The following is a 71,662-nucleotide window of genomic DNA, read 5'->3' on the forward strand; positions in this document are numbered from 1 at the left end:
ACTTATTAAACAGAAACACACCTTTTATATTCTGATCATTACTGTAGATGACACACAATATGGCCAACAGATCTCCTGCAGCCAGCTGCCGCATCATTTAGATTATTTAGGGCTCATTGGTAAAATGAGGCGGTTGTTTAGATAAATCCTCACTTCAACTTCCAGCATAAAAATAGGTAGAAACATGGCGCCCACCAAAAGTGCAGCGCTGCAGAAGAGAGAAGCTGCTGCCAGGTAGGACATAATGTGCATGAATATATATTAGAATAGTTTGAATTTATGTGTTTTTTTAGGAAAAGCAAATATAAAATATATATATATATATATTCTTTATTTACCCTAGAAAAGGTAAAGCCACCTCCACCAGGGTTTTCTGTTCAGTGTCTTTTTTCTTCTTCTGGTAAAATAGAACTAAAGTAGTATAAATAAACTATGAAAAAAATGACAATTTCATTTTTCTTTTTTTTATCCTTTTTGTATATATATATTTCTTTATTTCTTCTTTTTATTCTTAAATATAAAATAAATAAATACATTATCTGCCATATGTAACATGACAGCTAGTTTAGGTGCAAAACAGCAACATGTGCAATCCTTTCAAAGTAAAAGCGTCCTAACTTGCTTCCTGGTAAAACATTAAACAAAGATGTGTGAAGATGATTGTCTTTAAAAAAAACACTTCCTGTCCCGCTGCGTGGGTGTCTGAGTACTGGGGAGTTTAAAATACTGTGTGTTGACAGCGCGCACACACACACACACACACACACACACACGTACATGTGACTCCCCTAAAAGGCTTCTGGTCTCTGGTTCCACGTTTCTGCCTGCAGGTGTTTTTACAAAACTTTCCTTGAAAGCAGCCGGGACTCTTCCAGGATTATTAGAAATTATTTTAATGAGGACTTCTGCTCCGAAACATCCAGCTGTGTTTATATGAACAATATTACCTCGGCGTCATCCTTCACCATAAATTCCAGAGATGTTCTCATGCTCCAAATATATGGATTTTAAATGAATGCAGAACCTTTAGTTCAACCTGTATTTAGGACAAATACTTTAATATTCGATAAATAAGTTGCCGTTGTGCTTTTTTACATCATCAGATCTGTTATGTCAGTAAAATAAAAAATAATGATTATTATTATTTTATTTTTTTAAATACAAAAATATATAAAGAATACAAATTGGAGATAAAAAAAATTAATTTGAATAATAAAAACAATAATTAAGAAAATAATAAATACAATTCATAAAATCATCTTTCTTTATTATTTAAATAAAATAATAATAAACAATAGTCATTAAATCATTAAAAAGTTATAAAGAAAATAAAAATTCAGAAAACTATTTATTAATAATAATAATAAATCACAAATTGTATTAATAAATGCAGCACAAAGTCTTAATACAAAAAAGAAACAAAAATTCCATTAAATTAACAGATAGACATTAAAACAAGAGTAATTAGAAATAAAGATAACATTAATTAAAGGGCTTTGAACATAATTCTTAAATAGCTGTAATTCTGTCTCTGCGTCTTGTTTTCCCTCAGAGACATGCAGGCATGCATCACCCGTCATCACCTTTTCACTCGTTCACTTCATACGCCAACGATAATAATCACACGGGAGTTCGTTTTCCTTTCGCTCCTCGCAACATTTCTGCAAAGAACAATTCAGCATCGCTCCTCTTTCCACATCTCGTCACCCACATTGTCCTCTGGGGACGACCGGTTTACCTCGAGCCACCTGAAGGGCTCGCCTCCATTTGCTGCTGGCGTAGCTCATAAAGAAGTCACGGCTTGTACTCGGTGCCTTCGTGGAATTAAACTGCAGTCGTGACATTATTGTAGCTGCAGACTAAGCGTGGCTGATGTGTGTGCAGGTTGGATGGTGGTGATGGAGGACGGCCAGCAGCTCCATGAGGTCACCCTGAGAGGCAAGTTTATTTGTGCAGCACATTTCAACAACAAGGCGGTTCAAAGAGCTTTCCACCACAAGGACTCATCCTCTACAAAACATGGAGCGACCAACCCAACAGCTCACGTTACATCCTGGACATCACAAAATATCCAATAAATATGATATTAAATACTGCATGAGAACTGATAATACGTGTACAAGAATGTGTTTTTACTTCCTGATCAACCTGAAAGCTACAAACATGTATTTTTATATACAAACATATGTGTTGTTCTCCTCTTATGAACAATGATATTCTCTAGACGTTTTTGTTTTTCAATCCAATTTCATGTAATTTGTTGAGTCTGTTGCTGCCGACTTCTCTTTGCATGAGACGAGTTACGCAATCACAGTTGCCCTGTTGCATGCTGGGCTCTGGCGCTAAACAGTCAGACTCGTGAGGCGAACAGAACAGGGACACGCTGGGAATGGTCAGGTTTTTAAAACAGGAAGTCATGCATACAGCAGAAGAATGGAGTCTCTCTGAAGGACGGGAAGAAAGAAGGCGAACAGAGAAATACAGTGGAGGTGAAGTAAAGAGGAAGAAATGGATGATGAAGGAGGTTTGGAGGAGGGACTTGGAGGGAAAAGGTAGTCCGGTGATCTCAGGTCGGGTCCAGCCAGCAGCCGTCAGCCCGGTTAATCATCATCCGTCTGGACGCCGGCACCCAGAAGCCCCGGAAGCGATGTGTGCCGGTCCGCTGATCCGTCCACCCACAAGAAGTCTGGGCAGCGCACCACCGAGCCTCCAGGGATGAGCCGCCCCGTGTCAGCAATCTGTTTCCACCTCATCTCGAGGTCTGCGTCCTGTGGCGTTCGCTCCGCCGTCGCCTCGCCTCACCGTCAAGAGGCTGGACGCGCTGCCGTGACTTCAAACCGATCTATATCTCTATTCACAGCGGCGTCAGCGCCAAACGGGTCGGCTCAGGAATGCCCATTGTGTTCCTGTTGATGGGGTGTGTTGTAATCTCATGCGATCAACAGTCAAGACCCAGTTCCTGACGCTTGTTATCAACGGAGCTGAACGCCAGAGACAGCTCCCCTCAGCGTGGCTCTCCTCGCGGTGCAGAATGCACCGGGCTGATTGCATCATCACTGCACCAAGACCCTCCAAACAGTGAAGCGTGGAAGAGTGAGCCTGTGAGCATGCCAGGATGGCTTTGGGGTTTTACTGTCATCTTGTTGTCTTCATCTGGGCCGAGGAGAGGTGCAGAGGCCCAAAGTGTGAGGGGCCTTCACCTATGAAATGTAACTCAGATAGACTTTAAATGACCATATAGAAACATGAAAAAACTACAAAGAGACACAAAGAGATGCAGCTGCAAAGAGACTCAAATCAACCACACAAATACTTTTAACAAAGAGATGCAGAACAGCTGCAAAGACAAGTGGCAAAACAACTACAACGAGACAAAAAGAGACACAACATGACGACAATGAGACACAAAATGGCCACAAAGAGATGTACAACCCAAGAGAGATACGTATCGACTACAAAGAGACACAAAATGACCACAAAGAGACACAAAATGACCACAAAGAGACACTAACTGACTACAAAGAGACACTAACTGACTACAAAGAGATACTAAATGACTACAAAGAGACACTAAATGACTACAAAGAGACACAAAATGACCACAAAGAGACACAAAATGACACAAAATGACCACAAAGAGACACTAAATGACTACAAAGAAACACTAAATGACACAAAATTACCACAAAGAGACACTAAATGACTACAAAGACACTAAATGACTACAAAGAAACACTAAATGACACAAAATTACCACAAAGAGACACTAAATGACTACAAAGACACTAAATGACCACAAAGAGACACAAAATTACTACAAAGAGGCACTAACTGACTACAAAGAGACACTAAATGACCACAAAGAGACACTAAATGACTACAAAGAGATACTAAATGACTACAAAGAGATACTAAATGACTACAAAGAGACACTAAATGACTACAAAGAGACACAAAATGACACAAAATGACCACAAAGAGACACTAAATGACTACAAAGAAACACTAAATAACACAAAATGACCACAAAGAGACACAAAATGACCACAAAGACACAAAATGACCACAAAGAGACACTGACTACAAAGAGACACTAAATGACTACAAAGACACTAAATGACCACAAAGACACAAAATGACCACAAAGAGACACTAACTGACTACAAAGAGACACTAAATGACCACAAAGAGACACTAAATGACCACAAAGAGATACTAAATGACCACAAAGAGACACTAAATGACTACAAAGAAACACTAAATGACACAAAATGACCACAAAGAGACACTAAATGACCACAAAGAGACACAAAATGACACAAAATGACCACAAAGAGACACTAAATGACTAAAAAGAGACACTAAGTGACTACAAAGACACAAAATTACCACAAAGAGACACAAAATGACCACAAAGAGACACAAAATGACCACAAAAAGACACTAACTGACTACAAAGAGACACTAAATGACCACAAAGACACAAAATGACCACAAGGAGACACTAAATGACCACAAAGAGACACAAAATGACCGCAAAGAGACACAAAATGACCACAAAGAGACACTAACTGACTACAAAGAGACACTAACTGACTACAAAGAGATACTAAATGACTACAAAGAGACACTAAATGACTACAAAGAGACACTAAATGACTACAAAAAGACACAAAATGACACAAAATGACCACAAAGACACTAAATGACCACAAAGACACAAAATGACCACAAAGACACTAAATGACCATAAAGAGACACTAAATGACTACAAAGACACTAAATGACCACAAAGAGACACTAAATGACTACAAAGACACTAAATGACTACAAAGAGACACTAAATGACTACAAAGACACAAATTGACCACAAAGACACTAAATGACTACAAAGACACATAATGACCACAAAGAGACACTAAATGACCACAAAGACACTAAATGACCACAAAATGACACAAAATGACTACAAAGACACTAAATGACCACAAAGACACAAAATGACCACAAAGAGACACTAAATGACTACAAAGAGACACTAAATGACCACAAAGACACAAAATGACCACAAAGAGACACTAACTGACTACGAAGAGACACTAAATGACCACAAAGACACAAAATATCCACAAAGAGACACAAAATGACCACAAAGAGACACTAACTGACTACAAAGAGACACTAAATGACCACAAAGACACTAAATGACCACAAAATGACACAAAATGACTACAAAGACACTAAATGACCACAAAGACACTAAATGACTACAAAGACACAAAATGACCACAAAGACACTAAATGACCACAAAATGACACAAATTACTACAAAGACACTAAATGACTACAAAGACACAAAATGACCACAAAGAGACACTAAATGACTACAAAGAGACACTAAATGACCACAAAGACACTAAATGACTACAAAGACACAAAATGACCACAAAGACACTAAATGACCACAAAATGACACAAATTACTACAAAGACACTAAATGACCACAAAGACACTAAATGACTACAAAGAGACACTAAATGACCACAAAGACACTAAATGACCACAAAATGACACAAAATGACTACAAAGACACTAAATGACCACAAAGACACAAAATGACCACAAAGACACTAAATGACCACAAAGAGACACTAAATGACCACAAAGACACTAAATGACTACAAAGACACAAAATGACCACAAAGAGACACTAAATGACCACAAAGACACTAAATGACCACAAAATGACACAAAATGACTACAAAGACACTAAATGACCACAAAGACACAAAATGACCACAAAGAGACACTAAATGACCACAAAGACACTAAATGACCACAAAATGACTACAAAGACACTAAATGACCACAAAGACACTAAATAACCACAAAGAGATACTAAATGACCACAAAGAGACACTAAATGACTACAAAGAAACACTAAATGACACAAAATGACCACAAAGAGACACTAAATGACCACAAAGAGACACAAAATGACACAAAATGACCACAAAGAGACACTAAATGACTACAAAGAGACACTAAGTGACTACAAAGACACAAAATGACCACAAAGAGACACAAAATGACCACAAAGAGACACAAAATGACCACAAAGAGACACTAAATGACCACAAAGAGACACTAAATGACTACAAAGACACAAAATGACCACAAAGAGACACTAAATGACCACAAAGACACTAAATGACCACAAAATGACACAAAATGACTACAAAGACACTAAATGACCACAAAGACACTAAATGACCACAAAGACACTAAATGACCACAAAATGACACAAAATGACCACAAAGACACTAAATGACCACAAAGACACAAAATGACCACAAAGAGACACTAAATGACCACAAAGACACTAAATGACCACAAAATGACACAAAATGACTACAAAGAGACACTAAATGACTACAAAGAGACACAAAATGACACAAAATGACCACAAAGAGACACTAAATGACTACAAAGAAACACTAAATAACACAAAATGACCACAAAGAGACACAAAATGACCACAAAGACACAAAATGACCACAAAGAGACACTGACTACAAAGAGACACTAAATGACTACAAAGACACTAAATGACCACAAAGACACAAAATGACCACAAAGAGACACTAACTGACTACAAAGAGACACTAAATGACCACAAAGAGACACTAAATGACCACAAAGAGATACTAAATGACCACAAAGAGACACTAAATGACTACAAAGAAACACTAAATGACACAAAATGACCACAAAGAGACACTAAATGACCACAAAGAGACACAAAATGACACAAAATGACCACAAAGAGACACTAAATGACTACAAAGAGACACTAAGTGACTACAAAGACACAAAATTACCACAAAGAGACACAAAATGACCACAAAGAGACACAAAATGACCACAAAAAGACACTAACTGACTACAAAGAGACACTAAATGACCACAAAGACACAAAATGACCACAAGGAGACACTAAATGACCACAAAGAGACACAAAATGACCGCAAAGAGACACAAAATGACCACAAAGAGACACTAACTGACTACAAAGAGACACTAACTGACTACAAAGAGATACTAAATGACTACAAAGAGACACTAAATGACTACAAAGAGACACTAAATGACTACAAAAAGACACAAAATGACACAAAATGACCACAAAGACACTAAATGACCACAAAGACACAAAATGACCACAAAGACACTAAATGACCATAAAGAGACACTAAATGACTACAAAGACACTAAATGACCACAAAGAGACACTAAATGACTACAAAGACACTAAATGACTACAAAGAGACACTAAATGACTACAAAGACACAAATTGACCACAAAGACACTAAATGACTACAAAGACACATAATGACCACAAAGAGACACTAAATGACCACAAAGACACTAAATGACCACAAAATGACACAAAATGACTACAAAGACACTAAATGACCACAAAGACACAAAATGACCACAAAGAGACACTAAATGACTACAAAGAGACACTAAATGACCACAAAGACACTAAATGACCACAAAGACACAAAATGACCACAAAGAGACACTAACTGACTACGAAGAGACACTAAATGACCACAAAGACACAAAATATCCACAAAGAGACACAAAATGACCACAAAGAGACACTAACTGACTACAAAGAGACACTAAATGACCACAAAGACACTAAATGACCACAAAATGACACAAAATGACTACAAAGACACTAAATGACCACAAAGACACTAAATGACTACAAAGACACAAAATGACCACAAAGACACTAAATGACCACAAAATGACACAAATTACTACAAAGACACTAAATGACCACAAAGACACAAAATGACCACAAAGAGACACTAAATGACTACAAAGAGACACTAAATGACCACAAAGACACTAAATGACTACAAAGACACAAAATGACCACAAAGACACTAAATGACCACAAAATGACACAAATTACTACAAAGACACTAAATGACCACAAAGACACTAAATGACTACAAAGAGACACTAAATGACCACAAAGACACTAAATGACCACAAAATGACACAAAATGACCACAAAGACACTAAATGACCACAAAGACACAAAATGACCACAAAGACACTAAATGACCACAAAGAGACACTAAATGACCACAAAGACACTAAATGACTACAAAGACACAAAATGACCACAAAGAGACACTAAATGACCACAAAGACACTAAATGACCACAAAATGACACAAAATGACTACAAAGACACTAAATGACCACAAAGACACAAAATGACCACAAAGAGACACTAAATGACCACAAAGACACTAAATGACCACAAAATGACTACAAAGACACTAAATGACCACAAAGACACTAAATAACCACAAAGAGATACTAAATGACCACAAAGAGACACTAAATGACTACAAAGAAACACTAAATGACACAAAATGACCACAAAGAGACACTAAATGACCACAAAGAGACACAAAATGACACAAAATGACCACAAAGAGACACTAAATGACTACAAAGAGACACTAAGTGACTACAAAGACACAAAATGACCACAAAGAGACACAAAATGACCACAAAGAGACACAAAATGACCACAAAGAGACACTAAATGACCACAAAGAGACACTAAATGACTACAAAGACACAAAATGACCACAAAGAGACACTAAATGACCACAAAGACACTAAATGACCACAAAATGACACAAAATGACTACAAAGACACTAAATGACCACAAAGACACTAAATGACCACAAAGACACTAAATGACCACAAAATGACACAAAATGACCACAAAGACACTAAATGACCACAAAGACACAAAATGACCACAAAGAGACACTAAATGACCACAAAGACACTAAATGACCACAAAATGACACAAAATGACTACAAAGACACTAAATGACCACAAAGACACAAAATGACCACAAAGACACAAAATGACCACAAAGAGACACAAAATGACCACAAAGAGACACTGACTACAAAGAGACACTAAATGACCACAAAGACACAAAATGACCACAAAGAGACACAAAATGACCACAAAGAGACACTAACTGACTACGAAGAGACACTAAATGACCACAAAGAGACACTAAATGACCACAAAGAGACACTAAATGACCACAAAGACAACAAAATATCCCCAAAGAGACACAAAATGACCACAAAGAGACACTAACTGACCACAAAGAGACACTAAATGACCACAAAGACACTAAATGACCACAAAGAGACACTAAATGACCACAAAGAGACACAAAATGACCACAAAGAGACACTAAATGACTACAAAGACACTAAATGACTACAAAGACACTAAATGACCACAAAGAGACACTAAATGACTACAAAGACACTAAATGACTACAAAGAGACACTAAATGACTACAAAGACACTAAATGACCACAAAGAGACACTAAATGACTACAAAGACACTAAATGACCACAAAGAGACACTAAATGACTACAAAGACACTAAATGACTACAAAGAGACACTAAATGACTACAAAGACACTAAATGACCACAAAGAGACACTAAATGACTACAAAGACACTAAATGACCACAAAGAGACACAAAATGACCACAAAGACACTAAATGACTACAAAGAGACACTAAATGACTACAAAGACACTAAATGACCACAAAGACACAAAATGACCACAAAGAGACACTAAATGACTACAAAGACACTAAATGACCACAAAGAGACACAAAATGACCACAAAGACACTAAATGACCACAAAGAGACACTAAATGACTACAAAGACACTAAATGACCACAAAGACACTAAATGACCACAAAGACACTAAATGACCATAAAGAGACACTAAATGACTACAAAGACACTAAATGACTACAAAGACACAAAATGACCATAAAGAGACACTAAATGACCACAAAGACACAAAATGACCATAAAGAGACACTAAATGACCACAAAGACACAAAATGACCACAAAGACACAAAACGACCATAAAGAGACACTACATGACTACAAAGACACAAAATGACCACAAAGAGACACAAAATAACACAAAGAGACACAAAATGACCACAAAGAGACACAAAATAACACAAAATGACTACAAAGAGACACAAAATGACACAAAATGACCACAAAGACACAAAATGACCACAAAGACACAAAACAACCACAAAGACACAAAGCAACCACAAAGAGACACTAAATGACCACAAAGAGACACTAAATGACCACAAAGACACAAAACAACCACAAAGAGACACAAAATGACCACAAAGAGACACAAAATAACACAAAATGACTACAAAGACACAAAATGACCACAAAGACACAAAACAACCACAAAGAGACCCAAGAGAGAAGCGTATCGAATACAAAACAGCAACAACAACGAGAGGCTAAAAGAGACTGAACAGCTAGAGGAGTCTTGCTCTGCGGGGCCCGGGGCCCGGGGCCCGGGGGTCCGGGGTCCGGGGGTCCGGGGGTCCGGGGGTCCGGGGGTCCACCGTGTGATGGAGCAGCGTGAGCGTGGAGGAATGTGGCCCCGATGGCCAACGTGTGAAACGGGTTCTGTTCATTCTGACTGAGATTTAGAGACATGATGTGAAGACGTGACGTCACCTGGAGGTCCGTTCACACGGTAAAGCAAAGACAAACCAGGGAGGAAACACACACACACACACACACACACACACACACACACACACACACACACACACACACTCTCTGCTCAAATATTTACAGTCAGATTCAGACAGACCTTTCCCGCTCACGACCACGCAGGGTTTTTCCAGCCGCTCTGTGTTTGCTGGTTCAACACTCAGCCAGGCCGCGATGTCGCAACATCAGTGGACTCAGTAAAGACATAGAGACACATATAGAGACATATAGAGACATAGAGACACATATAGAGACATAGAGAGACATAGAGACACATAGAGACACATAGAGAGACATAGAGACACATATAGAGACATAGAGACACATATAGAGACATAGAGAGACATAGACATAAAGACATAGAGACATAGAGAGACACATAGAGACATAGAGACATAGAGAGAGACATAGAGACATAGAGAGACACATAGAGACATAGAGACATAGACATAGACATAGAGACATAGACATAGAGACATAGACAGACATAGAGAGACATAGAGGCAGAACAGCTATAAAGAGATGCAGCTGTTCTGCATCTCTTTATAGCTGTTCAGCCCCTTTTTGTCTCTCTATCTATCTATATATCTATAAATCCATCTATCTATCTATTTTTCATAGGCTGAGAATGCTGTCCCAGAGCAGAGACCTTCATGTCACAGTGTAACGCACAAACAGAGACCAGTTGTGGTGTTTCTGTGCCTGAAGACTCAGCTGAGCTGGTGACACCTGCACTACATTTACAAGCTGCTGAACATTCCTCTGTAGCAGCGGATCAGTGTAACGTGTGAACTATTGAAGCATCACAGACAAAACTTTTGCAAATCTATGTTGTTTTGCACATATTTGAAAGCAATTCCATCACCAATGCTGCACACTTATAACACTTACAACACGTTCTGCTCCGGCCCGAGGAGAAAACACTGCTCGTGATTGCGTAACTGCAAATCTAACATTTTCAGGAAGTTCCTGGTCAGCCACTTCCTCAGATTACAGGTCGTGAGCGGCTGCAGCGCCGCATCAGCCTTTCGTCACCTCCCAGACGCTCGCCCAGGCCTGTCACGGTTCACTGTGCCCCGACTGACAAGAGGGAGGCTTCTGAGAAATAGCTGTAATTATGGGATGTTGGCTTTGGCAGCCGGCGATGGCGTTGCTGTCGTTGTCTGTCTGCGGTGACGCACCTGAGAGAGAGAGAGAGAGAGAGAGAGAGAGACTGTCTGTGAGGGGGAGGAAACAAAGGCATGTTTGAGATGACAACCAGAGCCACAGAATTCCAGTTATGTATGTTATGTAGCATGATGGTGTGTGTGTGTGTGTGTGTGTGTGTGCCACCTGCTCTCTCCTCTTCACTTGGTGTCACGGTAAACACAGTGCAGACCCAGAGTCAGTTTGTGCATAAACTGGTGTATACAGAAGCTCCCTGCGCTGCCGTATTGACGAGTGATTGGATGTCGAGACGGCGATGATGAAGATGGGCTTCAGGCCGTCGAAGCTCAACAACGAGCGGCGCCGTGTGCAGCGGTCACACAGCAATGAGCTCTGCAGCGCTGGAGAGGAACCCGAGTCCACGCGGCTCTGATTTCTGAGCGCTGGTGTGTTTTCTTTGTCTTTCTTTTAGCTGCTCTCAATGAGAAGAGGTCACTCTTTACTAAGGTGGCAAAAAAAAAAAGATGGCCGCGGCCAAAACGCCACAGCCGAGGCCTTAAAACGGCGCCGAGGTCTGAGTAGTTCCGTTAGCTGTTAGCCGTTAGCCGTTAGCTGTTAGCTCGGCAACACTAACCTATTGAGTCCTAGTTTCATGTCAGGTCACAAGGTACAAATCAAGAAAAAAACATGGTATAAATCAAATTAATCATAGAAATCAGGGCTACAATAATATATAATCCACATGTGCAACCTCTAAACACAACTCAAACAATAAATATAATTAAAGTTTAGGGTCACGGTGAGGACTTAAAGGGCTACGCTGAATAAAAAATGTTGTCATTTTATTGGTGTTATTATTAGTAGTAAGTAATTCATCTTCCCGCCCCCCTCACACTGTGTGCTGCCTGCATGAAGCAGAGGACCAGAGGACACACTTCCCTCCGGAGCCGCTGGACTCGCTGCTCCAACCGACGCCAGCTTTCCTTTCACTTGTCCTCTCTGTGTGTCGCAGTGTGAGCGTTCACCGTGAAAACATTCATAATAATAAAAACACCAGCTGGATGAGTCACAGGCTCCTAGTTGAAAGAAAAGCAGATCTCAGGAGACAGATTGAGGTTTTAACAGGTGAACCTGTTCGGCTTCAGCAGCTTAAATAAATAGAGGATTCCTGCCAGCAGGCCAGGTGTGTGTCTGCTGCTGTTCCAGGAATAATCAATCAATCAACCAATCAATAAATCAAGTTTCATTCATTAGCAAATTAAATGCAACTAAAGTGCTTTACAATTTATTGAAAAGACAAAAATGAAGAGAAGATGAAGAGATACATGTACATTAAATGAAGTTAGAAAAACATTAATAAATAAAATACAACTCTGAATATATTGATCGTGGTAAAACAGTAAAATAAGTAAAATTAGAGCTAAAAAAAATAAAGAAATCACTGTTTACAATCAGAGGTAGTAATAGGCAATAGTAATATAAAAATGTGGTTTTGTGGCGGAAGCACTGGTCCACATTCTTTTATTCCAGTAATCAAAGGCCAACTTAAGGTATTAACATTAAATGTTTATTAAATATATGATATAATATTATGTGCAAACTAAATACATCCCTCAAGAACAAGTACACACGCATCTATTTGTCTTTGGGAGATTTAAGGAAATCATAAGAATACTTGTTCCTATTGTTGTATAACTTGCTGAGAATATACTAAACTCTCAGACTGCCATTAAATTGAAACAACGAACACGGAGAACACGATCAGAGCCGCCGGCGTTTCAACCATAAAATCAGAGGCGAGCTCATAAATCATGTTTCACGTTTCAGCTCAACAGCACAAGAAGAAGCTCGAGATCCTTTCTGCCAAACCTTCATCCTCCAGTTGAGTCAGCGAGCATCTGCTCCTGCGTCTGATTCACGCTCCAGCCATGCAGGCGGGAGGAAGCTGTCAGAGATCTGTCAGCAGAGCGTCTGACCATCACAGGAGAGAGGAGGGTTGATACTGGGGAGCAGAACACCTCCTGCTGGGTTTACTGGGAGCTTTTTATTAAGTGTTCCCCTTGATTTGCTGTGATTAAAATGTATAGTTCTGCAGCGCTGGCTGGAATATTGCATCTAATTTTGAGCATGCAGAGAAAATAATGTGCAAAAATGTAAAAGGACCAGCAGAGAGCTCTGCAAGCGGTTTGTCTCGACTCGTGAAAACAAAAGACTCGACTCCTCAAGTGTGGAGGCTGAAACTGAGACGTGTTGCTTCTTATTAAAGAGTCACTTCACCCAAAACTCTCAGGAAGATATTTACCACCATAGTGGTAGTTATATATATATATATATATATATATATATATATATATATATATATATATATATATAGACTAGAAGTAGGTGAAAGAATATGTTTTAAAAGTAATTTTATTTAAAGACAAGTGGACTATAATATTCATAATGCATGCAATAATGATAATAAACTCTGCATGTTTACACACAGTGAACCAACTGAAGTCTCAAGGAGAAACAATACAAATGCCATCCATGAATTAAAGAAAGTGTTTTATGTATTTATTTATTTATATTCTATTAATGGTAGAAGGCATCAATCAGACATTTACAGATGTTTTTCAGACAATTGACTTTTTTGATGATGCTCATATTAGTTATACACATATAGAACAAGGGGTGAAAAACAGAATAAACAACAGAAAGAAACAGAATAAAGAAAGTATTTATAGTGAGGATCAGGAAGCCACGCCCCCAAAACAACATGGCGTCTGTTTGTTTGTCTGCAACAGCCACAGTTATTGAATGTTTCCCAACACTATCCTGCTTGTGTTATTATATGTATACTTGCTCAGAAGAGGTGGGGGTTGTTTGGGGGTCTTGTGATGAGGTGAAACCTCTTCACCTCCTCTCGCCCACCCAGGAGGGCCGAGGCTCTCACGGCCTCCAGCCCACCGCAGGGCAGCTGACAGGTAAGAAAAACACACAAACACACGCTATCACACTTACACATGTTCTTTCTCACACACACACACACACACACACTTCCACCCTGCGTGCCGACCCCCGCCTCGCCCTGAGAAATGTGCCATATCGATGCTGAGAAGCAGGTCAAGCATTCTGTGAGTGCAGCAAAGTGAGATAATTGCAACACAGACCGCTCTCGGCTTACTAGTAAAACACCTCCCAAAGAAACCGCCCAGGCTCCGCCCCCTTTTTTAACTCACACATCATACAAAACAACCTGCTGTGCTGCAAAAGGCGCGAGCTGGAGACCGGTCACCAAATGCCGAGCGACAGAGCGACAAGTGAAAGCCTTGCTAACGAGCTCCCTGATTGGTCAGATCTCTCTAGCTGGCCCCGCCCCCTTGAAGTGAGTGCATGTGATGTTGCGATGGAGTGTGAGGTCACAGAGCGGGTCCTCCAGTTACTCCCCAAAAGGACTAGTGACCTTGTCCTCCAGCCTCCACCTCCAGCCTCCACCCTGCACCATCCAGCCTCCACTCTCCACCTCCACCCTGCACCATCCAGCCTCCACTCTCCACCTCCACCCTGCACCATCCAGCCTCCACTCTCCACCTCCACCCTGCACCATCCAGCCTCCACTCTCCACCTCCACCCTGCACCATCCAGCCTCCACCTCCACCTCCAGCTTCCAACCTGCACCATCCAGCCTCCTCCTCCACCATCCAGCCTCCACCCTGCACCATCCACCCTCCTCCTCCACCATCCAGCCTCCACCCTGCACCATCCAGCCTCCACCTCCAGCCTCCACCCTGCACCATCCAGCCTCCTCCTCCACCATCCAGCCTCCACCCTGCACCATCCAGCCTCCACCTCCAGCCTCCACCCTGCACCATCCAGTCTCCACCTCCAGCCTCCACACTGCACCATCCACCCTCCACCTCCACCTCTACCCTCCACCTCCACCTCCAGCCTCCACTCTCCACCTCCACCCTGCACCATCCAGCCTCCACCTCCACCTCCAGCTTCCACCCTGCACCATCCAGCCTCCACTCTCCAGCCTCCACCCTGCACCATCCAGCCTCCACCTCCACCTCCAGCTTCCACCCTGCACCATCCAGCCTCCACTCTCCACCTCCACCCTGCACCATCTAGCCTCCACTCTCCACCTCCACCCTGCACCATCCAGCCTCCACCTCCACCTCCAGCTTCCACCCTGCACCATCCAGCCTCCACTCTCCACCTCCACCCTGCACCATCCAGCCTCCACTCTCCACCTCCACCCTGCACCATCCAGCCTCCACTCTCCACCTCCACCCTGCACCATCCAGACTCCACTCTCCACCTCCACCCTGCACCATCCAGCCTCCACTCTCCACCCTGCACCATTCAGCCTCCACTCTCCACCTCCACCCTGCACCATCCAGCCTCCACCCTCCACTCTCCACCTCCAGCCTCCACCCTGCACCATCCAGCCTCCACCATCCAGCCTCCACCCTGCACCATCCACCCTCCTCCTCCACCATCCAGCCTCCACCCTGCACCATCCAGCCTCCACCTCCAGCCTCCACCCTGCACCATCCAGCCTCCTCCTCCACCATCCAGCCTCCACCCTGCACCATCCAGCCTCCACCTCCAGCCTCCACCCTGCACCATCCAGTCTCCACCTCCAGCCTCCACACTGCACCATCCACCCTCCACCTCCACCTCTACCCTCCACCTCCACCTCCAGCCTCCACTCTCCACCTCCACCCTGCACCATCCAGCCTCCACCTCCACCTCCAGCTTCCACCCTGCACCATCCAGCCTCCACTCTCCACCTCCACCCTGCACCATCCAGCCTCCACTCTCCACCTCCACCCTGCACCATCCAGCCTCCACCTCCACCTCCAGCTTCCACCCTGCACCATCCAGCCTCCACTCTCCACCTCCACCCTGCACCATCCAGCCTCCACTCTCCACCTCCACCCTGCACCATCCAGCCTCCACCTCCACCTCCAGCTTCCACCCTGCACCATCCAGCCTCCACTCTCCACCTCCACCCTGCACCATCCAGACTCCACTCTCCACCTCCACCCTGCACCATCCAGCCTCCACTCTCCACCCTGCACCATTCAGCCTCCACTCTCCACCTCCACCCTGCACCATCCAGCCTCCACCCTCCACTCTCCACCTCCAGCCTCCACCCTGCACCATCCAGCCTCCACCTCCAGCCTCCACCCTGCACCATCCAGCCTCCACCATCCAGCCTCCACCCTGCACCATCCAGCCTCCACCTCCAGCCTCCACCCTGCACCATCCAGCCTCCACTCTCCACCTCCACCCTGCACCATCCAGCCTCCAGCCTCCACTCTCCACCTCCAGCCTCAATCCTACACCCTCCAGCCTCCACTCTCCACCCTCCAGCCTCCAGCCTCAATCCTCCAGCCTCCACTCTCCACCCTTCAGCTATGCCTTTGAGAGTTGAGGTGCGAGGAAGTGTGACTGTGAATGAGAGCGAGTGATCGAGCGCATGTGAATGCATGTGTAGGTATGGGGGGCCTGAGAGAGAAGGAAGGAGGGAGTGAGGGAGTTAGGGAGGGGGGAGTGAGGGAGTTTGGGAGGAGGGAGTGAGGGAGTGAGTGAGGGAATGACCGAGGGCACAAAGGGTTCACAGGCAGAGTCCATGACTTTGTTCCCATGAGGTTGGAGCTCCAGCGCCTGGAGTTCTGGTTGAAGGTGAGATGTTCGGTTCTTGAAGGAGAAAAAACCACTTTGATGCACAAAGTTCTGAGATAAGTTCTACCTGCAGCGTGTTTATAGACAGCTCACAACAGTTACTCCTCAGTAGTCGAGCGTTTCCCTACGAAAACCAGCAACACGAGTCCATTTCCACAATTTCTTTTTTTTAAATAAACTTCTGTCTTCATAGGCAACACAAATACTTAGGTTTATTAAAAGATGGTCTTTGGGGATAAAATAACCACAGAAATCTGTTTTTAGGACACCCTCTAATTTATAGTTCCATGTGAGAACCACTGAACTATAAATGAAAAGCATGTACCGTAGGTATCCGTGGTGGGACTCCTGCTTCTCAAAGTGGGAACACAAACAACCTGATCCAGAGTGTCCGGTGCCTCAGAGAGACCAGGACCCGAAAAGGCCTCAGAAATCCCTCCAGGCCATCGGCTGAGAACCAGTAACCTTTTGGGGTTAATGGCTCCATTCTGAGCGCATTGTGACCCGGTACGGAGCGGCCCCTCCCCCGACGTCTACGCGCTCAGGAAAAGAGCAGTCCTCTCTGTCGGTGTCAGCTGACCTGGATCTAATTATAACCAGTTGACTTTAGAGACGCCAAAGAACATAATTGATTTCAGCCCATTAAAAAATAATTGTTTTGCACATTATTGTGTTTTTCCTGTCAGTTCTGGAGCATGATAGTTCTCTGCAGGTTCTTTCTTGGACCAGACAAAGAGACGGTGGACGCTACAAAGCGACTGTCATGCTCTCTTACTGCTGCCGGCCTGAGGGGTTGAACCGGGAGCTCTGCTCTGCCTTCTCCTGACCTTTCAGCTGTTGTTCTGCAGACGGTCCGGACCTGAAAGGAGGGAAGCGGGTTGTTGCCCTGCTGTGATGCAGTAGGTCAGAGGACTCAAGGGAAGATAAAAGGTTCCTCAAAGGGAGGGAAACAATAATAACCCATGAAGGAAGGACCTTTAGTGGTTCATCAGAACCTTCTCGGGATCATCCTGCAATCCAATGAAGGAAATATGTCTTCATTCCACCATGTTGTGACCTGAAACAAAGGGCTTTTCTATATTTTTATTGTACAGTATTTCTATTAAAGCAGCATGTATTTGTTTGCAGCATATATTGGAATTTGAAGTGTATACAACCAGCTGAACTATTCAAATGATTACAGTTGAAAGGTGTGACCCCCACCGCTCCTTCCAGCCTGAAGGGGTCCGTCTTTGTCCAACCAAGAATTACAGAAGGGGCAAATACAATATAATACAGTGTAAAAAATGTATAAACTAATAATGACAAAATAAAATAATAAATAAATAAAATGAAATAAATAAAATAAACAATTAAAAAAATAAACAAAATGAATTACAAGATATACAATTAAATACAAAATTACAACATTAAAATAAAAATATCAATAAAAACAACAATAAAATTCAAAAGTACACAAAAATAACAATAAAATACAAAATTAAAACGAGATTTCAAGCTCTCAATGTACTCCTACATTGAGAGCTTTTAAGGTTTTATCTGATTTTCTCAAGTTATAGAAAACGCATCCATCTCCTGAAGTTAGACGTCGTCCAGCAATCCACCAAATACTGCAGAAGCTTTACTGCAGAGTTTATTTTTTGTAATAACAAGGAAAACGCAGTTTCCGATTGACATCATCCGCTGTCACAAGAGATAATAACAAGAGATGATAATAAGAGAAGATAATGAAGGACGATAATAGAGACAATAATAAGAGAAGATAACAAGAGATGATAATAAGAAATTATAATAAGAGATAAGAACAATAGATAATAATAAGAGACAATAATAAGAGACAATAATAAGAGAAGATAACAAGAGAAGATAACAAGAGATGATAATAAGAGATTATAATAAGAGATTATAATAAGAGATAAGAACAAGAGATAATAATAAGAGACAATAATAAGAGATAAGAACAAGAGATAATAATAAGAGACAATAATAGGAGATAATAATAAGAGATAATAATAAGAGATAGTCAGGGCTTCAGGAGAAAGCTGATGATCGGCATGGAGCGGACGGATGGACATCCAGTGAGCCATCAGGAGCTAACGAGGCCGGCTGCTTCATTAAGAGCATCATTAATGGATAAGTGCCTTGATACGGGGTTCTGGGGCGCAGGAGGGTGTTGTTCCTAGGAGCACGAGGGCATCACCCGAGGACGGGATGTGACCCACATTCAGGAGGGGGGAAGACCCCGCTCCCCTAACCGGCACCCCACATTCCCCCTGGCGGCCTGCTGATGGGTTCATTACCCGCAGTAAACACATCTCACACACACACACACACACACACACACACACACACACACACACTGCCCCCCTTCCAGTCGATCATTGCTCTGGTAAAGACAGATTCCTTCACTATCAGATTCATAACTCCTCTCTCTCCATCTGCTGGAATTCAGACCGGAGGTTAGAAAATATTCTTTTGTTCCACAGAAAGTTTACAGAAGGAGAAAACTATGCAGCAGCTTTTTATCGATCGAAAACAAGTTTTACAGATCGCTTTTTATTGATTAGATTCCTTCACACATGCTGTTAACTGCTGCCATGAAAAGAAACGGGTTAACAGATTATATTTGGCCTTTAGCCAGAGTTATAAAATAAAAGATAAGCCAGAAGTGAAGCACAAATGATTCATGAATCCACACATATGTATATAAATAAATAAATATATATATAAATAAATATATAAAAAATATATAGAAATATATATACATATATATTTTTTTTTTATATATATATTTATGTATATCTAAAACAAATATATATGTATATGCATATGTATTTTTATATATATATGTATATATACACATTTGATCTGCAACACGAAGCCTCTCAAATACCCAATTAACCAATTAATGAATACAAAGATATATTTATATAAACATAATTGTATTGTCTTGTTGAGTCAGGTTAGTATTAGTCTCCATGAAACAAACGCAGTAACAGAACATGAACACATGAATTCTTCTGTGCATCCTTTGTTGTCATCGCCCCATTGGTCATGGTGTGTGTGTGTGTGTGTGTGTGTGTGTGTGTGTGTGTGTGTGTGTCCTCCTGATTAAAACGAGCCTCTGTCGGATACATGCGAGGTGTTAGGCGTCCTCAGGCCGATGCGTTCACTGATCTCAGGACGTTCCCCTTCCCTCCCATTAGCAGACAGGTGTGTTTCATACCTGCAGGCTCTTGACACCCAGGTGCTCCACTTTCACTCCGGCTCAGCGCCGCCAGCCGGATTTATTGGGACGCGTGAGCAGAGGTGGGAGTCTGTACTTCCATCACCTCCGTGACCTTTGACCCCCGCCTGCAGGCCTGTGGATGGACGTCCTCTGAAGGTCAAAGCTGTTCTCTGCCCTCCAGACGGTTTACCTTTTCCACGTGACGCTCCCCGCTCTCCATCGGCTGTCACTTCCTGTTACTGCTGTCACTTCCTGTTACTGCAGCTGTCACTTCCTGTTACTACAGCTCCACCGGGCCGTTGTCCTCCGGCTGCTGCTCCTCAGACGAGGAACAAAAGAATACATCTCACAGGGCGGCACGAGAGGAACGCATGTGTGTGTGTGTGTGTATATGTGTGTGTCTGTGTGTGAGAGAGAGAGTGTGTGTGTGTGTGTATATGTATATGTGTGTGTCTGTGTGTGAGAGAGAGAGTGTTTATGTGTGTGTGTATATATATATATGTGTGTGTCTGTGTGTGTGTGTGCGTGAGCGTGTGTGCGTGTGAGAGAGAGAGTGTGTACGTGTACGTGTGCGTGTGTGCGTGTGTGTGTGTCACGATGCACAAAGGACATGAAAGACAATGAGAGAAGAAGTAAACACAACAGGTTTAAATGTAGCTGTTTGACACATTCAGACTCACTGCTGCTAAATTAAATTAAAATTAATTAAAATATCCAACGAGTGGACAAAGAGATGTTCAGGTGAGGCCAAAGATGCATATTTGTCATATCTATCAACAAAGAAAAAGATAGCATCTGCATATATATATATATATATATATATATATATATATATATATATATATATATATATATATATATATATATATATATATAACCCTCACAGGTTACCTGTGCCTCCCTCTTAGTCTTTGGCGCCCCCTGGTGCTCACAACGAGGACTTTCAAATTAAACTATTCTCTGTGTTTACTCTGGATTACATCAAACTCATGATTTTTTTTCTTTTTTAAGAGTTTGAACTGTATATTAAAAATATGTGTAAAACATCCATAAACACAGTAATAGCATTGCCTGTGATATATTACACAATCAGAATTCCTGCTTTAATGTTCTTGAATTATTTTCATTCCTTATATTATTTTTTTTTTTTTTCCGTCAATCTTTCTCGCCGTTGTCCCCCTGACATGTTCGTTTAAATGTAAGTATTTTGCCTTTTTCATATTAACAATTTGTGAAACTAAATTTTTTAAGAATGACACCATGTGTGTACCTCACATGCTTCAGTCAGTGGTAACGTGACCAGGTGTGCACAGGTGTGATGCGTCCTGCTCGTGATTAGTGTCACATGACTGCTTATTTTAAACCTTGTTGGAACATGGATTATTTTATGGAAGTCTGTCAGATCGAAAGCACAAATAAAATGAGACAATAATGGCTAAACAAATTAAATAAAAACGCTTTCATGTTGTGGTCAGTCCTACGAGGACTTCACAATCCCGTGAACGCATCACCACCATTTAAATAAAGCTCCGAGGTGAATATTACCTGATGCAGTAAGATAAGACCGGTCAGATAACAGAGGACGTGACGAGCCATTACATTCAGAGAAATAACGCCACTAGTTTGCTCCTTCAACGTTATTCTTCGTGATTCGAGGCTTTACCTCCTGATCCCGCGTCCTCGATAAGTCCCGGGTCACATGAACGCACCTGCGCCGCCACCACGTGACCGGGGACAAGCGCGCGAGCGCGACACGTTTTCTTGGTTTTGAGAAGCGGAAAAAGAAAGATAAGCTTTAAAGACGATAAAAGATGGATTCAGGCGACAACCTCAGCACCGTGATGTGCAAGCTCTGCGGGGAGGCCTTCAGCCTGCCGGGTAGGACGTCTGCTTTCCTCCTGCGGGGTTTGAAAGAGTTTAAAGAGCAGTTTTAAGAGCTAACGCTAGCTAAAAGAGTTTTAAGAACGAGCTAGCTAAAACACGTAAATTCATCTGCTAACGTTGCAGGCAGATATGAAAGAAAGCGTGTTCAAGAGTTTAAAATATTAATATTTCATGCGCTTAACTTTTAAAATATTAAGTTTGTAAGGCGTCTTTTGGCTCTCAAGGTCACGAGAGTTGTAGTTTTCTGCGCTATATTAAAGTAGGCTCAAACCGGAAGTAAGGCCTCAAAGTCTCGCGCCAACTCCATGGCGATCAATAATCTGTAAATTGGTGTTAAAACACAGATACAAATAATTGAATCCACTCCATTTTTATAATATTATTGTTGTTACAGATGTTGTTGAACTTGTAACTTAAACATTATCATTTTGTTATTGAAAGCTTAATTAATTGTTTGATTTAATGGTAATAAATATGTAAATAAATCAATAAATGTCAGCCCCAAAAGAAAACTGCATGGTAAAATAAATACAATTATAAATGGAGGGAAAATGTGTGTTGTTTAGTAGTTTTATTTTAAACATGTAATAAAATGTATTAAAAAAAATATAAGAATGAAATTAAAAGTAAAATATATAGGTATATAGCAAATTCTCAATAAATATAATGTCCATTCAGCACAAATAAATAAATCAACATCATCAGCAACAAGAGTCACAGTTCCTCATTAAAGTACCTCTAACATTGTATTTATAACCTCATCCTTTTTTAACTGATTTTTTTTTTTGTACTTTTCTTCATTTCTACATTTAAACTATTTCACAAATTAAAATACACCTACTTGGAATATTATATGTATATATTATATTGAATAACTTATCATTTTTCTGTAATAGAGCCTTTAAAACCAGGAAAAGACGTCATTTTCTGAACATGTTTTGCCTTTTACCCACTTAGTTATTATATCCACATTACTTAAAATCATTGTTTAAATATTTTGTAAAATAACTAATTGTGAACCCTGCATGAAAATGTCAATACAGTACATTTTACATTATTTTGAATTGTTATTATAAGATAATATAAAATAATTCTTTATTAGTCCCGCAGTGGGGAAATTTCAGGATTACAGCAGCAAGAGACAAATAGTAAAGTAAAAATAAGAAACTAGTAGTATAAATAAACAGTAAAGAATCTACAATAGCAGTATTTTATATCTCATAGTTTTATATCTCCTCATCTAGTGCAGGAACTCGTGTTGGATTTTCAATGTGCTTTTAAAGTGTGTGTGTGTGTGTGTGTGTGTGTGTGTGTGTGTGTGTGTGTGTGTTATTTGTCGTCCCGTTTCTTCTGTTTTCAGAGGATGATTTTGACGGAAACCTCCCTCGGTTGCTGCTGTGCGCCCACATCTACTGCACCTCCTGCCTGCTCTCCATTCACTGTGACGGAGTCATCCGATGTCCAGATTGTGAGGTGAACGGCTCCCAAGAAGAAGAAAAAACCAAACACCTGTTTTTAAATAAACTAGATATTGCACAATATGAAAATTCTTTTTTTTTTAAATGTTTTAATGATTTGTAAACACTGAATGCTACACATGATGGAGAATCGCATAAAGTCTCGTTCGTTATTTGAAAATTACATCAATATGATATAATAGAGAAATGGTAAAAAAGTGTTAATTTGTATAAATATTGGCGTGAATAACTGTTTGTGTGTTTTAAGATTCAAGATATTTGTATTGTCATATGCACAGATAACAGACAGTTACTCCGTACAATGAAAAGCTTATTTCGATTGGTCCTCCTTACGCACAGAATTACAATAAACTTAAGGTAAAAAAAAATCCTCAAAATGCACAAAAATATGACAACAGTATTGCACAATCAGTTTACATTGTTGCAATCGGTTGATATAACATTTTTAAATATTAAAACTCCACATTCTTACCCACACTTTACTCTCATGCCGTAGTTGCCCACGCCGCATTTATTATCAGACTGGAGTAGAGCCTTTATTTATTAGCGCCCTTTTGCAGGTGGAGTCCACGCTTCCTGAAGGAGGCGTGTTCGGCCTGCAGGAAGACAGCAGAATCATCGGCCTCATCTACACTTCTAAAATGAACAAGAAACGGTACGGCGCCGTTTTTTATCTGCTAAAACGACCCTCCTGACCTCCTGTGGGTCAACACGTCTCCTCGTGTAATGTTTCTTTGTTTGTGTCTCTTTCTAAAGGGGTGACCGAACAAAGAATCACAGAAAGTACAAAGACCCGCACGCCCATACTGAGGACGTGGAGCAGGTATGAACACCATGATGTTAATGCTCAAACTAAACTAACTCCCTATAACATGGATTATTATCATATTCATGTGAGATGGAGTTAAAGTACAGTAAAAAAACATAAAGAAAGAAAGAGATGAACGGATGGTTTGGTGCAGTGACTAGACTGTTCATTTACCAGTAGAAGGATTTAATGCCGATATGTTGTATGAGGAGAAAAACTCATTTTATATATACATATTTCATTGTAATTCAAAACCGCCAATATCTGGTCAAATCTATGGTAATCTAAATCTGACGTAATCAATTGATGGATGACCAGGAAAGTGGTTTGTTAATTTTGATTTATATTATCAATATAAGCTCTTGGTGAGCTTCTACAAAAACATTAAAGTTCCAGAGAGCACTTATTTCTTTGGCCACTAGAGGGCAGAAGATATTATCTTGTTTAAAATTGTTTCAGCCAACAAGCTGCAAACACAAGAAGACTTTATTCGAAATTAAAAACAGATTAAGTACCAGATAAAAACAGTGGTTGTGATCTAATGTAATATTAAATGCAGCTTAATGAGGTGGAGAGAGACTTTTACAGAACGTGCGATCATGAAACTGAATGAATCGGACAGAAGGATATGAATGAAATTCATTAATTCTGATTAAAAAATGGTGTTTTCTTTAGCCGGCTGACATGGAGAAAATGAAGAAGTTGGTGGACGAGGCGTTGAGCCGAGCTGCAGAAAACCTCTCCGCTCTGCAAAGCATCCACCAGGTGAAAGCTGCACTGCATTCCCAAAACATTGAAAGTAAAAATAACTTTACACACTAGTGATGCACCAGATCGTATTTTTAGTCTTATATAGTCTATAATAGTTCTCTAAATATGGATCAGCGGATCAGAACAAGGAAATTACAATCGGTGAATCTCCAGCACAAACCTTGCAGACGTGATCTATTTCTTAAATCAGAATAAAGTAAAAACTCTGTGTGTGTGTGTGTGTCTGGTGTCTGCAGACGCTGACGATTGGTCGGGCCGAGCTAGTGAAGAGAGAGAGAGCTCGGCTGGAGATGGAGATCAAACAAGCTGCAGACGAAGCGTTGCAGGCGGTTCAGAAGTGGTGAGGATACAAACTGTTCTCAGATCTGTGATGCATGCTGGTCTTTATCTTTTCTTTACAGGGAGAGTTTGGATGTTTAGCGGTGTGTTTGTTTGAGGTTCTTCTCCTGAGTTTTACTGCAAAGTTCTGCTGTGGACGTATTTTAGACGCCTAAAAGAATCTATATACGTTTACATGAACGCTATATTTAGAATATTTCCACCTCTTTACCTTTCTGTCGGACAGGAAAGTTATCTACGCTCTTTCAAACGCACCAGACTCCATTGAGAAAAGCAGTGTGTTATAAAGTGACTTCGGTGAATCCAAACTAACTTTTTAATGCACCAAATTCACACAAACTACCTCACAGGTGGAGGCAGCAGGAGACCAGCAGCTCCTGTGTTCTGAGAGCTAAAACTACTGCTTTTTTTCAATGGAGTGGAGATAGTTTAGTTTATTAACTGCATCCCCATTAGCTGACGCCTTAGCAGCCGCTAACTTTCCCGGATTCCACTGAAAGGACAAAATGTAATGCATACAAAAATGTGCAAAACATAACGTGAAACAAACAGTTAAAAATAGTACAAACAGAATAAATAAAATAGTAAATGTATAGTGCAGTCGAGGGCTAGGATGTATATTGTGCAGTGCGTCCATAATTTATACAAAGAACAATCAGATGACTACAAAAGCGATGGAAAACGTCAAGTGGTTAATGTCCTGAGATGCCCCTTTTAACTTGTGTTTTAAATGACAGATTATTACCAGTATGAGTTATAATGTCTTCAGTTCCCCGCCAGAACGGGAAAGAGGTGAAAATATTCTAAATATAGCGTTCACTTTAACTGATAGATTCTTTCTAAGTGCCTAAACCCTCATACAACCGCACTACTAAATCAAACTGCAGGAAGGACGTGCAGCTGAGTCAGCTGACGCACCTGGAGGAGCGGTTCTCCTCCAACCAGGCCGAGGTGAGCCGGGTGCAGAAGAGGGAGAAGGACCTGGAGATCGCCATGCAGATGGCCAGAGAAGTCCGGCGCGTTCCCTTCCTGGAGCAGTACTGCACCCTGGACAAGGTAGTGAGCAACGCCACCGCGCACGGCCAGAAACGCTGCAGCTGCTCTTTTCATTATGGTGTGTGTGTGTGTGTGTGTGTGTGTGTGTGTGTGTGTGTGTGTGTGTGTGTGTGTGTGTGTGTGTGTGTGTGTGTGTGTGGAAAGGTTCTGGAGACGCTGCAGGCTCCTGTGGATGAAGAGTCCTACGATATGAAAGGCATCACTACGGACTCCAGGATGAGGTTCGTCATTTTGAGCTGGATGTTTTGTTTCATGTCGGAACGTACGTGTTCTTTACAGTGTGTGCATGACACAAAAGCAATAAAAGCACAATATACTGTGTTGAACTGCCGTGTGAGTTCAGGTGTCGGGTTACAAAATGATGTTGAATAACAATAGACATTTCAAATATTGATGCTCTTGCCTAGGGCTGAAGGATTAATTGCATTTGCGATATGATAAAACGAGATTTTCTAACCGCAACGTGCGCGATTACAACAGCAACTGACAAAGCTGAGACTTTAGTCTGGAAGAGGAAGAGCACGTCGGTGGTGTGGAACCACCGACGTGCTGTTCTGGTTTCAAAAAAGAAGATGCTGCGCAGCGTCAGGTGATGTGCAGAGCATGCCGCTCCTGTTGCTACTTCACGGGGTAACACTACAAACTTGTTCCAGCATTTAAAAAAACACCACAAATCAGCGTATGACAGTTGTGTGGCCAAGATGCCGAGCACCAGTGCGCCAGACAAGCCAAATACCTCAAGACAGGGATCACTGACCGAAATATTTGAAAGCGTCACTCCATATGAACGTAATTCACAACGACACGGGAAAATCACTCGGGCAATAACCGAGTTCATAGCCAAAGATATGATGCCTCTCAGCCCGGTGGCCAAGCCTGGGTCCATGGCATTGACAAAACGCTTATAAACGGTACAGGATACCCCCGTACACATTTCAGTCAGACTGCCATACCGGAGCTGTACAAAAAGTGCAAAGAGAAAGTCGCCACGGAGGTGGACTGTTTTGCTACCACTACTGATCTGTGGTCAAGCCGCACAGCTGAGCCTTACCAGAGTCTGACAGTCCATTTTATTGACGGAGATTTCAACCTCGGAGCTCGGATTTCAACGAGGAGAAACACGTCTGCATCACGACAGACAAGGCGTCAGACATGGTGCTGGCTGCACGGCGCAGTGAAGGGACGAGGCGCCAGTGTTTTGGGCACAGATTACATCTTGCCGTGTGCGTGTGTGTGTGTGTGTGTGTGCGTGTGCGTGCGTGCGTGCGTGCGCGCGCGCGCGTGCAACATAGAGAGAGCGATGTGTTGATTAGTAATCAGGAAGCTAAATATATATAAATTATGTTGAGTTGTGGATGGGATTAAATAAATTCATATTTCCTCCCACTCCACTTTTTATTTAATTCTAACAAATAGGCCCAGCCAATGGGAAAGAACATTTTACACTAAATGTATCTAATATTGTGTTGGTCATATTTAAATCATACATTATGTTTTGTTGGGGAAAAGAGAGGATAAAATTTAAAAAAAATGAAAAATTGTATATTAAATTGCAATATTGGAGGGAAAAAATCGCAATTAGATTATTTTCCCAAATCGTTCAGCCCTACTCTTGCCTCTGTGTTGTATTTTTTGTGTTGATTGTGTGTGTGTGTGTGTGTGTGTGTGTGTGTGTGTGTGTGTGTGTGTGTGTGTGTGTGCTCTAGCTGTGTTTTCCAGGCAGAATGTCTGAACCAGAGTCTGGCGTTGTCTCTGAAAATGGAAGTCGGCCCAAAGCAGTGAGTCCTTGAATATCTTCCACTTCATACTGACTATGATGCTAAAAGTGCTGTGCATTAAATATAAATACAGAAAACATTCCTTTTTACAGATAAAATAAATAAAAAAGAAAGCATGTCTCTTTTATGTCTCTCATTTTAAGTGTGGATACTGACGAAAGACGCAACATTTATTTAAAAAAAGTTTTTTAGTACATTTGTTCTAAACATTACAGTAAGAACGTTTAAGAACTGTCATAAACATTTCACTGTTTTTATAGTAACAAGAGTATATCAGAGAAATAAATGTATTTAAATTGTGTGAATAATGATTTAAACCTGATGAAGAAAACATTTCCAACGCACCTCAAACTCAATCTCATTAAAAATGTAACCGGCTCCCCCTAGAGGCGCAAACCTATACAACGTTTTCTGACCGTTGACCACACGTCGTCTGCTTTATCGGCAAATATAACACAATTAACCGATGCACGATTCAATCACCGACGTCCATATTAACATGAATATTACGTGTAAATGTTTCTAATTGAGCGTTTCCTTCTTTCTTGCGGTTCTCACTACGGCAAAGTGCAAACGGCCGGAACCGAATCTCTATCTCCCCGAAACCAGAGCAGAAGAACCCGGCAGCCGCCGGTCCGTCCTCGCGAGGCTCCTCCCCTCCGAGCCGGACCTCCAGCTCAACCTCTGGCTCCTCCCCTCCGAGCCGGACCTCCAGCTCAACCTCTGGCTCCTCCCCTCCGAGCCGGACCTCCAGCTCAACCTCTGGCTCCTCCCCTCCGAGCCGGACCTCGACCTTGAACTCGGCCTCTGATCCTGAAAGTCCAGATGTGATTGTGGAGGAGCTTCTAAACGAGGAACAAGAGAAAGGTGTTTATTTTTCTTTGTCACGTGTTCCTGCGTTCCTGAGTTTTTAAATTTTTAAACTGATGTCTGATCCAATCAGAACGCTGCAGGCAGAAGAAAAGCCTTTTTATATTTTGTTTTATTTGTTTTTGTGAAGCTTCGGCTCCTCTGGCGGCGGTCCCGCCCACCGGCCCCGAGCTGGCCAATGACAACGCGAGAACCAACAGGAGGAGGACCCGGTTGTTTGACAACAGGTCCAATAGAGGTGACTTCTTTTTTTATCATCAGCTGACCCGAGTCATTTAATAATCTTATATACATGCAAATATAATCTATAATACAGCTGCACTTTGTCAACCTCAAATACATTAAAACATTTTTAAATCAACCCAACTGCTTCGGCACCTCCCCGTCTCCAATCTTCCTTTCCTCTCATACCTCCTCCTGTTCCCTTGATTCCTCTTCCCTTCCCCTCCCAGTAACCCACTGGGTGGTGCTGAGCCACGTCGTGAATCCCAGTAACTTCTACGTCCGCTCCGTGGCCGAGGAGAAGCAGAGCGAGGTCCTGTCCAGGAAGATCAACCACTTCTGCTGCAGAGACAGCTGCCGCTTCACCTCCAGCGACACGGTGGAGACGGGTGGGTTTCAAGTGATGGAGGCTCGGGAGTTCAGGTTAAAGAACGATAGAACTACGAGGAGTTCAGGTTAAAGAACGATAGAACTACGAGGAGTTCAGGTTAAAGAACGATAGAACTACAAGGAGTTCAGGTTAAAGAACGATAGAACTACGAGGAGTTCAGGTTAAAGAACGATAGAACTACGGGGAGTTCAGGTTAAAGAACGATAGAACTACAAGGAGTTCAGGTTAAAGAACGATAGAACTACGGGGAGTTCAGGTTAAAGAACGATAGAACTACGGGGAGTTCAGGTTAAAGAACGATAGAACTACAAGGAGTTCAGGTTAAAGAACGATAGAACTACGGGGAGTTCAGGTTAAAGAACGATAGAACTACGAGGAGTTCAGGTTAAAGAACGATAGAACTACGAGGAGTTCAGGTTAAAGAACGATAGAACTACGAGGAGTTCAGGTTAAAGAACGATAGAACTACGAGGAGTTCAGGTTAAAGAACGATAGAACTACGAGGAGTTCAGGTTAAAGAACGATAGAACTACGAGGAGTTCAGGTTAAAGAACGATAGAACTACGAGGAGTTCAGGTTAAAGAACGATAGAACTACGGGAGTTAAGGTTAAAGAACGATAGAACTACGGGGAGTTCAGGTTAAAGAACGATAGAACTACGGGGAGTTCAGGTTAAAGAACGATAGAACTACGGGGAGTTCAGGTTAAAGAACGATAGAACTACGGGGAGTTCAGGTTAAAGAACGATAGAACTACGGGGAGTTCAGGTTAAAGAACGATAGAACTACGGGGAGTTAAGGTTAAAGAACGATAGAACTACGAGGAGTTCAGGTTAAAGAACGATAGAACTACGAGGAGTTCAGGTTAAAGAACGATAGAACTACGGGGAGTTCAGGTTAAAGAACGATAGAACTACGGGGAGTTCAGGTTAAAGAACGATAGAACTACGGGGAGTTCAGGTTAAAGAACGATAGAACTACGAGGAGTTCAGGTTAAAGAACGATAGAACTACGGGGAGTTCAGGTTAAAGAACGATAGAACTACGGGGAGTTCAGGTTAAAGAACGATAGAACTACAGGGAGTTCAGGTTAAAGAACGATAGAACTACAGGGAGTTCAGGTTAAAGAACGATAGAACTACGGGGAGTTCAGGTTAAAGAATATTCCATGTGGGCCGGGCGATAAAGCTAAAGCCGCATTTCTGTTTGAAAAGAGGCATTTAATGTGAAGCTGGAATTACAGCAGTGGCTTCTATATTTATTATAATATATTATTTATTATATAATATGTATTATAATATATCTTATTATTATAATAAATAATATATTAGATATATTACATGTGTTGTGTTTGTTCTATTTTTAATATGTCACCTATTTCTTGGGATAATAAACTATATCATAAATAAAATAATTAAATAAATCATTTATTTAGGGTTCTGTCCTAAGGAGAATACTCTTTATTATTATTATTATTAATGATGATAATAAATATATATTGTGATCAATATACAAAACATATATTATTACAAAAAATAATTAAAGGCAAAGTTAGTTCGACAAAAAGTCATTGGTTTTATTTACTTGATTGATTGATTTGCTGCTGACTTTACGGTCTTTAATGATTTAGTTTTCTTCTTAACAATTTCGCTCCTTTTGTCTTCACTTTCTTGATTTTGTTTGTGTTTTTTCCCATTGACTAAATCGTCTCTTGAGTGGAACCCACTGGACCTGCTGGTTTTCTGCTCCCCACTGGACCTGCTGGTTTTCTGCTCCCCACTGGACCTACTGGTTTTCTGCTCCTCACTGGACCTGCTGGTTTTCTGCTCCTCACTGGACCTGCTGGTTTTCTGCTCCCCACTGGACCTACTGGTTTTCTGCTCCCCACTGGACCTACTGGTTTTCTGCTCCCCACTGGACCTGCTGGTTTTCTGCTCCCCACTGGACCTGCTGGTTTTCTGCTCCCCACTGGACCTACTGGTTTTCTGCTCCCCACTGGACCTGCTGGTTTTCTGCTCCTCACTGGACCTGCTGGTTTTCTGCTCCTCACTGGACCTGCTGGTTTTCTGCTCCTCAGGCTCCCTGATCTTCGTGATGTGTGAGGAGAGGCGCTGGTGTCGGGCCAACGTGGTGGAGGTCTTTCAGCTCGGCTGCCCGGAGCCCGTGAAAACCTGCAAAGCCCCCCGGCTGGCCAGAGTCCGGCTCTTCTTGCTGGACTCGGGCCTCGGAAAGAACGTCGTGATCCAGAGGTACGGCACGACGATCACACGGCAAATATCATCTTAGAGTTGGACAAACCCAGAATGCAAAAAAAGTCTTGCAGTTCTTTAGTCTCTGCTCATGTTTAGACCTGAATTAAATAATACATATCTGCATAATTTCCACATGTTTTTCCACATGGATGGTTTCACTTTTCTTTACTTTTATCAAGTTACTTGTATTTGAGTTAATCATTTAAATATAGGGTCTCTGTATCGCTCCTGCTGAAAGAAATCCTTCCAGCAGTGTTGTCTAAACTCAGGGTTTTTACACTCATGGAAAACCTGGAAAAGTCATGGAGTTTTAAAATGGTTATTTTCAGGCCTGGAAAAGTCCTTGAAAAAAATAAAATCCCCAAAGTTTAGTAAAAGTCATGTAAATGTGTTATATTTATGTGTTCATGTAAATGTGTTATATTCATGTGTTCATGTAAATGTGTTATATTCATGTGTTCATGTAAATGTGTTATATTCATGTGTTCATGACGTTCATTTACGCTGAGTTTGAAATAATTAATATGCTTTTAAAAGAAAGACTCAGAATATAAGCAGGCATACATACAGGCATCTATATAAATGTTTATTCTTTTAATCAAACTATTGTCTCATTCATTTGAGTCATTTAAGGTTTACTGTATGCTTTGTATTCTCATTGTTAGTTTAAATACTACATTTACTCACTTTTTACTGTTTACACCCAGACTTCACTAAATGTTTGTCGTGACATTTGGTTTAAAGTCCTGAAAAGTCCTGAATCCACTGGTCAGAATGTGTATGAACCCTGTAAACGTCTCTTCCAGTGAGGAGGAAACCCCCGAGTCGTTCCTGAAGGCCATGAACGAGCAGCTGAGGCGGGTGGGGAAGGGCGTGAAGGCGGAGCTGGACTGCTTCGCTCACCAGGCCATCAGGTGTACCCTGAAGGACCTGGTCCCCTACGACCCGGTGAGACTTTTGATACGCTGATTTAAAACGCCGACGTTTCACGACGAGGGACACGAGAGTTTCTGGAGTTTAAATTCAGAAAGCACAGTCAATAAAACCACAAGACGAAGCACAACCTTTTGAGAAAAGACTGAACCGAACACAGCCTGGGACTTAGTGTCCCGCTGTTTACTGTCAACATGTAGGGAGGAGGAGAGACAACAACAACAACAACAACACGCGTCTGCAGCTGCAATAAAAGACGTTTATTCATGTAATCTGCACGAAAGGCGACTGCAATAAACACTAAACATAATACAGTTAATTCAGAGGAATTCAGAGTTTATTTTGTAAGAAATAGAACCGTTGGGATGCAGGTATTTCTTCAATGCAGAACTATTTATCAAGCATATACATAGATATATTTTAGTAGGTTTAGTGGATCCGTGAAAGTAGAACCGTGTGATTGAGAATCAGCAGACACTCGTTATGTAACGTCTGATCTGACATCCCTGATATCTTTTAGTCAAATGTTCACGTTGCAGAGTTTTCATGTGTTCTTTGCCGCAGCAGGAGGTTGTGTGTTTACTGTGTGTGTGTGTGTGTGTGTGTGGTTGCTCAGATTAAGGGCTGGAGCAAAGCGGCGCAGCAGGAGTTCGTCAGCCTGGTCGGCTCGGCGGCGGTGGAGATGCGGCCGCTGGGCTGGGACCGGGACTCGCTGCAGGTGGACCTGAGGAAGGCGCCGGCGGAGCGAGCCGGCGGCGTGCCCATCTCCGTCAGAGAGTACCTGGTCTTCATCGAGGTGGCCAGGTGAGCAGGAAGGAAATGACCCGTTGGCGTGCGACTTGTCGAGCTGCTGCCTCCTGACTCTCCGCTCGGCTCTCAGGTTCTATTCCCCGGTGAAGTCGGGCAGGAGGCCTCTGCTGTTCTACGCTCCTCAATACCCCGAGATCCACACGGAGCTCAACGCTGTGGTGTCCCACGTCCACAGCCCGGCCGACTTCTACATCCAGCTGGTAGTGTGTGTGTGTGTGTGTGTGTGTGTGTGTGTGTGTGTGTGTGTGTGTGTGTGTGTGTGTGTGTGTGTGTGTGTGTGTGTGTGTGTGTGTGTGTGTTTCCTTCTCCTCTTCTTTTTCATCCCCTGGTCTTCTCTTCCAGCAGGTTGACGACATGGAGTTCGCGTTGCTCTCTGCAAAGATCCAGGACTGTTACAGCGAGGCCAGAATGACGGAGGAAGAGGACCTGAGCATCTACTGCCCCCTGGTGGAGCAGGCCTGTGTGGCGCGCTACGAGGACACGCTGTGGTACCGGGCCCAGGTCACCGGTGAGGGGGGCGTCTCTCTGTCTCTGTGTCTCTTTCTGTCTCTCTATCTGTTTCTGTCTTTCTATTTCTCTCTTTGCCTCTTTCTCTCTTTCTCTCTTTGTCTCTCTTTCTTTCTGTCTTTCTCTCAACTACGTTTCCAAATGTAATTCATTTTGCACCAAACTTAAGTTCCAGTCTTTGAAACAACACTAATGGTGTGTGTGTGTGTTTGTGTGTGTGTGTGTGTGTGTGTGTGTGTGTGTGTGTGTTCCCCCGTGCCCGTGTGTGTGCAGGTCATCCAGGGCGCAGAAAGGTGGAGGTGCAGTATGTGGACTTCGGCAATAAGGAAATCGTGTCGGTCGGCGACTTGAGGAAGATCAAGGAGGAGTTCTTAGCCGTTCCCTCCAGGGTGAGAACGCAGCAAATGTTTACGTCTCCTGCTGTAACGGGGCGTTACGCTATAATAATATATTGCACTGCATGGAACCTCGCATCACCAGGTGCGTTTCTAGATGTAGTTTTAACTCTGCAGATAGTTCCTCGTCAATGTACGTGTGAATCTGAGTTTTAATGGATGTAAAACACAAGAAAGAGCTGCACCACGTAGCGTCCAAGCTAAAGATGAATGTAAGCTGCAATCAGGCGGTTATTTTCATTATAATTCAACGTGGCCAAGATAAGTTCCTGTACTGTTTCCTCAATGCACATGTAGACCTTTTGTTTTATTGACTGCTTGTGAGCAGAGCTGGTTCAGTCAACAGGAGGTGTCTCCTCTCTGCAGGCCGTCCGCTGCCGTCTGTCCGACGTGGTTCCTCTGGACGGAGACACTTGGAGTGACGCCTGCAGCGACAGATTCATCAGCCTCGCTCACCAGAAGCTGGTCACTATCGTGGTGACAGGTGTGTGTGCGGAGATTAGTCTTCATGTTGTGGAGTAGTAGGGACGCGTATCGTTAGGATTTTATAGATGCTAGGACGCTTAGCGGTTATTTTTTATTGTTTTGTGAGCAAAAACAGGTGATAAATTAATAAAATAATCCAGATTTCTTTATTATTCTTGGATCTAAATGGAGTTCTCTGCATCTACTGGAGTCACATGTAGCCTCATTTTGGATCTTTGTCTCTCTGACATCATGTGGGGGGAGAGAGAGGGAGAGGGAGGTTTGAGTCGAGGACGTCTCACTCAGGACGATTACATTTGTTTACTACTTTGGAGTCGATTCTCGTTGAAAAGAGATTTCGAGGCGTCCCAATCGAGTAGTAACATTAAGTATTTTTGCGTTTTCTGATTTCTTTGCGTGTCAGATGCTCAGCTTGTATGCTTTTGATTCTGCACCACTTGTTTTTATCACCGTCTTCATGTCCTTCCCCTCGTCTTCATGTCCTTCCCCTCGTCTTCATGTCCTTCCCCTCGTCTTCATGTCCTTCCCCTCGTCTTCATGTCCTTCCCCCTGTCTTCATGTCCTTCCCCCTGTCTTCATGTCCTTCCCCCTGTCTTCATGTCCTTCCCCCTGTCTTCATGTCCTTCCCCCTGTCTTCATGTCCTTCCCCCTGTCTTCATGTCCTTCCCCTCGTCTCTTCATGTCCTTCCCCTCGTCTCTTCATGTCCTTCCCCTCGTCTCTTCATGTCCTTCCCCTCGTCTCTTCATGTCCTTCCCCTCGTCTCTTCATGTCCTTCCCCTCGTCTTCATGTCCTTCCCCTCGTCTTCATGTCCTTCCCCCTGTCTTCATGTCCTTCCCCCTGTCTTCATGTCCTTCCCCCTGTCTTCATGTCCTTCCCCTCGTCTCTTCATGTCCTTCCCCTCGTCTCTTCATGTCCTTCCCCTCGTCTCTTCATGTCCTTCCCCTCGTCTCTTCATGTCCTTCCCCTCGTCTCTTCATGTCCTTCCCCTCGTCTCTTCATGTCCTTCCCCGTCTTCATGTCCTTCCCCGTCTTCATGTCCTTCCCCGTCTTCATGTCCTTCCCCTCGTCTTCATGTCCTTCCCCTCGTCTCTTCATGTCCTTCCCCTCGTCTCTTCATGTCCTTCCCCTCGTCTCTTCATGTCCTTCCCCTCGTCTCTTCATGTCCTTCCCCTCGTCTCTTCATGTCCTTCCCCCTGTCTTCATGTCCTTCCCCCTGTCTTCATGTCCTTCCCCCTCGTCTCTTCATGTCCTTCCCCCTCGTCTCTTCATGTCCTTCCCCTCGTCTCTTCATGTCCTTCCCCTCGTCTCTTCATGTCCTTCCCCTCGTCTCTTCATGTCCTTCCCCCTGTCTTCATGTCCTTCCCCCTGTCTTCATGTCCTTCCCCCTGTCTTCATGTCCTTCCCCCTCGTCTCTTCATGTCCTTCCCCCTCGTCTCTTCATGTCCTTCCCCCTGTCTTCATGTCCTTCCCCCTCGTCTTCATGTCCTTCCCCCTCGTCTTCATGTCCTTCCCCCTCGTCTTCATGTCCTTCCCCCTGTCTTCATGTCCTTCCCCTCGTCTTCATGTCCTTCCCCCTCGTCTTCATGTCCTTCCCCCTGTCTTCATGTCCTTCCCCTCGTCTTCATGTCCTTCCCCCTGTCTTCATGTCCTTCCCCTCGTCTCTTCATGTCCTTCCCCTCGTCTCTTCATGTCCTTCCCCTCGTCTCTTCATGTCCTTCCCCTCGTCTCTTCATGTCCTTCCCCTCGTCTTCATGTCCTTCCCCCTGTCTTCATGTCCTTCCCCCTGTCTTCATGTCCTTCCCCCTCGTCTCTTCATGTCCTTCCCCCTCGTCTCTTCATGTCCTTCCCCTCGTCTCTTCATGTCCTTCCCCTCGTCTCTTCATGTCCTTCCCCTCGTCTCTTCATGTCCTTCCCCCTGTCTTCATGTCCTTCCCCCTGTCTTCATGTCCTTCCCCCTGTCTTCATGTCCTTCCCCCTCGTCTCTTCATGTCCTTCCCCCTCGTCTCTTCATGTCCTTCCCCCTGTCTTCATGTCCTTCCCCCTCGTCTTCATGTCCTTCCCCCTCGTCTTCATGTCCTTCCCCCTCGTCTTCATGTCCTTCCCCCTGTCTTCATGTCCTTCCCCTCGTCTTCATGTCCTTCCCCCTGTCTTCATGTCCTTCCCCTCGTCTTCATGTCCTTCCCCCTGTCTTCATGTCCTTCCCCTCGTCTCTTCATGTCCTTCCCCTCGTCTCTTCATGTCCTTCCCCTCGTCTCTTCATGTCCTTCCCCTCGTCTCTTCATGTCCTTCCCCTCGTCTCTTCATGTCCTTCCCCGTCTTCATGTCCTTCCCCGTCTTCATGTCCTTCCCCTCGTCTTCATGTCCTTCCCCCTGTCTTCATGTCCTTCCCCTCGTCTCTTCATGTCCTTCCCCTCGTCTCTTCATGTCCTTCCCCTCGTCTTCATGTCCTTCCCCCTGTCTTCATGTCCTTCCCCCTGTCTTCATGTCCTTCCCCCTCGTCTCTTCATGTCCTTCCCCCTGTCTTCATGTCCTTCCCCCTGTCTTCATGTCCTTCCCCCTCGTCTCTTCATGTCCTTCCCCCTCGTCTCTTCATGTCCTTCCCCCTGTCTTCATGTCCTTCCCCCTCGTCTTCATGTCCTTCCCCCTCGTCTTCATGTCCTTCCCCCTCGTCTTCATGTCCTTCCCCCTCGTCTTCATGTCCTTCCCCCTGTCTTCATGTCCTTCCCCCTCGTCTTCATGTCCTTCCCCTCGTCTCTTCATGTCCTTCCCCCTGTCTTCATGTCCTTCCCCCTCGTCTTCATGTCCTTCCCCCTCGTCTTCATGTCCTTCCCCTCGTCTCTTCATGTCCTTCCCCTCGTCTCTTCATGTCCTTCCCCTCGTCTCTTCATGTCCTTCCCCTGTCTTCATGTCCTTCCCCCTCGTCTTCATGTCCTTCCCCCTCGTCTTCATGTCCTTCCCCTCGTCTCTTCATGTCCTTCCCCTCGTCTCTTCATGTCCTTCCCCTCGTCTCTTCATGTCCTTCCCCCTCGTCTTCATGTCCTTCCCCTCGTCTCTTCATGTCCTTCCCCCTGTCTTCATGTCCTTCCCCCTCGTCTTCATGTCCTTCCCCCTCGTCTTCATGTCCTTCCCCTCGTCTCTTCATGTCCTTCCCCTCGTCTCTTCATGTCCTTCCCCTCGTCTCTTCATGTCCTTCCCCTCGTCTCTTCATGTCCTTCCCCTGTCTTCATGTCCTTCCCCCTCGTCTTCATGTCCTTCCCCCTCGTCTTCATGTCCTTCCCCCTCGTCTTCATGTCCTTCCCCTCGTCTCTTCATGTCCTTCCCCTCGTCTCTTCATGTCCTTCCCCTCGTCTCTTCATGTCCTTCCCCTCGTCTCTTCATGTCCTTCCCCTGTCTTCATGTCCTTCCCCCTCGTCTTCATGTCCTTCCCCCTCGTCTTCATGTCCTTCCCCTCGTCTCTTCATGTCCTTCCCCTCGTCTCTTCATGTCCTTCCCCCTGTCTTCATGTCCTTCCCCCTGTCTTCATGTCCTTCCCCCTCCAGGAAAAGTCCCACTGACCGAGCCTCTGCCGGTCAAGCTGTTTGAGAGCAGCCTGAACGGACCGCTGGACAACATCGCTCAGCTGCTGGTGGACGAGCAGCTGGCCGCCTTCAGGGAGCCGTGAGCCTCAAGTCTGCTCATACAGATGATGCTCATTCAGTAAATTACGGTCAGTGCAGCTTCAGCGTCTCCTCCCTCCCGCAGACTCGAGTCGGCGGCGGCGGCGGGCGAGCCGGCCGTGTGGGACCCTCCGCTTGAGCTTCGAGCCACGGAGGCCGGCGACGAGGAGCCGAGCGAGGAGCCGCTGGACTTCGTGCCTCGGCTGAAGTCCACCGGCCTCAAAGACCTGAAGGTCCGGGTCAGCCACGTCAACTCCCCGAGCAGCTTCTACGTCCAGTTCTCCCAGTTCAGCTCCCAGCTCAAGAGGTCAGCGCGCATATATATATATATATATATATATATATATATATATATAGTGAATTGAAAGTTTACATTCTTTGCAGTTCTAGTAAGAACAAACTACTAATTGAATGTATTTGCAGTACGATAGAGTTCAGTCTTTTCACAAGTTTTAACAATTAAAAAAAAAAAAAAAACTTCACCCCGACTTTAAAATGTCACCGTGGACTCTTAAGATTGTATTTTTCTCTTTTCTTTCCTCGTGTCATATAAAATATTAGTCAAAAATACAATTTAACTGCTCACCTGTAAACTTCTAGCTTGGTTTTTCTGAGCTGAATTTTTTTTTAGATTTTTATTCAAGAATTCCTTTTTTTTTTCTTTTTTTTTTAAAATGCAATAGATTGTCCGTTTGATATTTAATGCTAGATGGTTGGCTGTTTGTCTCCTGTTGCGCAATGAAGGTTTAATCTGTTAAACTGTGTGGTTGATAATAATAACAGTAGGTGTTTTACACGGCAGACATACAATGTATACGGGAAAGAATAGAATGCCAGATACACACACATCTCCATACATTTATTTATATATCTCTGTGTTTCAGGATGGGTGAGCTGGTGAAGGAGTGTGAGCTCATGGAGCAGCAGGAACTGGTTTGGGAGGCAGACCAGTTCTGTGCTGCTCGCATCAACGGGGTCTGGGAGCGAGGACGGCTCTGCTCCGACGTCACGTCCAGAGACGCTGCAGAGGTGCAGAACCCGCTAGTCTTCTATTGAGTCTTTTTATCTGCATTTTGCATAAAAACGCACTTCAAATGATGAGTAAATAAAATGTATTGTTAGTCGTTCTTGGTGTTTGTGAAGTGTATTAATGAGCTCAGAGCTTTTGGAAGTTAAACATCATAATTCATCTCTAATATCTATTTTATATTCATGTGAAAACACCTGGATTTATTCTAGTTTATCACCAACACTACATTTTACTAGATTACATGTGAACGCATCATGAGAACGTTATCGTTTACCTTCACCCAGTTAGCGGTGCTGCTAACGTTACTAGCTCTCCTGTTGGTTCTCTGTTAGCGGTGCTGCTAACGTTACTAGCTCTCCTGTTGGTTCTCTGTTAGCGGTGCTGCTAGCGTTACTAGCTCTCCTGTTGGTTCTCTGTTAGCGGTGCTGCTAGCGTTACTAGCTCTCCTGTTGGTTCTCCGTTAGCGGTGCTGCTAACGTTACTAGCTCTCCTCCTGTTGGTTCTCCGTTAGCGGTGCTGCTAACGTTGTTAGCTCTCCTCCTGCTGGCTTGACTTGATAACGATGACCTCTCTGCTGGCACCAGGTGATGCGCTGTGACCATGGCAACAAGGTGAAGCTCCACGTCAACGACCTGCGACCCCTTCCGTCCTCCTTGATCGGCTCTCTGGTTCTGGAGTGCACTCTGACTGACATCAGGTCACACACACACACACACACACACACACACACACAAAATGACAAATGCCTGTTTGAATGAAATAGAAACCAGAAAGCTCTTATCTGCCTTCATGGGTCACATTTTCCCCGTTTTCAGGCCTGCAGGCGGACGCTCAACCTGGTCGGCGACGGCCTGCGACTTGTTCTCCTTCTACCTGACCGGAGCCTCGGCCGTTCTGACCATCAAGGTCTTCCTCTCTTCCTCCCGTCTCCTCCACCGCTCTCCTCCGCTGCTCCTCTGACCTTCTTTCCTCTGTCTGGTGGTTTAGGAGCTGACGGACGAGCGCCCGGTGCCCGTCACCCTGTCCCGCTCCAACGAGACGGGGCAGATCGTCAGCATGGCGGACTTCCTGGCCCGCGAGGGCCTGGGGCTCCGGGAGAGGAAACCAAGGTGTGTGTGTGTGTGTGTGTGTGTGTGTGTGTGTGTGTGTGTGTGTGTGTGTGTGTGTGTGTGTGTGTGTGTGTGTGTGTGTGTGTGTGTGTGTGTGTGTGTGTGTGTGTGTGAGACATGCACAGAAGTGTGGGTGTGACTATTAGGATTTATAGGTCTTGGATCACATAAGCAACTTTCCTTTTATCGTCTCTTCTGAGACTCAGTGCAGCTTTAACACATGAAGCATATACTTCTATACAACCAGAGGAGTCGCCCCCTGGTGATCAGGAGAGAGAATCCAGCTTTAACACATGAAGCATATACTTCTATACAACCAGAGGAGTCGCCCCCTGGTGGTCAGGAGAGAGAATCCAGCTTTAACACATGAAGCATATACTTCTATACAACCAGAGGAGTCGCCCCCTGGTGGTCAGGAGAGAGAATCCAGCTTTAACACATGAAGCATATACTTCTATACAACCAGAGGAGTCGCCCCCTGGTGGTGAGGAGAGAGAATCCGGCTTTAACACATGAAGCATAGACTTCTATACAACCAGAGGAGTCACACAGTCTAACACATGAAGCATATACTTCTATACAACCAGAGGAGTCACACAGTCTAACAGAGTTTACCACATGAAGCATCAGCGTCTGTGACTGTTTCTTCTGTTTTTCTTAAGTGTGTTTCGTTCCTCTTGCAGAGAAGCCGCTGTTCCAAAATCCAAAGAAGGCGATGCCCCGTCTCCGGTGGGCGAGACTCCGACTGACGGTTTTGATGGCAACAAAAAACAAATTCCCACAATTCCCACAGTCTTTTCCCCAAAACCAACCCCCCGCACCTTCATGACTCCTGAGAAGGTGACGTCACTCTCTCTGAATAAGACACCATCTTTAATCCGCCTGGAGTAAATGCTTTGAATGTTGTATTAATATCTTGCACTAACTGGGGTAATTTTTAATACTCTCATTCTGTGCTTATGTTTCAAACATATTTTTTATTTGTTTTTATTTATTATATCATTTTATCACTTTAAATTGCTTTTTTAGAAAGGAACATACCGATAAACTTAATCAAAGATGTCGGCACTTGAGGGACATTTTTCAGAATATAGTTTCACATAAAGTGTAAATTAATACAAAAATAATGCACTTCCCAATCTCGTGTGTGTGTGTGTGTGTGTGTGTGTGTGTGTGTGTGTGTGTGTGTGTGTGTGTGTGTGTGTGTGTGTGTGTGTGTGTGTGTGTGTGTGTGTGTGTGTGTGTGTGTGTGCGTGCGTGCGTGCGCGTGTGTGTGCGCGCGCAGGTGAAGACCAAGTTGTACCGCCTCCCTGAGCTGCTGGGCCTCGGCCCCGCCAATATAACCGTTACTGCCATCGGAGAGGACGGCGTCATTTACATCAGAACACAGAGTGCAGGTTCACCACAGATTTATTTGTCTTCTTTCTGAAGGTTTCTTGTATTTGATTGAAATGCTATGGCTGCGTCTTTTACTTTAAATTCCTCATCTCTTGTTTCTGCGTGTGAAGAGTGTCAGCTGGAGCAGCTGAAGGAGCGGATCCAGCAGAGCATGAAGACGTTGCCCCGGCAGAAGCCCTACACCTGGAAGTCGGTGCAGGGCTGCGCCGTCATCGGGCCGGACATGCTGTGGTACCGGGGGCAGCTGCTGGAGGTGCTGGGAGGTCACGTCAAGGTCGGCATGTTGACGGGAGCTCCGTTTAACCGCCAGTCAGGATTCCCTCACGCCGCTTCACGTGTTCCTCTCTGTGGTCTTGATTTTCACTGACGTATAAAAGTCGTGGTTGTATAGAAGTCTCTGCTTCATCTGTTCCCAGGTCCAGTACGTGGACTACGGCCTGGTGGAGAACATCCCGGTGGTCCACGTGTATCCCATGCTGCTGTGTGACGACATCCCTCAGCTCTGTATGCCCTGCCAGCTGCACAGCATCAACCCCGTAAGTGTGTGTGTGTGTGTGTGTGTGTGTGTGTGTGTGTGTGTGTGTGTGTGTGTGTGTGTGTGTGTGTGTTCTTTGAAGACGATACATTGTTGCGTTTCACTTCCTACCTCGTGTGTCTCCAGGTCGGTGGGCGCTGGCAGCGCGATGCGGTGGCCTTGATGAGGGAGCTGCTGCTGAACCGCTGCGTGGACATGAAAGTCACGGTACAACAACGCTGCACGTCTTCACGCGTCGCACCTGAATGCACCATCTAGTAGTATTAGTCGAAGTATTAGTTAAGCTTCAGCTGTAGTAGTATTAGTTAAGCTTCAGCTGTAGTAGTATTAGTTAAGCTTCAGCTGTAGTAGTATTAGTCGTAGTATTAGTTAAGCTTCAGCTGTAGTAGTATTAGTTAAGCTTCAGCTGTAGTAGTATTAGTAAAGCTTCAGCTGTAGTAGTATTAGTTAAGCTTCAGCTGTAGTAGTATTAGTTAAGCTTCAGCTGTAGTAGTATTAGTAAAGCTTCAGCTGTAGTAGTATTAGTTAAGCTTCAGCTGTAGTAGTATTAGTTAAGCTTCAGCTGTAGTAGTATTAGTAAAGCTTCAGCTGTAGTAGTATTAGTTAAGCTTCAGCTGTAGTAGTATTAGTTAAGCTTCAGCTGTAGTAGTATTAGTAAAGCTTCAGCTGTAGTAGTATTAGTTAAGCTTCAGCTGTAGTAGTATTAGTAAAGCTTCAGCTGTAGTAGTATTAGTTAAGCTTCAGCTGTAGTAGTATTAGTTAAGCTTCAGCTGTAGTAGTATTAGTCGTACTATTAGTTAAGCTTCAGCTGTAGTAGTATTAGTAAAGCTTCAGCTGTAGTAGTATTAGTTAAGCTTCAGCTGTAGTAGTATTAGTAAAGCTTCAGCTGTAGTAGTATTAGTTAAGCTTCAGCTGTAGTAGTATTAGTCGTAGTATTAGTTAAGCTTCAGCTGTAGTAGTATTAGTCGTACTATTAGTAAAGCTTCAGCTGTAGCAGTATTAGTCGTAGTATTAGTTAAGCTTCAGCTGTAGTAGTATTAGTCGTAGTATTCAGCTGATACATTACTGAAGCTGGGTTTATACTCGTCTTAAAATGACGTGTTTTTACTCGTGCCCCTCTGAGCATTTTAATGTTTTTGATGCATTAGATTTAGAAACAGGAAGTGTTAAAAATCGACATTTGAGTAAATATTTAGCAGCCAAATCAAATATTTTACAGGATATTCAACCTTTGTTTCTTTATAAGACATTTAATAACAATGATAATAATTTAAAACTTGACTTGTTTCTCTACAGGGTTTGTTTAAAGATCAAAAACTTAGTTTTATGAATATGAGTTTACAGATAATTATAATCCCTCCTCGTCGTTGTGAAGGTTTGTTTACGGCGTTTTGTTGGTTTCACTCGTTTTTGACTCTTCATAGTTCATTTTATTTGTTCAAAAACACCTTTTAGATTTTATATATATATATATACATACATAAATACATACATACATACATACATACATACATACATACATAATACACACACACATTTACTGTGTGTGTGCAGGCGCTGCCCACTGGCCCGAGGGGACCCCTCACCGTTGAGCTCTTCCTGGACGGGCTGAGCCTCAACAGGATCCTGACTCACCACGAACACGCCTCCATGGAGCGGCCCGCCTCGCCACAGAAGGTCCGTCTGTGATGATGATGATGATGAAGAAGCAGCGCTGCCTCAGTTCCCTCAACAACGTGTGCGTTTGTTTTGTCTCCACAGGGACACTCTGAGATGACTCCTGTCGTCCTGGACCAGTGGGACATCAACATTGAGGTGAAACGTCCCCCAAAGCCAAACTAACTGTAGTTTAAAGAACCGCTGTAGTTTATTTAAAGAATCGCTGTAGTTTAAAGAACCGAACAGCTGTAGTTTATTTACCGCTGTAGTTTATTTATAGCTGTAGTTTAAAGAACCGCTGTAGTTTATTTATAGCTGTAGTTTAAAGAACAGCTGTAGTTTATTTACCGCTGTAGTTTAAAGAACCGAACAGCTGTAGTTTATTTACCGCTGTAGTTTAAAGAACAGCTGTAGTTTAAAGAACCGAACAGCTGTAGTTTATTTACCGCTGTAGTTTAAAGAACAGCTGTAGTTTAAAGAACCGAACAGCTGTAGTTTATTTACCGCTGTAGTTTAAAGAACCGAACAGCTGTAGTTTATTTACCGCTGTAGTTTAAAGAACAGCTGTAGTTTATTTGCCGCTGTAGTTTAAAGAACCGAACAGCTGTAGTTTAGCCGGAGTCGTGTGTGAACGAGGCTCTGATCCGGATGTCCCTCAGAACCTGAGGGCCCCGGAGGAGCCGATGCTGGGCTGCTTCATCCAGCCCAACCTGCCGCAGGAGGGAGAGCAGTTCCACGTCCGGGTCAAGCACCTGCGCACCCCCAACGAGGTGAGGCCCGGTCATGTGTTCATTCACGGCGCCACCAGGTGACCCCATGAGCTCGGCTGACCCCGCGCTCCTCCTCAGCTGTTCTTCTGCCCGCTGGAGGGAGCCGCTGACCTCGAGGTGGACGGAGAGACTCTGGATGAAGCGCTGACCCGAATCAACGACGACATCGGAGCCACGCAGCGACTCACCGACTTCCGTCACGGTAACGCTTCATCGCTTCATCACTTCGTTCCATCGCTTCATCGCTTCATCGCTTCATCGCTTCATCACTTCATCACTTCGTTCCATCGCTTCATCGCTTCATTGCTTCATCACTTCATCGCTTCATCGCTTCATCGCTTCATCACTTCATCACTTCGTTCCATCGCTTCATCGCTTCATTGCTTCATCACTTCATCGCTTCATCACTTCATCGCTTCATCACTTCATCACTTCATCACTTCATCGCTTCATCACTTCATTGCTTCATTGCTTCATCACTTCATTGCTTCATTGCTTCATCACTTCATCACTTCATCGCTTCATCACTTCATCGCCTGCGTTTACACACAACCGTCATATCGGCATCAACTGGTCTTTTATTTTATTATTTATTATGAAAAGAAAGTACAGTAAAATGTTAGGAAGCACAAATTAAATGTCACCTGAAAGAGGATGTGTTCATTACAAATATTGAAATATTTTATCATAATACTAATTATCACAATAGTACCAATAAAGTTTCCTTATGAAGCAAAACCGGTGTTACAAACACAACGATGAAATACACACTAATGGACACTAATGTACACAATAATGTACACACTCCACACTAAAGCAGGCAAGAAAAAGAGGAATTAACTTTATTTTCAATCTCAAGTTAGAAGCTTCCTTCACAACGTTGACGTTTAATTTTATTTATTTTTCTCAAAGCCAACATTTATTGAGAGATAATTGATTTCCAAAATTCACGTGTTTTTAATGCAACGAATTATTCGGATGCAGTCCATGTTTGTTGGCGTTTGTTAGCCTTTTAAAAACATTTTCACCTTGATAAAAAATGCAATAAACTGATTAGTTTTATATATATATATATATATATATATATATATATATATATATTAATTAAATAAACTAATTTAATCAAAACAAACTTGAATAAAGTGATTAAGTGATGACGTCATAAAGACAGACATTTAAAGCTTTAATTGTAAAACAAAAAAAACATTCGGTACAGCTCTAAAGGCTAAGAATAAAGATATAAGGAGATATTATGAGGAAATAAGGAGATATTATGAGGAAATAAGGAGATGTGATAAAGAGATATTATAAAGGTTTTGTCTGAGCGGCAGCAGAGTCCCTGACTCTTGTTGTACCGCCGCCCTGCTCGTGGTCTTGCAGGCGGTCCCTGACTCTTGTTGTACCGCCGCCCTGCTCGTGGTCTTGCAGGCGGTCCCTGACTCTTGTTGTACCGCCGCCCTGCTCGTGGTCTTGCAGGCGGTCCCTGTCTGGCGCAGTACAGCGACGGAAAGTTCTACCGCGCCCAGATGAACGAGTTCAGCAGCGTGGAGCCCGTGAAGATCCTGGTCCAGCACGTGGACTTCGGCTCGGAGGACCCGCTGCCCACCAGCAGGTAGGAAGCTCCGCCTCCCACCAGCAGGTAGGAAGCTCCGCCTCCCACCAGCAGGTAGGAAGCTCCGCCTCCCACCAGCAGGTAGGAAGCTCCGCCTCCCACCAGCAGGTAGGAAGCTCCGCCTCCCACCAGCAGGTAGGAAGCTCCGCCTCCGTCGACGCGTTCAAGGACTCCAGTCAAAGCGGGACCTCTGTGGTTGCAGGCTGCGCCAGATGCCCGCCGAGCTGCTGCGCTTCCCGCTGCAGGCGCTGAGGGTCCGGGTGGCCGGCTTCAGGGCGCCGAGCGGCAGCGCCCAGGAGGACGTGCTGTCCTACAGCCCGGGCTGGAGCATGAAGGCCACCATGGACATGCTGGAGATGCTGCACGGACACATCACCGCCTCCGTCGTGGTGAGTACTACGTGTACTACTACGTGTACTACTACGTGTACTACTACGTGTACTACGTGTACTACTACGTGTACTACTACGTCTCTTCAGATACTCGGTCATCGTGTCCACTTCTAAAAAGACGTTTCTATTGTCTGAGCGTTGAGGCGTTTCTTCTTCTTCCTCCTCCTCTCTTCTTCCATGTTCTTCCTCTTCCATGTTCCTCTTCTTCCTTCTTCTTCTTCCTCCTCTCTTCTTCCATGTTCTTCTTCCTTCTTCTTCTTCCTCCTCTCTTCTTCCATGTTCTTCTTCCTCCTTCTTCTTCCTCCTTCTTCTTCTTCCTCCTCTCTTCTTCCATGTTCTTCCTCTTCCATGTTCCTCTTCTTCCTTCTTCTTCTTCCTCCTCTCTTCTTCCATGTTCTTCTTACTCCTTCTTCTTCCTCCTTCTTCTTCTTCCTCCTCTCTTCTTCCATGTTCTTCCTCTTCCATGTTCTTCTTCCTCCTTCTTCTTCTTCCATGTTCTTCTTCCTCCTCTCTTCTTCCATGTTCTTCTTCTTCCTCCTCCTTCTTCTTCCTCCTTCTTCTTCTTCCTCCTTCTTCTGCCTCCTTCTTCTTCCTTCTTCCTCTTCCTTCTTCTTCTTCCTCTTCCTTCTTGTTCTTTCGTCGTCTCCTCGTTGTTCTTCCTCTTCCTCCTCGTTGTTCTTTCTTCTCCTTCAGGCGCGTGAGCCGGAGCTCACGGTGCTTCTGTACAACGAGTCCGGGCAGCTGGTGCATCTTCCTCTGGTGAGCAGCGGCCTGGCGGAGCTCGAGTGAAGACGAGGAGCTCAGCTCACACCTTCATCACACGCATTTGAGTTTTCCCAGTGAATCATGTTCAGTGATTTTATTTGAGGTTGTGAGTGTTGACGTGGCTCTTTGTGTTACTGTTTATAATAAAGAGGATTAAAACCTTTCAAAGTTCAACCTCTGTTTTCTTTGTAAATGAGTCGACAACAAAGTCTAAAAAAAACATTTTTATTTTATAAAATATACAGTGAGCTAAGAAAATAAATACGTATTTAACATTTTTACAAATTAAAATAGTTGTAAACAAACTTCCCTGAAACATTTCATTGTCGTCACTGAAGATGTAAACAGGAGCGGTAACGTTTGGGTCATGTGACCGAACGACTGATTCCACTCCCAAGTTTAAGACCAACTTCTTCTGAAACGAAGTCCGGAGTTCCTGTTCGCAGTAAATAAATAAATCAAAGTCAAAAGGCTTCCGACTCGTTTCCCGTTGCTCCGCCTCTGGGAATCGAACCCCCGTGGTCGGCTACGCGCCGCTGTCCAGCACCACGTTGCCGTCGCGGTCCTTGACCCGCAGCCGGCCGTTGGGGTAGCGGGTCTCCTGCCGGCCGTCGGCGTACACCGTCTTGGCCGTGCCGTCCGGGTACTCCCTCCGCTTGTAGCCGGCCGTGTGCACCTCCTTCTGGCCCGTGTTGAACAGGATCTGCTTGGTTCCGTCCCTGCAGGAGGGGCGAGAACCGTTAGCGCTCGGTCTATTTGTGGCGATGTTTTTATAACTCGTAGAATAAAATGTGAGAAGATGAACGGGAGAAAGAACGTTTTTCTGTCCTTTGAATTAATTTAGCTGATTTGTTAGATGATAAAGAAGCATTTTAAAAAAGGTCGAGAGGGGAAATGTCTCAGGAGCGGTTAGCAATCACACAGAACAGTCTTTTATGAGCTGATATCTTAAATTAGAAGAACCGTCAACGCTTTACTGAAGTAAACATTCTTGTTTTTTTCTTTTCTTCACTGTCTGCAGGAAAAGGTCCAAACTTGACAATAGTGAGCATAAGAAACCAGTAAAAGCAGCACCAGTAAGAGCATAACCAGTAGGAGCATAACCAGTAAGAGCATAACCAGTAGGAGCATAACCAGTAAGAGCATAGCATAACCAGTAGGAGCATAACCAGTGAGAGCATAGCATAACCAGTGAGAGCATAGCATAACCAGTAGGAGCATAACCAGTGAGAGCATAGCATAACCAGTAGGAGCATAACCAGTGAGAGCATAGCATAACCAGTAGGAGCATAACCAGTAAGAGCATAGCATAACCAGTAGGAGCATAATATAACCAGTAGGAGCAGCACCAGCAGGAGCAGCACCAGTAGGAGCATAATATAACCAGTAGGAGCATAGCATAACCAGCAGGAGCATAATATAACCAGCAGGAGCATAATATAACCAGCAGGAGCAGCACCAGTAGCACCAGTAGGAGCAGCACCAGCAGGAGCAGCACCAGTAGGAGCATAATATAACCAGTAGGAGCAGCACCAGTAGCACCAGTAGGAGCAGCACCAGCAGGAGCAGCACCAGTAGGAGCATAATATAACCAGTAGGGGCATAATATAACCAGTAGGAGCATAATATAACCAGTAGGGGCATAATATAACCAGTAGGGGCATAATATAACCAGTAGGGGCATAATATAACCAGTAGGAGCAGCACCAGCAGCACCAGTAGGAGCAGCACCAGCAGCACCAGTAGGAGCAGCACCAGTAGCACCAGTAGGAGCAGCACCAGTAGCACCAGCAGGTTCTTACGGGCTGACTTGGATCACGGTTCCGTCCGTCAGCACGCTCTCCTCTCGGCCGCCGGGGAAAAGGTTCTTGACCGTCTGGTCCGGGAAGACGATTTCCTTCCGTCCGTCTGGGAAATGTTTCTCTGCAGAAGAGAAGGACCGGCGTCCCAGTTCAAATCAGAACCCAGTCACTGGTTTTAACTTTCACTGTAATTCTTGCAGAAATGACTTCATCCATGTATTTTATTAGAAGGGAACACAAGCTGCTATGAACCCGGACCTCACCGGTCTGGTTGTTGGTGAAGTGCAGCACCTCCACGCCGTCGGGGAAAGTGACGTGTGTCGTCTGGGTGTTGGCGTAGAAGTAGATCTGAGGAGGAGGAAGAGTCATATTTATACTTTAGCCGGATAAAAACATTCAAATTAAAATATTACTTTCCTGTACCAAGAGTGTGGGCTTCGCTCAGAGGCCATCCATCCCATAATACCACTACTTTAGGCGGTTCACGTGACGACCAAGAGGCTCTCTACACTTTGGTTTGTCCCTTTTGGGCTTCCGTAGTAGAAACTTCCTTTTATAGTTATGAATGTTATATTCCATTTCCGCGAACAGATCCTCCGAAAAGCGGCACGCCGGCCCTTTAAGGCTTTTAAGGCACGCTGGCCCTTTAAGGCGGGTCCGCCCTCTTGTTGGAGAAACTCAAGAGTTTAAACGTTAAAAAGCTGAGTTTTTATTTGTGGGTTTATTTACCGTATTATTAACCTTCTTTACCGAAACAACGACAGTGAGCAACATCAAAGCCTTAGAGGTCACAGGTCGAGGTCACAGGTCGAGGTCACAGGTCTCACCACCCTCTGGTCCGCCGTCACCTCCTTGGTGTCCCCGTTGAAGAAGGTGACCTTCACCGTCTGCCCGTCGGCCGAAACCTCCTTCTTGGTTCCGTTGGTGAAGACGACGAGGCGATCGCCGCCGGCCAGGAGCGTCTCCACCTGAGACCACACTCACTTTTATATGCATTTATTTATATAAAGAAAATATATATAAAAAATATTTAAATAAATACAACATATAAATGAATACAATTAAAAATATATACATTATATATACAAATATATATTTACATAAAATATATAAACATACATTAATAAAAATATATGTATATATATATTAATTTATAAATATACTACTGTTCAATTTTCAATATAATTATTGAATATTACTTTTCCATTTTAGTTTCCCTGAGGCTGTTAATATCACTTGTTATAAACTTGTTCAATTTTACTTTATTTACTTCCCCTTATTGCTATTGTCAGTATTATTTATTGGTCACTTAATATTGTTATTCTATCCTTCTATAGGTGTGCTTTTTCTTCTTCATCTAAACATTCTGTAGATATTTATAATATTTTTTATAAAAGTTCTGTTTTCAGTTCCCTGTCAGAGGCAAAGGGGCGGAGCTTATGAATCAGAAAGAAAGGGGCGGAGCTTATGAGTCAGAAAGGTATCGAGTTATGAACTAACGCCGTGTTTTGGGTCTTTTCGTGGAGTTTGGAGACGAGAAAACGTCCCACTGAGCGCCTCCCTCACCTTCCCGTCGGGGGGCGGTCGGCCCTCCTCCGCTGAAGGTCGGCCCTCCTCCGCTGAAGGTCGGCCCTCCTCCGCTGAAGGTCGGCCCTCCTCCGCTGAAGGTCGGCCCTCCTCCGCTGAAGGTCGGCCCTCCTCCGCTGACTCGGGCTCTCGCTCCACGCTGCCCTCTTGCTCGTTTGGCAGAGACTCGTTTCTCTGCAACGACACGAGAGACGTGAACAATGAACGGATGAAACGGTGACGCAGGAAGAGGAGAAGAAGCAGGAAGAGAAGAAGAAGCAGGAAGAGAAGAAGCAGCAGGAAGAGAAGAAGCAGGAAGAGAAGGAGAAGCAGGAAGAGAAGGAGAAGCAGGAAGAGAAGAAGAAGCAGGAAGAGAAGAAGAAGCAGGAAGAGAAGAAGAAGCAGGAAGGGGAGAAGCAGGAAGAGAAGAAGAAGCAGGAAGAGGAGAAGAAGCAGGAAGAGAAGGAGAAGCAGGAAGAGAAGAAGCAGCAGGAAGAGGAGAAGCAGCAGGAAGAGAAGAAGAAGCAGGAAGAGAAGAAGAAGCAGGAAGAGAAGGAGAAGCAGGAAGAGAAGAAGAAGCAGGAAGAGGAGAAGAAGCAGGAAGAGAAGGAGAAGCAGGAAGAGGAGAAGAAGCAGGAAGAGAAGAAGCAGGAAGAGAAGAAGAAGCAGGAAGAGGAGAAGAAGCAGGAAGAGAAGGAGAAGCAGGAAGAGAAGAAGCAGCAGGAAGAGGAGAAGCAGCAGGAAGAGAAGAAGAAGCAGGAAGAGAAGAAGAAGCAGGAAGAGAAGGAGAAGCAGGAAGAGAAGAAGAAGCAGGAAGAGGAGAAGAAGCAGGAAGAGAAGGAGAAGCAGGAAGAGAAGAAGAAGCAGGAAGAGGAGAAGCAGGAAGAGAAGAAGCAGGAAGAGAAGAAGAAGCAGGAAGAGAAGAAGAAGAAGGAAGAGAAGAAGAAGCAGGAAGAGGAGAAGCAGCAGGAAGAGAAGAAGAAGAAGGAAGAGAAGAAGAAGCAGGAAGAGGAGAAGCAGCAGGAAGAGAAGAAGAAGCAGGAAGAGAAGGAGAAGCAGGAAGAGAAGAAGAAGCAGGAAGAGAAGAAGAAGAAGGAAGAGAAGAAGAAGCAGGAAGAGGAGAAGAAGCAGGAAGAGAAGAAGAAGCGGGAAGAGAAGAAGCAGGAAGAGGAGAAGAAGAAGGAAGAGGAAAAGCAGGAAGAGAAGAAGAAGCAGGAAGAGAAGAAGAAGGAAGAGAAGCAGCAGGAAGAGAAGCAGCAGGAAGAGGAGAAGCAGGAGGAAGAGAAGAAGAAGCAGGAAGAGAAGAAGGAGGAAGAGAAGAAGGAGGAAGAGAAGAAGAAGGAGGAAGAGAAGAAGAAGGAGGAAGAGAAGAAGGAGGAAGAGAAGAAGAAGGAGGAAGAGAAGAAGGAGCAGGAAGAGAAGAAGAAGCCGCGTCGTACCGGAGAGCCGTCGAGCTCCTGGTTCCTGCCGGCAGGCGTCCACCTCTCACCGGCCCTCCTGCCAGGCGAAGAGGAAGAGGAGGAGGAAGAGGAGGAGGACGAGGGGGGGCACGGCACTGATGGCCGCCTCAGGCTGCTCTTCATCCCAGCTGACGGTCACAGAGACGTTGAGTTAGTTCAACTGATTGTGGAGAATTAAATGAACTCACTTTGAGAGCTTCATGAAGGTTGAGCACAATACATATCAATGACATCACACAAAGGGGAAAGAACCTCCATAATAAAGTACATGTCCGTCGTTTCTTCCCCAAAACAAAGCCCCACTACGAGCTCGAGTCTGTGTTGTTGTTGTTGTTGTTGTTGTTGTTGTTGTTGTGAGCGTACCTGCAGCACCGTGACTGCTCCTCCTGGTGGCTGCAGCTGTGCTGCTCTGTGGAGGACTGATGCTGCTTCCTCCTCCTCCTCTTCCTCCTCCTCCTCTTCCTCCTCCTCTGGAGTCAAGAGGACTCTGAGAAGAAGAAGACGTTAACCGCTTAGCATTCATGTCACGTAATAATGTGTAACGTAATAAACATGTAATAAACGTGTAACGTAATAAACGTGTAACATAATGCACATGTAATAAACGTGTAACACAATAAACATGTAACATAATAAACGTGTAACGTAATAAACATGTAATAAACATGTAACATAATAAACGTGTAATTTAATAAACATGTAATGTAATAGACATGTATTAAACGTGCAATAAACATGTAATAAACGTGTAACGTAATAAACATGTAATAAACGTGTAACGTAATAAACGTGTAATTTCATAAACATGTATAGTAATAAACATGTAATAAACGTGTAACATAATAAACATGTAATGTAATACACATGTAATAAACATGTAATAAACGTGTAACATAATAAACATGTAATGTAATAAACATGTAATGTAATACACATGTAATAAACATGTAATAAACGTGTAACATAATAAACATGTAATGTAATACACATGTAATAAACATGTAATAAACGTGTAACATAATAAACATGTAATGTAATAAACATGTAATGTAATAAACATGTAATAAACGTGTAATGTAATAAACATGTAACATAATAAACGTGTAACGTAATACACATGTAATAAACATGTAATAAACGCGCTCACAGCGAACTTCACTCCTTTGGTCACAGACGTGCTGCCTTCACTCGTCCTGGGATCTTTCGCCTCTTTCTCTGCATCCACAGAGGGTTTCTTCCAGGTGCTGAGGCGCAGCTTCTCCAACATGCGGATCTGAAATACAAAAAACATACTTTAAAGTACTTTAACAAAGAAAAATAATGAATCATGAAAGCAAGATAATGAACTGCAATGAGCTGCAAGCATGAATATTACACATTTACATGACAAAACCTTTGGGATTTCATTTTTTTTTTCATGACTTTTCCAGGCCTGGAAATAACCATTTTAAACTCCATGACTGTTCCAGGTTCTCCATGACCGTGGGAACCCGGAGGCGTACCTGGTCCCGCAGGGCGCCGTTGTCCTGGCTGAGCGAGTCGACCTGCTGCCGCAGCCGGCTGTGGGCGGCGGCCCAGCGGCTCTCCCGTCCCCTCAGCTCGTCCTGCAGGGCGCCCAGCTGCTGCTTCAGCACCTATGGGTGGGGGGGGTGCAGGTCAAAGAGGTCAAAGAGAGCCGCGCCCGTCACGCCGCCTCACCTGCAGACCCTCGGACTCACCTGGATCTCCTCGCGCTCCTTCTTGTCGGGCCCGGCCCGGGCGGCCGCCGCGTGCTTCTCAAACAGCCGGCGCTCCTTCTGCAGCTTCCTGCCCTCCTCCTTCTTTAGCTCCTCCCACTCGGCCAGCTGCTCCGCTCTCAGCTGCTCGAACGCAGAGCGCTCCTTCCTGCCAAATAAAGAGCCGGGGCGGAGGTGAGATGAATGAAGCGGCAGGAGGGAGAAGCAGAGAAGAGACTCCGGTTCCTCACCCGAGGAGAGACTGGTTCTTCTCGTTCTCCTGCCGGAGTCTGCAGAGAACAGCGTTCTCCTTCTTAAATCTGTCGATCTCAATCTCCAGCTGCACCAGGCGCTGCCTCAGCTGCTGGGACTGATGGCCTGAGGGGGGGGGGTATAGTTAATAGTGAATATCAAAATATATTAAATATAATATTAAAACACTGATGCAGGTTTTGATGGTCCGTCTCACCCGTCGTCTCCTCTGACTTTTTGGACTCGGGAGCAACAGGTGGAGGATGGAGAGGTGCATTCTGGGCCTTTGGCTTCAGCGAGGGGAACAGCCTGGTCATGAGCTGAGAGGCGGGAGGAAGAGGAGGAGGAAGATCCGTGTCCTCCTCCTCCTCCTCCTCCTCCACGGCTCTGCTCACTGCCACCTTCCTCGTCAGAGTCCTCGGCGGCGGCGCGTCCTCCGGCTCGTTCCACGTGTCGTCGTCGTCGAACACGACCGCGTCCCCGTTGGACTCGTTCAGCGTGGACTCGTCGTCGGCGCCGTCCTCCCCGACGTCGTCCGACGCCGCCGAGTCCCCGCCGCTCTCCTCGTCCTGGTACGACCGCTTGTCGTACGGCGGGTTGGACGGCGCGGGGAAGCAAAAAGCGGCGGGAAAAACCGCCGTCGCTTCCCGCTCCTCGAACTCAACGCCGCCGCCGCCGGTCAAACCGTCAGAGTCCTCGCGCTCGTCCTCCACGGCGTCGCCTCTCTTCTCGTCGGAACCGCTTTTACCTGCAGGACCGGCGCCGCCACCAGGGGGCGACTTGATGGGCGTGGAGGAGAGCCGGCGCGGGACGAGCCCCCGGTGCTGCTGGTCCATCTGGAGAACCTGAGGGAGCACAGAGTATTTGAAATGCCGTCCACAATGCAGATTTTGTTCCACAAAACTGACCCACAATGCAACAGAGAGGGTATAGTTGCACCGACAACCTGGTTAGCACTCAGCTAGCAGCTGTTTTAACTCAAGTTTAAACGTTTCCCTACGACGATGGAGGAATTTATTTGACGATATCGGACAACCGACAGTAGAGGGACGACGGGATGATGAGTTTGGCCACTAGGGGGCGCTGACACCAGTGTGGTTTTTCACTGGTAGTCCGCTTTGCTTACTGGTTTTGGTGGCCCACCAGCAAACAAAAAAATATTTGGGTTATGGCCACTTTTATGAAGAGCTTTGCATACGATTAAAAGAAAACACTGTGAAAGTAAATGTATCCAAGAACTAGAAATCTGACATTATATAATGTCAGATAATTATGATGAGGCGATGGAAGCACCTTCATGACGAAGGACGAGTTGGAGGAGAAGGAAAGCTCGTCGGCCGCCTGCTCCAGCAGCTCGAACTCGCCGAGCTCCACGTTCTCCAGCTGCCGGTCGCAGTCCCACCGCTGGAGCTTCTCCTGGAACGACGACTCAAACGAATCCTGTGGACCTCCTCCTCCTCCTCCTCTTCCTCCGCCTCCTCTTCCTCCGCCTCCTCCTCCTCCTCCTCCTCCTCCTCCTCCTCCTCCTCCTCCTCCGCCTCCTCCGCCTCCTCCTCCTCCTCCTCCGCCTCCTCCTCCTCCGCCTCCTCCTCCTCCGCCTCCTCCTCCTCCGCCGCCTCCTCCTCCTCCTCCTCCTCCTCCTCCTCCTCCTCCTCCTCCTCCTCCAGCCTTCTGTCTGGTGGCGTTCCTGGCGTTCTGCTCCTTTAGTTTCCTCGGCCGTCTTCCCTCCTCCGGGTCACTCTGAATGGACTCCGGTGCTTCCGTGTTCTGTCTTTGGTTCCTCCCCAGAACCTTCATGCGCGCCGCTTTGCTCTCCACTCGGACGTCCTGAGGCGGAGGACCGAGACCCTGAGGCCGGTTCTCCTTGTTGAGCGTGGCGGTTTTGCGCTGCACGGCGACCCGCTGGACGCCGCTCTGGATCGCCGCCGGCTCCGAGGTGCCCCGGCAGATGGCTCTGGCCTGGAGCTTGGGAGGCTTGGGGTCCTTCTTCGCCTCCGTTTTTGGTAACGCGCTTTTGCGATTGGTGGTGAACCTTGAGATGCCCTCGCCCCGCTTCAGAAAGGCCCTCTTGGGGGCGGCGTGCACAGCTTGGACTCCACCGTGGCTCTGTTCAAGAGAGGAGACGCAGCAGTGTGAGCTGGGAGGTTTGGCATTGGAGCAACTCTGCACTGAGACCCTGGTTATACTCTGACCTGCTGTTGCCGGGCAGACTTCAGCCGCTGCTCCTCCAGCCTCAGCTGCTCCTCCAACAACTCCTCAAACGTCTTCGTCCGACCCCCGACGCCCGGCTGTATCGGTCTGAGGGCGGAAGCACAGACACACACGAGCTGGTCAACGAACACGCTCACAACAACGAGTCACATCAGAGCTGACGGCGGTACTGACCTCTCACAGAAGACTTCTTCGCCGCCGTCCTCTTCAGCCAGAGCCGGCAAAGCCGCGCCGCTCCTCGGCATCAGCGCGTCATCGTGTTCGTGAAAATGGGAAATATCGACGCTCTGTTCCGGATCTTCTCCTCTGGAGTTCCACGTGCCTGAAGGGAAACCAGTCAGTGAGCGACTGCTGTCAAAACTGCATCGTGAATAATAATAAAAAACTCTTCCTCACCCTCTTCCTCTTCCTCTTCCTCATCTTCCACCTCCTCACAATCCTGGACTCCTGGCAGCCGCTCCCGACGAGGTGAAGGCTCCCGCTCCCAGCGGAGGCCGCGGGTGGAGCCTGGTGGGCCTCCATGGTGGTTGGTGGAGGAGCCTGGTGGGCCTCCATGGTGGTTGGTGGAGGAGCCTGGTGGGCCTCCATGGTGGTTGGTGGAGGAGCCTGGTGGGCCTCCGGGGAGTGGCGTCTCTCTGGGATCAGACGGCCCTGAAGCCTCCGAGTCATCTGAGAGATAAACATACACACTAACTGAGCAAATACACGCTCCGACCTCCATGTTTGACACCTTCACACACACTCGTTGTCGTCACGCTTGCAGCGGCGTACCTTCGGAGCCGCGTTGGGACCCGTTCATCATTCCCAGCAGCCTCTGCTGCTCGTCCTGGAGGCGCAGCAGCTCCTCCAGCTGGTGGGCCTTCAGCTGCTCCTGCATGTGCTGCTGCCACTTCCTCAACTGCACAAACACAGCATCATGTTCATCTGAGCTATGTAGCCCACACACTCACACATACGAGGGTATTTCAGGAGGCTTAGCCGCGTCTCAAGGCGCCGGGCTTTACATTAACTCACTGGTCGCAGAGGGTTTGACCTGTGACCTCACGCTCTGACACTAAGTACAGCTCAGTGCCCACCACCTCGTCCAGCGACAGGCCCTCACTACGGTCACTACTCCAGTCCTGGCCGACATAAATAGCCTCAGAGGAAATGTAAACAGGAAGCAGGGATATAATCAACGTGAAGCCCACTCAAAGGGCCAGAGGTTCACACCTTCAGGGTCAATATGTTGGAGAACTTAATGGGATGAGTTGTTGAAACACGGTAAACCTCAACATGAGTTAATTCAGCTTCAGGAACTAAAAGTTCCTTGCCAGGAACAATATCTGTAGTGGTCCATTTGTCTAAAGAAATCTAAACCAAACATAAATCAAAGGGTGGATGTGTATAGGGTGTGTGTGTGTGTGTGTGTGTGTGTGTGTGTGTGTGTGTGTGTGTGTGTGTATATATATATAGATAGATAGATAGATAGATAGATATGACCATAGGTGTCCATAGTGTTACCCAATTTATAAACAAGAAACCAAAAAACTAAGTATACAACAAAAACAATTAAAGTAAAAAAAAAAGTATATATAAGTAACACGGACACTACCTGTGAATAAAATGAGTAAACTCGAGCTCACCTGCTCGAGCTTCTCCCTGATGGGCAGACCCTCCAGGTCCTCCAGGTCCTCCGGGTCTCCGTTGGAGACCAGCCCGCTCTGCGGCGCCTCTCTCCCGGCCTTCTCTCCTCCGGGAGACCGGTTCAACCCGTCCACACCGAGGTAGCTGCTGTCCACGGAGGTGCCCGGCAGAGGGGCGAAGTCCGAGGCGAAAGAGTCGTCCGGCCCCGGGGAAGGGGGCCCCTCAGCCAGGTCCGGAGCGGGTCCGAGCATCGCCCCGGCTCTGGTGCTACCCGGCATCCAACGCGCCAAGAAGTCCGCCTGCGAGCACCGAAGCCCGGCCGGAGAGGACATGGAGACGGCGCTAGCTCGCTAATCCGGGGCTTTTAGAAGGACAGATTACGGTGGTGACAGGTTACAGGTTAATCACACCGCGAATAAACGGCCGTAGCACGCGCGCCAGCTGACACCAGGAGCGAGAATACTATATATAAATTAGTATCCGGTTTACGCGACGCGTATTTCTCAAATCCGCTGTTACGATTTAATGGGCGACCGTGTTAACTGGAGACTTTTAGCCGAACGCGCCTGTTGAAAAATACACGTAGCTCGTGTATTTATATGTATGTATATATACATATATATATGTATTTATTTAATTGTTGTATGTGTGCATATATATCTGAATATTATATAAATGATAAATATGATGTATATGAGAGGGTTTGACACTGTATTGAAAAATTAAACAATAAGGCATTCACGAGGACAGCTATACTTGTTCCCTTTTTTTCCAACAGCTGTCGTAACCACGACAACAGCGGGCGCGTTCGGCTGAAAGTTGCCAGTTAACACGGTCGCTTGTTAAACCGTAACACCGGGGTACTTGAGATACACAAAAAGTTGTTTAAACCGGTTTTACGTGTCGTGACGAGCCAAATACATTAGCAACATTAATATAAGCGTCAAGAAACATGGTATTTATCTGTAACATAGGCGACAAGTGGTGTTACTGAACGGGCAAAGTGCGTTTTAGAAACTAACTGACATAACACTTCGAAGACTGCCGCCATAGCAAAAGAAAGCCCGCGCGTAAACAAATCGGTTGTTGCATTGTGGGTAATGTGGTTTAACCGTCTTTTTCTTTCAAAATAAATGCCTGTACCCTATTAGTTTTTTATATATTTTTTTATTTCGTGTAAACGAGCATAATAGTTAAATTATACATCAACCATACGCTTTTTGGAATATAAAATAATATTATAATTACATCCGGTTTAACAGCCCTGCGCAAAACATATATTTCACAATAAAGGTCATTCAAAATTAAAAGAGATTCAAATCTTGCGTGCCGTTGAGTTTTAATTTTTGTATGCCACAGTTATTATATAGTCTACATTATAGTATATCTATGTTGTTATATCTCTACTTTTATGACAAACATAAGTAATTTGCATTAACTCATCAGTACGTCAACTTTTAAACTGACATTTGCTTTACCGGATGTGGTTTTAGGACTGCTGCGATTGGTCCATACGAAAAGGCTAACTTTTATGTCCAGGCAACTGACAGTGCGCTGAGTGTGAGGACAATGGAGAAGGTTTTATGTAAGGTGCACGGTAAGTCTCAACAAGTTAAAGTTAGCTAACTGTTTGTTGTAGAACATAAAGGTAGATATTGTGTTTGTATTGTACAGTACAAACCCTATTGTTGCTCTGCATTTCCGTTGCAAACCTGAAGTGAAAATGAAGTGTTCGTGCTTCGTCCTGTGTTCGCCACACAGGCAGCGTGTGCATGCTGAAGACGGGCCTTAAAGATGGACCAAATAAAGGCAAAAGCTTCTACGTCTGTGTTGACAAGCAAGGATGTGATTTCAGTCACGTGGCACGGTGAGGAAAAGTACTGACGTCACGATGTGGGGAGGCTTAGAATAAATAAACATGAGTCATACGCAGTTGGTTTGCTTGCTCACAGCTCTTATAATAATAATCATATTCCAATTTAAATCCACTCCAGTCAACTATAACCTTATACAAGATGGGTACCAAAACATAACTGCTGATTATTTAATGGTATGATAGCTGTTTTAGGGTGTTTTTTGCACAGTTTTTTTTCATTATCATCTCCTCCAGAATCTCACCGTCCCACTGCCTCCATCATGAAGACTCCATGGTAGAACTCCAAGCTCTCACCTACAGTCTCCAGCAGCAGAGCCACAGGTGACATTGATTTAAAGTCACTGTTTTACATTTTGATGCCCGTCTCGAGGTGAAGGGTTGGGTTGGATGCTTGGCTCCAAGTGGAAAACACACAGTGATAGCTTGGCACTTTACATTGGTGCTGCATTGGAGCCGCCAGATGAGGCTGATGTTCTACCGGGGAACCCTGGAGAGCGTCGTTAGACACAGAATTATTAAAAGTGCAACGGAACCGTATGCACAAAAGAGCCATGACTCGGGAGCAATAACATTGATCCATCTATCTGTTCTCCTTTTCCAGGTTGTTCTTCAGGTGCATTGTGGGTAAAAAAGCAGGCCAGAGGTGGTGTGGAGACGTGCCGTGGACTGCAGTAAGACAGCGCCCGTATACTGTATACTTTAAATACCTTTGTCAACACTTTTATCTCTTCAAATCATCACATGAGACCAAATGGTGTCAGGCTTAAACACACACATTGTAAAATCACAGTTTGAGTCCAGCCGGTGAATCTCTGCACGCCGTCCTCTCTCTCTTGTTTTTTTAACGTTTCTGTCGTCTTCCTTCGCTGCAGCCCGAGAAGGAGAAGAGAAACCCTCTATCTGACACGCAGCTGCAGCCGTCCTGCCTGCCGCCGGTTCGAAACCCCTTCAAAGCCTCCGGCAAGACGGACCAGGACTCCGAGTGGAGGCGGATGCAGCGGCGCGGCGGGGGGGAGGAGGGGAGAGCCGGCGGGGCGAGTCCCGAGGCCGAGGGAGGAGAACGCCACCAGAAGGAAAACGTGGAGGGCGCCGGAGCGGAGGAGGAGGAGACGGAGAAGCTGGACTCTTACCGAGGAAAACCTCTTCCACCGGGGATGAAGGTGAAGAAGAGAGTTTCGGATGAGGAGAAGAACCGTCCCACAGCTGGCGGAGTGGGGGAGCCGGACCAGACGGAGGAGAACCGCGCTGCAGAACGCGTGGTTTCTTCCTCCAGCGGCACGGAGAAGAAGGAGCCGCACAAGGCCCCGCCCCCACGACCCACCGAGAGCGGCGCCGGTCCGGCTGAGCACACGGAGGGCGTCTCTGAACCGGCAGCCAGGAGCAGCAGAGACTTCGATACCGGCAAGAACCCCACGTCCACCAAACCACCACGACCAGAGTCCAGTGCAACCCAAACCCACCAGGTCGACGATGACGACGATGTGGTGTTGGTGTCGGTGAAACCGGCCACTCAGAAAACTCCGCCCGTTTCTGCCGTTCAGAAGACGCTGACCGCCTTCTCCGGGTTCCAGCCGGTCAGAGGTCAGCCGGGCGACGCCAGAGGGATGCAGCGGCTGCTCACGGCTCAGCTGCAGCAGAGAAAGGTGAAGCCGGGTCACCGGTTGGAGCGATGCGGGCAGAGAACGGGCGTTGTTCATCTCGTAGAAAGTCTCTGTGCTTTCTAGAAGTTGTTGACAAAGAGACGGAGATCAGTCTGAATAGATGAGGAGAAATGACAGAAAGAGGAAGCTTAGGTATTATGAGGCACATTCAAGTTTCTGAGAACATCTGATCTTTTTGCACTAAAGTTCTTAACAAACCAGAGAGAACTTTTTATTTCTCAAGTATTTCATTCAACAAAATGTATTAAAACAGGCTTTACCATGTGGTTATAAGATAGATAGATAGATAGATAGATAGATAGATAGATAGATAGATAGATAGATCTAATACATGTATTGAAATACCAGGAAACGTGCTACATTGTTAAATATATATATATATAAATATTATTAAAAAATATATTTTATATAATAAATATATATAATTATAAAAAAATATTGTATATATATAATTATATGATACATTTTGTTATAAAATATATATATATATATATATAAACTTCTTTTTTAATAATTATATTTATTATATAAAATACTTTTTATATATATTATTTTATATTTGTGTATATGTGTATATATAAAAAATATTGCCTTCACTGGGATAAAAGCCCCATGAACAACTTCCTGTTTCACAATAAAGCAGCCAATAAGAAGCTGGAATCGGGTCGCATGGTTTAGCGCTGATGGAATAAATCCCCGCCAGACTCTTCCGTCAGAGACTCACTCTCTTCTCTCTCTCTCTCTCTCTCTCTCTCTCTCTCTCTTCTCCCCGTGAAGGCGACTCTGTCGGTGGTGAACGTGGCGGCGCTGCCAGATAAAGGCGAGCGCCTGAGGTCTCAGGTGAAGGAGCTGGAGGACGCGCTGGAGACTCTGAGCCTCACGGCTGCTGCTCTGCCCGGTAACCCGCTACTGCAGGATGAATCCTATTTAACTGTCTTTATTATTATGATTATTATTATTACAATTCACAAGTTTCTGAGTACATTTTGTGTTATTTTTCTCTTGGAGATGCCGGTCCGGGTGGAGGTGCCGGTCCGGGTGGAGGTGCCGGTCCGGGTGGCAGCCAGGTCACGAACCCCTTCAGCCGGCAGGGCGGCACCATCCTGCTGCCCGCCCCCCCAGCACCCGGCTCCTCCAGCAGCACCCTGGGGCTCCAGCCGGCCCAGGGTAACACCCACATGGGTGCAGGTAGGCCGACACCTTCTGTCTTCGTTCTGGAGGGAAACCATATCCACTTCACTGTCGACGTTAAAACTACGACCGCCTGTTCAGGCCCAGAATATTTAAGTCATGCATTTAAGAGAGAAAAATATAATTATTATTTTAGGTTATGAAGTCATGTATTTAAGAGAAAAATATATATTATCTTAGGCTATAAAATCATACATCTAAGAGAAAAGATATATTTATTATTTTGGGTTATAAAATCATACATTTAATAGAAAATAATATAATTATTATTTTGGGTTATAAAATCATACATTTAAGAGAAAACATATATTATCTTAGGTTATAAAGTCATGTCTTTGAGAAAAAAACTAGAATATTCTGAGATTATTAAATCTTAAATTTGCGATGATAATTTCCGAAATTGAGCAAAACCGTGGTAACGTCAGCCACTATGTGAATTGAATTGATCGTAGAGTTATTGTATGAACATGTCTATCGTCCTTCATCCTCATGTTGTCTTTCCTCTGGGCTTTCAGATAAATCTTAAAGACCTTTCACTGCTTTTTATTCGCCACTCGTACTAACTCTCCGTGCTCGCTGTTTCCCAGCTAACTTCCAGGCTCAGGCCTTTTACGGAGGCCGGATGACGGACGACCGGCTGCTGGCAGTGAAAAACGCCACCTGCGAGACCATCGACCACCTCCACAAGTCCCAGGAGTCCTGCCCCGACCCTGAGGCCGAGGTGCCAGACCCCAAGGGCATCAAGGTGAACCACCAGCTCATGTGTTTAACTAATGACAAAACATCAGGGAACTAATGTATGTTGACAGCCATGTCCCCCTGTGATTGGTCCAGTACTGTCATAACATTGTCCCCCTGTGATTGGTCCAGTACTGTCATAACATTGTCCTCCTGTGATTGGTCCAGTGTCGTCATAACATTGTCCTCCTGTGATTGGTCCAGTACTGTCATAACATTGTCCACCTGTGATTGGTCCAGTACTGTCATAACATTGTCCCCCTGTGATTGGTCCAGTACTGTCATAACATTGTCCACCTGTGATTGGTCCAGTACCGTCATAACATTGTCCTCCTGTGATTGGTCCAGTGCTGTCATAACATTGTCCTCCTGTGATTGGTCCAGTGCTGTCATAACATTGTCCTCCTGTCCTGTGATTGGTCCAGTACTGTCATAACATTGTCCACCTGTGATTGGTCCAGTACCGTCATAACATTGTCCTCCTGTGATTGGTCCAGTGCTGTCATAACATTGTCCTCCTGTGATTGGTCCAGTGCTGTCATAACATTGTCCTCCTGTCCTGTGATTGGTCCAGTGATGTCATAACATTGTCCTCCTGTGATTGGTCCAGTACCGTCATAACATTGTCCTCCTGTGATTGGTCCAGTACCGTCATAACATTGTCCTCCTGTCCTGTGATTGGTCCAGTGATGTCATAACATTGTCCTCCTGTGATTGGTCCAGTGCCGTCATAACATTGTCCTCCTGTGATTGGTCCAGTACCGTCATAACATTGTCCTCCTGTGATTGGCTGTCAGGTGTTGCTCCTGGCCCATCAGAGGAGAGCTTTGGCCTGGCTGCTCTGGAGAGAGAACCAGAGTCCCTGCGGAGGAATTTTCGGTAAATTCACCTTATTTTTACATTTATTAAAGAAGTTGCAATGTTTCCTCACTGATGAAAATAAGCCGGTTATTGTCTATTCATTCACAAAAACCGAGCTGCTAGAATCTAGAAGATGATTATTTAGTGCAGAACAACACGATAATTACAATATTGTTGTTTTTAATCAAATGTAGATTCGGGCTATAACTATTATTTTCAGTATCGTTTAATCTGGAATTTACGTTCTAGATTAATTGTTTGGTTTATAAAAATAAAATAGTGTCTTTTAAATGTCTTGTTCCAAATCCAAATAAATTCAGTTCAACATGAAGTAAAAACGGAGGAAAAGAAGGAAATCTCCACAGTTGAGAGGCTGAAAACATTAGTTTCTTCTATTTTTGCGTGAAAAAAGGATTAATCAAATATAAAAATAGATGCCGATAATTTTTTCAACTCGTGTAATTTCAAACATAAAGTTCGGCACTAATGTGCATTTGTGTTTCTGTGGTAAGAATATAACATGTTCTCCTTTTTGAGGTCTTTAAATATAGCATGACAAACGGGGATCTTCCTCACGATGTCTCTTCCTCTTCCTCCCTCTGGATGCAGCGGACGACATGGGACTGGGAAAGACTCTGACCATCATCGCCCTCATACTGGCCAAGAAGATCAAAGCCAAAGAGGAAGAGAAGAAGAAGAAGGAAGAGAAGAAGAAGAAGCAGGAGGGCTGGATCTCCAAAGCCGGTAACTTAACACCCGTAAAGTTCTGATAGTTCTGCTGGAAGACGTGAGGTTCTGATGGTTCTGCTGGGAGACTTGAGGTTCTGACGGTTCTGTCTTGGTCCAGACTGCAGCCTCGTGGCCTCGGCAGCGACCCTGATCATCTGCCCCGCCTCCTTGGTGCACCACTGGAAGAGAGAGGTGGAGAGACACCTGAAGACAGGGAGGCTCACGGTTTACCTGTACCACGGACCCAACAGGGAGAAGAGGGCCGAAGTGTAAGGACACACACACACACACACACACACTTCTTTTTGGTCTTCATATAAATGAGTTATAGACTTGTGATGTTATTGAACATCAGTGTTTGTGGTTAAAGACTAACAGCTAACAATAGCTCTTAGCTCTTAGCTCTTAGCTGTTAGCGGTTAGCGATTGAAGACTAACAGCTCTGTCGTCCCCTCAGGCTGGCTGAGTACGACGTGGTGGTGACCACCTACAGTCTGGTCTCCAAAGAGGTTCCGGTCCAGAAGGAACCCAGCACCGGTGCTGATGAAGTGGTGAGTCCTTCATACGTTCATGTTCTCACTCCAGCAGTCTGTGTTGGTATGAGGTACTTCTACACAGTCTGTGTTTTACTGAACTAGATGAGCATAAAGAAACGTTTGTTCTCTTCCTCCCTCGTTTCCTCAGCCCTCTCGCCCCGCCCCTCTTCTGCGAGTCAGCTGGGCCCGGCTGGTTCTGGACGAGGCCCACAACATCAAGAACCCCAAAGTCCAGACCTCCATGGCCGTCTGCCGACTGAGGGCCGCCGCCCGCTGGGCCGTCACGGGTACACCGATCCAGAACAACCTGCTGGACATGTACTCGCTGCTCAAGTAGGTAGACATGTAGTCCTGGTCCTCTATAGACCTCATGTAGTCCTGGTCCTCTATAGACCTCATGTAGTCCTGGTCCTCTATAGACCTCATGTAGTCCTGGTCCTCTATAGACCCCATGTAGTCCTGGTCCTCTATAGACCTCATGTAGTCCTGGTCCTCTATAGACCTCATGTAGTCCTGGTCCTCTATAGACCTCATGTAGTCCTGGTCCTCTATAGTCCTCATGTAGTCCTGGTCCTCTATAGACCTCATGTAGTCCTGGTCCTCTATAGACCTCATGTAGTCCTGGTCCTCTATAGACCTCATGTAGTCCTGGTCCTCTATAGTCCTCATGTAGTCCTGGTCCTCTATAGTCCTCATGTAGTCCTGGTCCTCTATAGACCTCAGTGTAGTCCTGGTCCTCTATAGACCTCATGTAGTCCTGGTCCTCTATAGTCCTCATGTAGTCCTGGTCCTCTATAGACCTCATGTAGTCCTGGTCCTCTATAGACCCCATGTAGTCCTGGTCCTCTATAGACCTCATGTAGTCCTGGTCCTCTATAGACCTCATGTAGTCCTGGTCCTCTATAGTCCTCATGTAGTCCTGGTCCTCTATAGTCCTCATGTAGTCCTGGTCCTCTATAGACCTCAGTGTAGTCCTGGTCCTCTATAGACCTCATGTAGTCCTGGTCCTCTATAGTCCTCATGTAGTCCTGGTCCTCTATAGACCTCATGTAGTCCTGGTCCTCTATAGACCTCATGTAGTCCTGGTCCTCTATAGACCTCATGTAGTCCTGGTCCTCTATAGACCTCATGTAGTCCTAGTCCTCTATAGTCCTCATGTAGTCCTGGTCCTCTATAGTCCTCATGTAGTCCTGGTCCTCTATAGACCTCAGTGTAGTCCTGGTCCTCTATAGACCTCAGTGTAGTCCTGGTCCTCTATAGACCTCAGTGTAGTCCTGGTCCTCTATAGTCCTCATGTAGTCCTGGTCCTCTATAGACCTCATGTAGTCCTGGTCCTCTATAGACCTCACTGTAGTCCTGGTCCCCTATAGACCTCATGTAGTCCTGGTCCTCTATAGTCCTCATGTAGATCTGGTCCTACAGCAGAGACCAGTTTCTAAAGGGACCCTGGTGCTTAGAGGCACTACCACTGTAGTCCACAGGGGGCGCCAGAATCAACACATCATGAAAGTTCCTCATAGTGACTTTAAAATATATTAAAGGTTTAGATGAATAAAGGAAGTTTTTGTAACAATATTTTTTTATATATTTTTTTATTTCCAGCCTCCAGACTGTTCAGTTTCATGTGTTGACATAAGTTATCTCTGCGTCTCTCAGGTTCCTGCGCTGTTCTCCGTTTGACGAGTTCAAGGTGTGGAAGGCTCAGGTGGACAACGGGTCCAACCGAGGCCGAGAGAGACTCAACATCCTGACGAGGACTCTGCTGCTCCGGCGGACCAAAGCCCAGCGGGACTCCAAAGGAAACGCGCTGGTGGGCGCTCACACCTTTTTTATATGAGATCATTACGTCATGAGCTCCGCCTTCTGTTATTGATTATGAACCATGTCTCGGTCCAGGTGCTTCTTCCCGATCGGACCTGCGAGGTGCATCAACTCAAACTGTCCCCGGATGAACAGGCGGTGTATGACGTGGTCTTCGCCCAATCCAGGTAAGGTGAACAGGAAATGACCATGTATGGACTGAGGAGGGACGTAGAGACACCTGTCAATCACCTTGTAGCCCCGCCCTAAAGCATCCCCTGCTTTATGGTCGCCCTCTGCTGGTCAGGAGAGAGAATGCAGCTTTAACACATGAAGCATAGACTTCTATACAACCAGAGGAGTCGCCCCCTGGTGGTCAGGAGAGAGAATGCAGCTTTAACACATGAAGCAAAGACTTCTATACAACCAGAAGAGTCGCCTCCTGCTGGTCAGGAGAGAGAATGCAGCTTTAACACATGAAGCATAGACTTCTATACAACCAGAGGAGTCGCCCCATGATGGTCAGGAGTGAGAATGCAGCTTTAACACATGAAGCATAGACTTCTATACAACCAAATGTTGTTGAGTCTGGATACAGTAGATTGACCAATAACAAAATATCATAAAGTGACACTAGAATGATGATTGTCTCTTTTCCTGCAGATCGACTCTGCAGAACTACCTGAAGAGACACGAAGGGAACGACGTGAAGAAGGGGAACGCTGCCGGTTCCAATCCCTTTGACAAAGGTGAGACATCAGATCCCATATATATATATATATATATATATATATATATATATATATATATATATATATATATATATATATATATATATATATATATATATATATATATATATACATACATACATACATACATACATACATACATACATACATACATACATACATACTCGCCAAAAAATTCAATAGGAGTTTTGAGAAAGCTGCATGTGTGGAGCTCCATCATACTGGGGTTCATACTGGGGTTCATACTGGGGTTCTTCCCTCCCAGTGGCCCAGGAGTTCGGGATGTCTCAGGCTGACGCCGCCGTGTCGAGTTCCCAGCAGCCTCAGCAGGCGTCCAGCACCGTGCACATCCTGTCCCTGCTGCTGCGCCTCCGGCAGTGCTGCTGTCACCTGTCGCTTCTCAAGAAGGTACACACACACACACACACACGCTCTCTCACACACACACACACACGCTCTCTCACACGCTCACTCACACACACACACACACACGCTCTCTCTCACACACACACGCTCTCACACACACACGCTCTCACACACACACGCTCTCTCACACACACACACACACACACGCTCTCTCACACACACACACATTCTCACACACACACACACACACGCTCTCTCACACACACACACACACACACACGTTTTACGGGAATGCTTTAAATAAACAACACTGACCTCTCTCTCTATCTCTGTCTCTCTCCCCCTCTCTCTCCCTCTCTCACTCTCCCTCTCTCCCCCTCTCTCTCCCCCTCTCACTCTCCCTCTCTCCCCCTCTCTCTCTATCTCTGTCTCTCTCCCCCTCTCTCTCCCTCTCTCACTCTCCCTCTCTCCCCCTCTCTCTCCCCCTCTCTCCCCCCCCCCTCTCTCCCTCTCTCTCTCCTCAGACTCTCGACACATCGGAGCTGCAGGGCGACGGCATCGTCTTGTCTCTGGAGGAGCAGCTCAACGCTCTGTCGCTCTCCTCCTCCTCCTCCTCCTCCTCTTCGTCGGGCCCTCAGCCCACCGACACCGTGGCCCTCAATGGCACCCGCTTCGCCTCCCAGCTGTTCGAGGACACCAGTGAGAGCACCAAGGTGGGTTCAGCACCCTGAGGTCCCTACTGGACCCGTGAGAGGAGTCTGCTCAGGACATGAGCTTCTTTCTTCTCCTCACCACCAGGGGGCGTAGAAACAAATGAGCTGCGAGGAATCAAGAGTGTAACTCAGAGATGTGAACAGTGTCTGTGTTTATAAACTGCTTTAGTTCACGTTCTACAAACACAGACGTCAAGTATTAAAAACATTATGAAGAAACAATCAATATTTGATTTTGCTGCTAAATATATGCTCAAATAGTTTTTAAGGACTTCCTGTTTCTTTCTCTGCTCCACAAGTTCCGGTGAACGTTTTTTTTTAATTTTTTATAATAATTTTTGATTAAATGTTGGAAAACATCTCTCTTTAAAATGTGCATTTTCTTTTGTTGATTTTTGTTGAACTTACACTCTTTAACGTAATTATATTCTTGATTTAATTTGGTTGACATTGGACACATTCAGCTGCGACTGTTGATGAAAATCTGCCTGTGTGGTGTCATGTTTTAAAACCAACTACTAGCCCATGTTTTATCAGAACAACAACAAAACTAATCTCAACTTCTACCTTTTTTAATGTCTCCAGATTGCTGCTATCGTCTCTGAGCTGAAGGCGATCAGACGAGACGGAGCCGATCAGAAAAGGTACTACGTTATATACACACACACACACACACACACTCACACTCACGTCCCGTGGCCTCTGCAGTGTGATCGTGTCCCAGTGGACCAGCATGCTGAGGATCGTAGCGGTGCACCTGCGGGGGATGGGCCTCAGGTACGCCGTCATCGACGGGACCGTCACCCCCAAAGTGCGCATGGACCTGGTGGAGGAGTTCAACACCAACGCTGACGGGCCGCAGGTGAGCCTCTCCACCTCCAGTCATGTGACTGTAATAATAATAATGAACAGCTGTTTGTATTATACGCTCAACATATTGAACAAATACACCTCTTTACGCCCATTGTTGCGCCCCTCAATCATTATCCTCAATGGAGGAAGTTCTGCACCGGCGGGACGACATCAAACACCTCGAGTTATTTATTCTCTTTAAAGAAATGGATTCATATTTCTGTTTTTGTGCCGAAGGTCATGCTGGTGTCTCTTTGTGCCGGAGGAGTCGGGCTCAACCTGATCGGTGGGAACCACCTCT

At 44.9% G+C, this 71,662-nt stretch overlaps 3 protein-coding genes across 3 annotated transcripts in view; 2 read left to right on the plus strand and 1 right to left on the minus strand.

The window, feature by feature from the left end:
* Positions 1-22,496: 22,496 nt before the first annotated feature.
* On the plus strand, positions 22,497-48,724 carry rnf17 (ring finger protein 17). The gene is made up of 37 exons (XM_079226525.1): positions 22,497-22,626; positions 23,993-24,105; positions 24,671-24,765; positions 24,867-24,933; positions 25,594-25,683; positions 25,926-26,029; positions 26,916-27,084; positions 27,229-27,305; positions 28,791-28,862; positions 29,431-29,729; positions 29,863-29,970; positions 30,185-30,343; positions 32,421-32,592; positions 33,402-33,543; positions 34,145-34,332; positions 34,409-34,538; positions 34,684-34,846; positions 35,119-35,234; positions 35,607-35,724; positions 39,268-39,385; positions 39,470-39,691; positions 40,269-40,413; positions 40,999-41,111; positions 41,230-41,320; positions 41,402-41,523; positions 42,207-42,363; positions 42,809-42,920; positions 43,032-43,195; positions 43,338-43,457; positions 43,583-43,663; positions 45,011-45,133; positions 45,218-45,271; positions 45,775-45,885; positions 45,964-46,087; positions 47,362-47,497; positions 47,700-47,886; positions 48,583-48,724. The coding sequence occupies exons 1-37, from the start codon at positions 22,560-22,562 to the stop codon at positions 48,676-48,678; spliced, it is 4,725 nt and encodes a 1,574-aa protein (XP_079082651.1). The 5' UTR covers positions 22,497-22,559; the 3' UTR covers positions 48,679-48,724.
* A 182-nt stretch (positions 48,725-48,906) lies between these two features.
* On the minus strand, positions 48,907-59,618 carry cpap (centrosome assembly and centriole elongation protein; the record flags this gene model as incomplete). The annotated part of the gene is made up of 21 exons (XM_079226554.1): positions 48,907-49,373; positions 50,457-50,577; positions 50,720-50,804; positions 51,284-51,424; positions 52,023-52,217; positions 53,462-53,610; positions 53,846-53,969; positions 54,630-54,755; positions 54,985-55,116; positions 55,201-55,366; positions 55,449-55,575; positions 55,667-55,799; positions 55,845-56,294; positions 56,743-56,928; positions 57,118-57,555; positions 57,642-57,747; positions 57,835-57,982; positions 58,096-58,329; positions 58,432-58,589; positions 58,675-58,799; positions 59,286-59,618. The coding sequence occupies 21 exons, from the start codon at positions 59,616-59,618 to the stop codon at positions 49,181-49,183; spliced, it is 3,870 nt and encodes a 1,289-aa protein (XP_079082680.1). The 3' UTR covers positions 48,907-49,180.
* A 1,237-nt stretch (positions 59,619-60,855) lies between these two features.
* Positions 60,856-71,662, plus strand: part of ttf2 (transcription termination factor, RNA polymerase II) — a gene marked incomplete at its 5' end in the record, with an annotated part of 12,349 nt that continues 1,542 nt past the window's right edge. Inside the window, 21 exons of the mRNA XM_079226593.1 lie at positions 60,856-60,883; positions 61,048-61,153; positions 61,397-61,483; positions 61,764-61,833; positions 62,035-62,805; positions 63,601-63,721; positions 63,832-64,011; positions 64,602-64,759; positions 65,550-65,631; positions 66,223-66,357; positions 66,461-66,611; positions 66,800-66,893; positions 67,027-67,211; positions 68,535-68,688; positions 68,775-68,866; positions 69,342-69,427; positions 69,696-69,838; positions 70,321-70,509; positions 71,095-71,153; positions 71,218-71,371; positions 71,599-71,662. The exon at positions 71,599-71,662 is cut by the window's right edge and continues 19 nt beyond it. Coding sequence (XP_079082719.1) covers positions 60,856-60,883; positions 61,048-61,153; positions 61,397-61,483; positions 61,764-61,833; positions 62,035-62,805; positions 63,601-63,721; positions 63,832-64,011; positions 64,602-64,759; positions 65,550-65,631; positions 66,223-66,357; positions 66,461-66,611; positions 66,800-66,893; positions 67,027-67,211; positions 68,535-68,688; positions 68,775-68,866; positions 69,342-69,427; positions 69,696-69,838; positions 70,321-70,509; positions 71,095-71,153; positions 71,218-71,371; positions 71,599-71,662 — 3,109 coding nt within the window. The remainder of the gene's footprint in view (positions 60,884-61,047; positions 61,154-61,396; positions 61,484-61,763; positions 61,834-62,034; positions 62,806-63,600; positions 63,722-63,831; positions 64,012-64,601; positions 64,760-65,549; positions 65,632-66,222; positions 66,358-66,460; positions 66,612-66,799; positions 66,894-67,026; positions 67,212-68,534; positions 68,689-68,774; positions 68,867-69,341; positions 69,428-69,695; positions 69,839-70,320; positions 70,510-71,094; positions 71,154-71,217; positions 71,372-71,598) is intronic.

Source organism: Taurulus bubalis, assembly GCF_910589615.1.
Source record: "Taurulus bubalis genome assembly, chromosome: 1".
NCBI classification, from domain to species: Eukaryota; Metazoa; Chordata; class Actinopteri; order Perciformes; family Cottidae; genus Taurulus; species Taurulus bubalis.

Bases quoted from the DNA above. Each gene is read 5' to 3' on its own strand.
- rnf17 (XM_079226525.1), top strand. From the start codon at position 22,560: ATGGATTCAGGCGACAACCTCAGCACCGTGATGTGCAAGCTCTGCGGG. The intron at 32,593-33,401 runs GTACGGCACGAC...CGTCTCTTCCAG, and splicing joins AAGAACGTCGTGATCCAGAG to TGAGGAGGAAACCCCCGAGT. The intron at 43,664-45,010 runs GTACAACAACGC...GTGTGTGTGCAG, and splicing joins GCGTGGACATGAAAGTCACG to GCGCTGCCCACTGGCCCGAG.